Below are 63,075 nucleotides of genomic sequence, written 5' to 3'. Positions count from 1 at the left end.
AGTGGACCTGTTGTGGCGGTATGCAAATTGTAGAGGGTCCAGTGAGTCGGGTAGTGAAGAGCAAATGAAGTCCCTGACCAGCTTCTCGAAGCATTTGCTCATGATGGGGGTCAGGGCTACAGGTCGCCAGTCGTTCAATGAGGACATGGTGGAGGATTTGGGTGCTGGGACGATGGTGGCCATTTTGAAGCAGGCTGGGACTACAGACAGAGAGAGGAAAGGTTGAAGATGTGCGTGAACACTCCAGCCAGCTGAGCCGTGCATGACTTGAGGATGCGGCCGGGAATCCCGTCCGGACCAGTAGCTTTGCGCGCGTTCACCTTCCTGAAGCAACTAAAATAATATAATAAAAAAAGAAATTGCAATTTATTAGGTACACTTTATGAGCTGCATCCAGCAGATAATTCTACCCTTTGAAAATCTTAGAAATATTGTTTTCATCTACTGTTTATCTACTGATAGAATAAAAATGCTTATTTTAAAGTAGATTGGTATTAACGTCAAAGGGCTATGATGTGTTATATGCTATTGATGGTATTTGATCATGTAGTCTAGCACAATACCTCGAGTATACAGGCCTAGTAACATTAGTTAATATACACTTATAATAAACCGCATTAAACTGAGATTGTAGGTTTACCTAAGATCTGGTATACATCATTTTACAGGTGTACCAGAAACTTCCTTTGCTCAACACTCTGGGATCTCCGTTGTGGTATTTTGTGCTTCACAATGCACCACACATTTTCAATGGGAGAAAGGTCTGGACTACAGGTAGGTCATTCTAGTACCCGCACTCTTTTACTACAAAGTCACGCTGTTGTGACACATGCAGAATGTGGCTTAAGCAGGGACGTCCCTGAAAAAGATGTCACTTGGATGGCAGCATATGTTGCTCCAAAACCTCTATGTACTTCTCAGCATTAATGGTGCCTTCACAGATGTGCAAGTTACCAATGTCGTGGGCACTAACACACCCCCATACCATCACAGATTCTGGCTTTTGAACTTTGTGCTGACAACAATCCACATGATCCTTTTCCTTTTTGGCCTAGAGGACACAAAGTTCATGATTTCCAAAAGCAATTTGAAAAAGTGGACTCGTCAGACCACAGCACACTTTTCCACTTGGCGTCAGTCCATCTGAGATGAGCTCAGGCCCAGAGAAGCCGGTGGCATTTCTGGGCTGTATCTGGAGTTGATATATGGCTTTCGTTTTGCATGGTAGAGTTTTAACTTGCACTTGTAGATGTAGGGACAAACTGTGTTAACTAACAATAGTTTTTCTGAAGTATACCTGAGCCCACATGGTAATATCCTTTACATCATTCCTCAACTTTCCCAGTCTTTTGCTGCACCTGTCCCAGCTTTTTTGGAACCTGTTGCAGGCATCAAATTCAAAATGAGTGAAGATTTGCAAAACAACAATAAAGTTTATAATATAATATTTAGTTTATAATGTTTATAATGTAAATATAATAAAGTTTATCATGTAATATTTAGTTTGTATTCACTGGGCTCTTTTATTTATTTTACTTTATTTATTTTTCCTACTTAACTGTCTCCATTTTTGTGCAATCTTGACCTTATTGAACTATTTTGTATTTGTTATGTTCTGTATGTATGTGTTTCATGTTTTGTGTGCTGTGAGATAGTAACAGTGAATCAGGGAGAGGAAGTGGGGCAGCTATGAATAGGATGAAGCGTGGAAAGGCATCTGGTCCAGGTGAGATATCTGTGGAGGTATGGAGATGTCTGGGCGAGAGGGCAGTGCACTTTTTAACCACACTATTTAACACAAACTTCAATCAGGAATCGAGAAAACGTTGTTCTGGTTCTGATTTCAAGAGCACCGGTGCAGAGCTGTAGTAACTACAGAGGGATAAAGCTGATGAGCCATGAAGACGTGGGAAAGAGTTGCTGAAGCTAGATTAAGAAGAGAGATGATGATCAGCAAGCGGCACCGTGGCTTCACGCCACAAAAGAGGCCTACTGATGTGATCTTTGTTTTGTATTAAGCAAGAAGATTTTGTTCAGAGTTTTATTGATGCTGATTTTCATTCTATCATATTTATCTTTTTATTCATTCTTCCTCTTTCTGCTTCTTTTACAGGTCGCCACAGGGTACCATCTGCCTCCATCTCACCCTAACATCCTTCTCTGTCACATCAAACCTCTACAGGTCCTTCTTCATTACATCCATGAACGTTTTCTGAGGTCTTCCTGTTTATCTCTTGACTGACAGCTCCAACATCTAACATCTTCCGTCTAATATAGCCACTGTCCCTGCTCTGCACACATCCAAACCATCTCAACCTTGCATCTCCAACTTTATCTCCAAATGTGAGCTGTCCCTCTGATATAGTCATTACTAATCTTGTCCGTTCTGGTCTCTCCCAGTGAGAATCTTAACATCATCTGCTCCCCTAGCTCAACCTCCTGTCTTTTTGTCAGTGCCAGATTTTAATTCATTGAGCTCTTTTATTTTATTTCACTTGTTTTCATGTCTTTATTGAACTTAACTGTGTAATAAAAACTACTTATTTAATTATTTTGTCCATTCCACTTTATTTTGCTTGCTGTGAGACAATAATTTCCACATTCTGGAACAATTAAACTATGTTTAATCTCTTTTTGTCTCAATGAAGTGGGTATTCATTCACTACATATATTATAATGCTTAAACACAACAGGTGTAACTTCAGAGTTCATTAGCAGTAAGCTGTCAGCAGGGGTCACACTTACTCTATGTGATGTGGCCATAGACTTTATACACTGATTTTCAGATGTCATGCATTATTAGTAGACAAATACAAAATTTGATTGGCATAAACAATTTATTAATCATAAATAAGCCCGATGGTCTGATTATCCAATTATCTGATCAACTGAGAAGATACAAACAATAAAATAAAATAACACCATGCGCTTGTATCATTGTGAGTTCTTCTGATTAAAAAGCACTGTAAAAAAGAAAAAGAAAAGAAAAGGTAGGATTTAATTACTCATATTACTCTACACTTGAAATTAATATAAAGACTCTTTCTTTAATGCTTTTGCAGGACTGCTGTGGACAAGTAATACAGCAACAGTGAGTGACACAGGAACAGATAACAATGTGATTAAGCGAGATAAGATATTCATAAAGTTGCAGCAGACCGTAATGCGACAGGTAGGGTTAATATGTGTGAAAGAAGAAGGAAGACCTTTAGATAAAGTTCATACAGCTTATACAGCCTTCATAATATATTCTTTCTTACTTACTACTTTATTCACATGCATATGGAGACATTTAGATTATTATACAATTCTTAGATATTGGGTAAAGCTAGACATATATTTAAAGTAGACCTGCATGTACACATATATGTGTATATTTCAATAAAATTGCAGAAATTACACTGTCATCAAACAATGTGACTAATAATTAGTATGCAAGGGCATACAAGTGGCTCAGGTGTGCAGTCAGGTGATGGCAGGGAACAGCAAGGTGGGCTGAGGTAGCCCCTGAGGTTCTGCTGGTATACAAAGGAAAGACAAGGCAGTCCACTTCTGCTGCCAGCAATGAGTAATGCGAAATATGAACCCACTGCAGTGTTGTTCAGATATATTTCTTTATAAACGACATGTGATATGAGAGATTTGTTGAAGGTAACTCAGCTTGACAGACATAAAATCATATATTTGCACAAAGAAACTGATGTCTGAAGAAATATAAGCTGAAAACTTACCATGCTCTTGTGAGGAGATATATAATGAAAACTATCTGCAGCAGATGAACAGCATCTGTAAAACACGATGGAGGTTTTGAGAATTTTGTCAAAACTGATGGAATTATGAATGCAGAAAATGCCAATACCATTTGGAAATAGTTTAACTGGCAGCAGCTTAATTTTTCAGCATGAGAATGAGGCCAAACATGGTGGCCATGCAATACAAGTACACCCATATATTAAAAAAAACACACACACACACACAGCAGAAAGCTACCAGTCATGGACTGCTCTCCCCAGAGCCTCAACAACAGCATTACTAAAGTGTCATAACTCAGCTGTGTAACCAGTCAAAGCTGAACCCAAATGCAGGACTCAGGAAAAAGGGTCAAAATCAGCTTTTAATGCTGTAACTCCAAGAAATAAACAACGTCCAGGAAAGATCTACTGAAAGATCTATTGAAATTGAGCCAGGAATTCAAATATTCAAACTCAAAGCTTGCAGCGAGGTAGCACACAGCAATGTGGGACAACACAGCAAAGGATAAGGGGCGAATCAGTACTCAATACACACACACACACACACACACACACAGAAGATAACGAGGGGAAAGGTAACAGGTGGGAACACAGCTGCTGCAGACAGCTAACATAATGAGACAGGAAGAGAAACTCCACACAGACACAGAAGACACAGAAGAGAACAACACTTACTATTATAAAACAGGAAGAGAGTCAACTTAACGGGGAGACAAGAAAGGACAAAAAGACAAGTACGGAGACTAAAGGAACAGAATGGGAACAGAAAAGGGAATTATCTAATAAACGTGAAGTCATTGAAAACTAACACTAAGGGCAAAATGACTATAAATTCACATTGTTACGGAATAAAATTATGAAATTATGAGCCTTAAATGATTTTTAGTGATCCTAATAAAGGTTGCCCGTCCTTTCTGGGGGTCAAACTAAGGGTTTTCTGGAAATTTCCTAAGTCAAGATAAGTAAATTGTCGTTATTATTTTAACTTAATGTCATATTGCGCTTTGATCTGCGTAAAATGTGAAATAGAAATATAAGAAACAGAAAACCTTTTATTGTTTTTAATGTTTATTTTCCCACGTACATTTATTTATATTAACGTCATAAGCATCATAACGGAACGACGCCGTCACAGGCCTTCTGAAATGTGATTTATAGTTCACGCAGGCGCAGCAACTTCTGTTTGAAGAAAACGGCGACAGCTGCCAAAAGTTACCTAGATTAAACCGGAATTAGATTGGTGTAACTTCAAAATAAAGGTGCACGATGCAGTATAGAAACAATCAAGTCCTTTGTCTCACTGCAGTGTCACGTTTTTGATTATTTTTCTTGCTTTAAGCTTCAAGATGTCATGCATCTAACGTGACCGTGGCAAATGCACGAATTTGGTGCGAAATTGTTTTAAGTTGAAAGTCTAGCCGGAAGTTGAAATGCTTTTATTTCTGGAGTGTTGACACCGGCTTGAGCACACGTAGAGTTTGGGGTCGAGTACCAGGAACCGGTAAGTAATTAAGCTGTAATCTGTGTGTGAGTGAGCGCTTCACACGACTTTAGCTTTATGAAAAAGCATCTTTTTTTTCGCTCAGAGCGGCGTAATTTTGAAGTCAGTTAACGGGTTTCGACCGACGTCTTGTTCTGCTGTGTAGTGAAGAAGCGGAGCTGACAGCCAGTCAACTGCCACACATGCAGTCAAGTGTCCGTTACCTCCGCCGGTGGATGACTTAGCTTTGTTTCCCAGCTTGTTAACCAGGTAATGTGAAAAAACAAAGAGGAAGGGGGGAAAGTGGTAGAAATGTGGTCGGACTGAGAGTTTTTGTTGATGTCGTGGGAGTTCCTCATCCCATAGACTAGTGCTTTTCACCTCCTGACCAAAGCCACGCTGGTGATTTTGTTTTAAGAGCTAGGATGTTGTTTCACGTTGTGTCATCAGGAAGGACAGACGGCTTTAAACACAGCAGTGAAGGGAGTGGACGTGTGGTCGGTCTTATTTATTCATTCATTCATTCATTCATTCACTCACTGGATCAACAGGAGCATTATTGTCTCTCAGGTCATAAGGGGAATAGTTAATCCAGATGTCGTCAGTCTGGTTATCTTCCTGTTAATACATTAATCAGTTATTAAACGAGGCATGCCAGCACTGGTTAGGAGCTGTAACAAGCCGTTTCATCCTATTTTGGTTATTTGTTGTGTTAATCATACACCCAAAAGTTATAAAGTTACAGACTACAACGGTTCTTTCTTTTTTTTAAAAAACATGATTACAGCTGTAAAATGACTGCTGTGTGAATTTAAAATACCACTGAAGAAGCCAGAGCTTTTTATTCCTTTTTAAAAAAATGATGTTTAATATATGCACACATGTTGTTTTGCTCTCCTCTGATCTCCAGGGGTCTCTCTGTCTGCCCATCTGCCAGCTTATTCATTCTTTTGTAACACTGAACACTAAGTGTCTCTGTTCTGCCTCTTAGAATAATGGTTTTTAGTTAGGGTGGAGGAGAACATTCTGTAATAAAGACAAATTGTCAGTTAGAGTAAAAAGAAAAACACATAGTCAGTTAAAAAAAAAAGATAATACTGTAAGGACAGTAAGAGGGAGATATATTTAAAAAAAAAAGATGGAGAGGAGAGGAGATAACAGCAGGTTTAAAAAAACCAAACATTGTTTTTAGAAGTGGTTTGGAGCAAGTCGTAGATTTTGCTTTATCTTCTCAGGAAGGTCACTCCAAAGCTGAGATTCCTGATGACGAAAGCACGGTCAATCGGTTTTATCATTCTGTTACATATGCATATAAATTTATAGATAAAGGTTCAAAAGAAACATCAAGACTTAATGTTTAGGAGGGAAAAAAAGTTTAATATTAAATTTTATTTTATTTTTTTTTTCTTTTTGCCCCCACGTGGCGTGGAGCTTTGGGAACATGACCGTGAACGCACATAGGATAAGACATATTCTCAATACACACTCTGTAGACATTTTATTAGGTACACCTTGCTAATACTGGGTGTGCCCCTTCAGAATCACCTTAATGCTTCATGGCATAGATTCAACGAGGTGCTGGAAACTTTCCTCAGAGATTTTGGTCCATGTTGACTTGGTAGCATTACACAATTGCTGCAGACATGACAATATGAATATCCTGTTCCACCACATTCCGAAGGTGCTCTGTTTGACTGAGATTTGGTCACCGTGGAGCCCATTTCAGTACAGTGAACTTATTGTCATGTTCAGGAAACCAGTTGGGGTGATTTGAGCTTTGTGACCTTGTGTGTTGTCATGCTGGAAGCAGACATCAGAAGATGAACAATCTGTGGTTGGCAACAATACTCAAGAAGGCTGTGGTGTCTAAACAGGCTCAGTTAGTGCTAAGTGACGCAAAGGTGGCCAATAAAAGTATCCCCCCCACACCATTGCACTAGAAGCCTGAAACCTTGATACTTGCCAGGATGGATGCTTGAAATAAATTCAGATTCCACAATCTGAATGAGATCAAGGCAATATGCAAGATCAGTTAAACTTTGCTTTTCTACAGTAAGAGTCTGTTGTGGCCAGTGCCATCCTCCATGCCCCTGCATCCTAGGGCCACAGGTTGAAGGTCACAGAGGCCAACAGACTCAATAAACTGATCCCGAAGGCCAGTAATGTGTGGGGATGAAGCTGGAGTCTCTAAAAGTGGTGTCAGAGAGGCAGATGTTAGCCAAGAGATGGGCAAATGCTAGACGATACCTCCTGGCCAGTCATAGGAGCACGTCCAGTGAGAGCCTGAGATTACCAAAATGCAGCATTGAACGACACCGGAAATCATTCCTGCCTCTGGCTATCTCTCTGTACAGTTCCTCCATCTAAAGTACAAGTACACACTGCAATAGTTGCACTTAAATCTGCACATCCTCTGCAGAGAGAATAACAAAGTACAGTATGATAAGAGTTATCCAGCCTTAGTGAGTCTGTGTGAACTGTGAACTGTAGCCTCAGTTTCCTGTTCTTAGCTGACAGGAGAGGCATTGAGTGGGTGCTGCCAAGGTTTGGCATGTTGTGCATTCAGATATGCTCTTCTGCATCCCTTGGTTGTAACGAGTGTTTGAGTTTGTTGATTTCAGAAGCTCTACTAAGCATTTTTGCTCAGAACTTCCACTTACTGGATAGTTCCTCTTCTGACAAGTCTCTGTAAACTCTAAAGATGGGTGTGTGGGGAAAATCTCAGCCGATCAGCAGTTTCTTGGGTATTCTCTTTAGACACCACAGCAAGAAATTACTGAATGATTTCTGAAGTTATTACACAACATGGCGGCAAATGGCCATGTCCCACTTTTGAAATTTGGCCTGTGCCAATGTTCAAATGAACAGTTTTGTTTAATTTAGCTTGTTAAGCAAGTCTGTTCAAGAAAATGTATATCTTTGTTGTTTTAAAAAAGACAAACTGCTCTAAAAGTTTTACATTGATTTGAGGCAACAGATACCCCGCCCCTGCAGTCAAGTTCTGGCTAGAGCCAAAAGGAAATCAGCAGGTAATAAAATAATTTCTGTAATCAGTTTTGTTAACTGGGATTTAATTTACTTAAGAATAACAGACATCTAGGCTTATCAGATTATGAGAAATGACAGAAAAATGGCATATTTCTTCCAAATAAGACAGCATAGAAAAGCATTAATGCGTATCATTTGATGCTGTAGCCTGTAAGAAACATCTACCGTTTCTGTAAATGGCTCTCATGCGGTGGTTGCACATGACAAGAAGAGAAATGTTGAATGGCGCTTTGTCATTAGACGTGAGGTTATGTTGCCTTAGACTAATTACTGGAACGTAGCATTATTTATGTTGTAGTGCCACTTGTGAGTTTCCTGCTGCGGCAGAGCATGTGATGCAAAAGAGGTCTGAATCTGATTTTATCTGGGGAAACAAAGACACAGGAGGGCTCGGTTACAAGTAACATAGTTTTGTTTTTTTTGTGGAAAAAACAAAGGAAACAGTGATGCTCATATCCAGTGTTGGTCAAGTTACTTGAAAAAAGTAATCACTAACTAATTACCGATTACTTCCCCAAAAAAGTAATCCTGTTACTTTACTGATTACTTATTTTCAAAAGTAATTAATTACTTAGTTACTGATTACTTTTTAAAAACATGATTTACAACCTGAATAGGTGATAAAGCGATAGATCTTTCAGCCCAATTCTACTTTTTCTGCATAATCTATCATACAAAATGTACTCAAATGGAAAAGTCTCTTTTTAAAACTTGTTTTATTAGTTTTAACCTTTTAACTTTATGCATCAAGCAAAATTTTAATTATATGCAACATTCACTGACTTGAAGAAATTTGTTTAACATTTAAACTTATTTTCTGCACATTCCAGCACATAAAATTTTTTTTGTGTGTGTTTACACTCAGTCTTTCAAATAGATGCAAGTAAAACACAGCAGAAAATAAATAAAATCAAAGACTCAGCGGTCCTGTTGCTCTATTTTCACCTGTAAAGCAGGAGTAGGGTAGGCGGAGGTTTACCCTGGTGCAGGTGTGCCACAGCGGTCAGTTGAAGAATCTGCGAGTTTCTGAGTTTCCCATTACGTCGTTGCGCACTCGGTGCTTGCTTGGAAGTTTAGGGGGGGGTTTCACTGTAAAAAGAAGTTTTCTTCCCACGCACAACGGACACTAATGTTTTTGTCACTTTTTATGGAATCAAACTCAAAGTAAAGTCAGTACTTCCACGCTTTAAACGCTGCACGCTCATACTCTCTCCCACAATCGATATGTGATCCATTGTTGATCTGCACACAGCTGTTGTCACAAACGTTGCACTCGCTTACGTCACCGTCATGAGACGTACTCGCAAAAAAATCACGGTTTTAGTAACGCAGTAATGCAGCGTTCCTACGGGAAAGTAACGGTAATCTAATTACTGTTTTTGCAATAGTAATCCCTTACTTTACTCGTTACCTGAAAAAAGTAATCGGATTACAGTAACGCATTCTCTGATATCTGAGGTTACGGTAAATACAAACTTAACTTGCTTTTAAAGTGGACCTGTACCTATTACTATGCTCTTCCTTATTTTCTGTCATACATGCAGGGTGTTACAATAGTGCATGCATGTATTAAATATTAAAAACTTTGTGCTTTATGTCTAGTTTAAAACACTTTTGTCTACTTTTGCCTCGTTATGATGTCACAGAGAGTGGATATTCCTTATATGGTCATCTCAAGTACAAGGCTCTGGCTCCAAGCAAAAAAGCCACATCCATCTGCTGTTTAAACCTCAAGTTTGTGAGGGGCAGCCAATCAGAAGAAAGCTAAAATAGCTTGTTTCAGAGAGTGGATGAACAGTGGATTATTGTGGATTGTGACTAATGCAAAACTACTCTAGCAAAGTCTAAGGAGGCAAAAATGGGCAACATCCCTTTTTAAATTCACTGTCAGTAAAGCGTTGCAACAGAAACTAATGAGGAAAAATCCATTTTGGCTTGTTTTGTTTCTGGTTTCCACAGATTATGTTGCAGAAAATAAGATAATTTATGCAAGAAAAAAGAGAAAGAAACCCCATCTTAGTCTATCATCTGTTTGGATTCATAAATGGATAGGTGTAATTTCAAGTGAATTAATAACTCATGATTATTTGCACCATTTGAAATCCCCATCTTGGAAACCAGGACCGTGTATTTTGTCTAATGGATGTAAGGACACATGTCCTCTGGCAGGATGGAGGAAGGATGTCTCTTCTGCTGACTCACCAGTATAATCTCTGTGCACTGCAGGTTATTTGAGGAGATATTTTTATTTTGATGCAAGGCCAATACACTGGCTAAACTGATTATCGTTTCCAATAATTAAGTTTAAGTGATATAAACCACAGTGATGCTTTTTTTCCCCCTTATAACTGTTCAAAACCTGAGGGCTAGATGGAGGAATGTGAAATGTTTGTCTTGGTCAATCTGAACTTATTTGATCTTTGAGAAAGAAAAAAATAAATAAATAAAATTCCCGAGTCCTTCGATGTCCTTTTGTCCCATAAAGCTCTGCAATGCTTGAACACTTATCAGTGTGATCAGTCTCAGCTTTTATTTGTTTTCCTTTGCTTCTGTGAAATATGTCGAACAGACTTATTGCGAGCTGGTTTGACAACAGCAGCGTGTTGTGCTTTAGAGGAAAGGGGGGAAAAAATGCTGAAGGATAAATATTTGAGCAGAGCGTCTCCACATTCCTTTTGTGAATTGCTTGGTCATGCAGAAGGGGAGGAAGGAAAAGTGGGGGGGGATGAGCTGAACGTTTTTATCAGAGCATGGCAGACACTGGATATCTGCTCTGATGCTGATTTGTAAGGAGTGAAAAATGTAGATATTAGTGAATCAGAAGGATGATCTTTAATGTCTAACTTCACACTTTTGCAAATTAGTTAATATGAACACACTGTTTTAATCTCCTAGGATCTGGCGTCCAAATATGGGGACATCACATTTGGGGTTGTCTAGACCACAATACTAAATTTTGCTCTTGCAAATTGCTTTCAAATGAGCCATATTGCTCAAAGGCGCACAATTGTTGTTTCTTATTTTGTTTTTGTAAATAAAGAGTTTTGCACATCATTACTCAATTGTGACTTTATAGTGTTCTATTGAACACTATAAAGTCACAATGGGAAAGAGAAATAAAAAAAATGCATGCCATAAAGAGTTTGGGTCTTAGGAGGTTAACTAGAGTTGTCAGGTTATGTGTTGAAGTTCTCTAACCCACCACCATCAGTGCTACGCCTGATGATTCAGGATAGTATACCAAATGTTTATAATTAATTTTCTATAAAATCATGATCATAACTAATTTGGTCAGTAACAAGCTTGAGATCATTTAACGCAATTATTTACAGATTCTGGAGAAACTGCGTATTTATTATACATAAACAAGTTATCTTCTCAGTTAAACTGCTTTCCACTGTATGGAGGGCAGTTCAACTGAAAAACCTGAATGAATAAATAAATAGCTTAGTGAACTGAACAGCCACAAATGGATGCCAATGTGAATATGGATTTTCAGACTGCAGCAACGATAAAAGAAAAGGATGTGGCACTGTAATTATTTTATCTTGATTTTCTTGTGTTGGGCATCAGTCACACGGGCCTAGAGACCGGTTGGCGATCCCTTGCACAAACTCAGGTCATTGGTTAAAAAAAAAGGGACAATTTGTAATTAAAATAATAGTCATAACAAAAATGATAATTGCACAGTCCCAATCTAATAAGCCAAGTAGGGTAGTGGAGCTTTTCAGCCACTGCACCTCACATGTAAATATTTTGTAGAGTTGATTTAATGGAGGCAGACACCTAAACAAGGTAGATAAAATGACAAAAATCTCACATCTTTGCCTCAAAAAGAAACAAGCTCATTGATGGACTTAGCTTATTTTGGTTTTCATGTGACGTATGACCCTGAAGGTAAGCGCGTCATGGACTAAAGTAAAACAGTATGTTGGATGTGCCACGCAATGCTCAATTACATGGGTGGGAACTAGTGTGTTAGCGCAGTTTGCTCGTTAACGTGTTGGCCGTCCAGCCCCACGCACGGGGCGATCCGCGGTAGCTCGTTAACGGAGATTTGCCGTGTTGTGGCGTTAACGTCATTTCAACGAGATTAACGCTGACAGCACTAGTGGGAACACAACGAATATGACTGCACATTTACTCCGACGCCATCCTAGTGCAAAGACAAGTGGAAGCAGACAAAAACAACAAGCACAGATGCTACAAACTTTACCCGAGTCATTTAGACAGCCGTTAGCATATGATTCTCCTTATGGGGACCTGATATGTTTAATATGCTGCTGAGAGTATAGCCCAGAAGAAGCGTATAGTATAGCTTTTATTTTGGAAAGAGCCATTTCTCTGTAATAAACTCTCTTTTCCAAAGATGAGTGATTCCTCAATCAGATTTATGTTTTTATTACTTTGTTTCAGCAACATTAAATTTAAAAACTGTACTTTTGAGTTAAATATATATTTATAATTTTAATAAATGACAAATTAAACGGGCATGAACATTTTTTTTTTTTTTTTTGTATCAAAAAAAATCGAACCTTGACACTAGGGCTGCCACAAGCGATTATTTTGATAGTCGACTAGTCACCGATTATTTTTGCGATTAGTCGACTAATCAGATCATCATCCATTGGACGTAAAACGTACAGCTTATTGCACCAGCAGCATCTGCTCTTATATAACTATCATTAGCTTACAGCTTTAAGTGTTTAAGGTCTGTGCTAACTAAAAATAAAGACAAGATGATAGTTTATTAAATTTTAATGAAATTTGCAGATTGGTTCAGTGAAGTTTAATAAACTCCTTGCTATCTAAAATATAACAGGACACTGGAGTAAATTCTGGAGCATCTCACACTTCTGATAATCAGCTGTCTGCTTGACGTTTATTCAGCTGTGTAAAAACTATACCTTTAATCTCAGCCAAACCGATTTACTCAGGAACAAATAAAATACTAAAAAAAGCCAAACAATAACATTGTTAAGTTATCTAAGTGACTTATATATATTTAACCTGAGTAGCGAAAGACGGCGGTGGGTTTGAAAACGATCTGCCGGGAGTCCGGTGTTCTCACGGCTCTAGTTAGCCTTGCCCCCGCCTAGCTAACGAGCTAGTGGGTAACAGACGTCTCCGAAAACGTCGGAGCGCTTTTGAAAATATTTGGTGTCTTGATAAACTGAGCAGATATTTGAGGTTTACACAGTTACATTCTCGCCTGAAAATATGTTAAACGTTTATTTTGTAACCCAGAAAGAATAATAAGAGTAAAATTAAAACTAGCTAGCTGCCGCCATTGTTGGAAACTGAGCTGGGCTGCGCTATGAATTCTGGGACACAGTTTCTTCTTCTTCTTCGGGGTTTAACGGCAGCTGGCATCCTTGTACATGCAGTGCTGCCATCTTCTGTTTCAGTCCGTTATTACACTCTTAAATCCTACTACTTATTCCTGCGTCTTTTGGGATCTTACAAAGCTTCAAACGACGCGTCGACTATTAAATCAGTCGTCGACGATTTTGATAGTCGACGTAATCGTGACTAGTCGACTAATCGTGGCAGCCCTACTTGACACCAAAGTATCGAACCGAACCGTGAATTTTGTGTATCGTTGCACCCCTAACATTCTGCTACATGTTATGCTGAGAGTGCAATAAGCAATAAAAAGAGAAGCTGGACAAACTGAGTATTATATCCTCTCTGCATTATCCCAAACCCATTTTTCTGCATTATGTTTTTTTTGGTAATAATCTATCACGGGTTTGTAGCTCTTCATGTTTGTTTTACCTTCCCCTTGCAGATAAACAAGCATGCTGCTTTTTCCATAAACATATTAATCCTGAAAAATGTATCTGAACCTAAACACTGTTATTTTTGTCTTGTTTATTATCTGGAACCATGACGTTGGCTTGCTTGGCTGTTGCTCAGCTGTTGCTCGGCTCTATCCTGCTATTTTGCATTTAATTATCATTATGTGATTTGGCTGTAGACGTTGGAATGTGCATTGTTAGGCCTGCTGTCCTGTTACATTAAAGCTCATTAAGTTGTCTGCAGATTGTAGTTTATTGGGAGCATCTAAACCAGACTAAATATGATCTGGTTTGACATCCTTTCTGTTCCTCTTGGATCAATCTTTGCCTTCATCATCCTTTCCCAAGCAAACACAAGTTCAAATTTCATTCATTTTCTCAGTCTGGCAAAGGTTTCCCAAGTTGTGTTGCCAGCCACACAAACGTAATCACATTACGTTGTTTCCCAAGAAATGAATAAATGGCTGACTTGTATTTGGCATAGTGTGAGATCTCTTTTAGGGCTTTGTTTTGGGTCTGGGAGTCCAGGGGATATTTTATTCCCGCGCCTTTCTAAGTCTCAGGACAATAAGTGGTTATTCTAAGTGCACCGGGTCACAGCTTCACAATTGCTGTTTTTCTGCAACCTGAGCAGCCCTTGATGCAATTTTGAGAAGGAGAACCACACCCTAAGACTACTGGAGCTGGATAGGACCGGTCTCGGGGGGCTCCAACTCGTCTTTTCTCCATTATTACACTGTGTGCTTCCCCCCCCCCCCCCCCCTTTATATTACTATGTGTAATCCAGCATTGTAATTACATTGCTGCAGACAAGGTGCTTTATCTCAGTATTCACTGAAGTAGAATACGAGAGAACCTTCACTGTGCTAGCTCAGTGGTTTTATTACAATCTGATATGGGTACTTTGAGACCAATACCACAATTGCTGTTGGAGGCTGTTAGAGCTGCAAAAATCAATATCTTTTTAATAACAGAGGATGAAATGGGTGGATAATATGAATACTACCCTTTGGCTCTTTATGGCTTTTTTAACATTTTTATTGTTTTTACTTTTTAAGCTCGTTGTTGTGATTTTCAAGCTTGTGACTGGTTGTTTTGGCTAACCACTGACTCCTTACAAACTAATATCTAGATATAAGATGAAAACATAGACACGTATTTTACTTTGTATGTTTATTAGAGGCTTGCTACTTCCTGTTGACTGTTTTTTTTTTTTTTTTTTGTTTTTTTTTTTAAGGAGGAGGACAAAGAGTGGAAGCTTTTGTTAATACATCTCTTTTATCTCTATAAACGGGGAATAAAGGTCAAACAAGGATTAAAAAAAAAAAAAAGACCTATTTCATGTTGATTGAATGCATTGTTCAGTTTCCATGCCTCCTATTTATAGCAGACACATTAAGTCTTTGCAGCCTTTTCTAACTTGCTGAGTCTTGGGTTGTTTCGGTTTTGTGGACACTGATATTCTTCAAGTAGAGCGAAGACTTGCGTCTGTTTTAGCCTGCCGCTGTGTCTCGTATACCCTAAGCCTTTCTGAGGTATGTGAATGCTTGAGAGATGATTGCGTTCTCTTTTCTGGAGGTGAGGACGATAGACTGGCTGGGACTCAGCAGTCTCTGAAATCTCTCGTCACTCCAAAGACAGGTGCTGTTTCAGCTGTAAGCACAGCCATTTTCTGCCTGAACCCTCTGATGGGAGTTTGATATAAGATGTGCATAGATTGACTGAGAGCAGCTGTTCGCTATGTTAGACTGGAGCTCTTCCAGTGACTTTGTGCGCATAACAAGCATAGTCATGCTGAAGTCTCTAGACCGTGCCAAACCCTGAGTGAAGCTGGTGTGGCCACTGGGCTGTGAAGAGATGTCTGCATGTTACAAAACTCAGGAGTTGGCGGGGTCACTTCTAAACTGCTGAGCTATTTTAGGCTAAAACACTCGGAGGCAACTGAGTGAACGCTATCAACACACCAGTGCCAAATCGCCATAGAGATCCACAGGCAGGGCAGCTGTCAGAGGTATACAGCTTCATCGAGGTCAGTCTGCATTAGAAGGCAGCACAAGGGGTCTGACTGCTGTAGTGAACCTCTGTGTTAATGCATAGTCTTTGCAAGTCCAGCCTCAGCTGCATCACTTCAGTGTGTTTGTGTGTTTTTATGACTAAGAATATTGCCTTGTGTTAAACTTGAGTGGAGAAAAGAATTACAGGAAGCTGAGGGGAGTTTTCCGAAATGTGTTAACACTAACACTGCGTTAAGGCAGCTTGTTGTCGTGCAAGAATTCTCGTCAAATGTCATTTTTGTATTTGCTTTCATGTTTCGACTGAAGTACAGATTTCTTTATTTAGTCCAGCTTTTGGGCCAAATCTGGCTCGGTATATTAACCTAACATTAACTTGACATATTCTGTGCAGGTTGGTGATGTGATGTAAGCTTCTCATTTGGTGGTTGCGGTTAAGAAATGACTACCTTTATATATATATTTATATATATAAATACAGGCCATTTACCATTTACCATTTTACCTGTTGTCAATGTGTGTATGAAGTCGCACCTTTTTAGAGCTGGCCACAGTGGATAATGCTATTATTATTGAGGAAAGCCCCAGACTTTGAAGTGGCTTTAATTTTAGCTTTTTTCCCCCGCAAGATATGCATGTGACTCTGCAGTGAGCTTACATCCCCGGAGACAAACAACTATACCTCTCTCACACACACACACCCTCCGACTTCTGCTGGCGTTTGGTTTTTCTTTAGCCCTTAGGCTGATATAAGCTTTTGTGGAATGCAGTGCTTGATTATTTGGCGAATGGATAAGCAACTTGTTTAGATCACAGGGTTGTTCTTTGCTCGCTGCAAAACACAATTAATGTGGCGGCTTTTGTGACTTTAGGTGGGATTAATTGTGTAATGGTGTTGATTCTTCCATAACATGAGAGGATTTTTTTTTTTTTTCCATTGCCAACTATGCTGCAAAGCTGCGGCAGGCCAGGGGAAAAAATAAAATAAAATAATACTTGTTTATTAATTTCAGCACCCACTGTTTAGATGTTTAGATGAAAGCTATTACCCTTTAATAATTAAAGAAGAAAAGAAGAGCTGCGTGGCTGATCTGACAGGCGCTCTTTAGTGAAGCAGGTAGATGTTTAAAGAACAACATTTCAACATCTCATTTCTTTCTATTTTGCTTCCAAGGAGTATTTTGCTTTCTATTTTGCTTCCAGAGTTTCCTGTAATCATTAAGCTGACTTTAGCAGTAGACTCTGAAGGCTTAAAAAAAAAAAAAATTCCTTGCTCATTTACTCATTTTCAGTTCAGTCTTTGTAGCTGACTATTTGTATAGGAAGTGTTTTATTTATTTATTTTAGTATTTATTTATCTTTTTCTAAAGCCACTTAACACAGACCTATGACTCATTCAAGCATATAAAAGGCACCTGACTCAAGGGATGAATCAGTGTTGTGTCTACACACAAAAGTCAATTTAGATACAATTGTTTTGAATTGTATCTAAATTGTATCTTCAGGCACGGTCACAGTTGTTCCCACTTCTTTAGGTGATTCTATGAAAAATGCCAAAGATAACAGTTTTCGAGACATAAAACAGTGTTTTTTCCATCAGGAAAGTGAAGAGACGACACAGGAGCTGAGAGATGCTTCTGGCCCTTCAGTTGGACGCGTCATTAGAAATGTTCACAGTGGAACGGTGCCTGTCAAAAAGCCATTCTTAAGGAAGGGAAGTGGGGAGGTTGAAGTAGTTGGTTAGCCAGTTATACATGAACTGGACTGAAAATGAACTGAACAAAACTGCATCCAATCATTGCACCTTTTTCTCATTTGCCTAGTAAAATCTAAAGAAATGAGGGGTGGCTTAACACATTCTCACAGTTCTGTAATAATTATTGTTATGCAGATATAACCATAGGGAACAACTAAAGCACTCTGTCTTCGTGTAAAACAACGTTTTAAATATATTTTTCAAACAAAATAAAGAAAGAGACAATGTGTTTTCAGCAGGGTCTGAAAACCAGGTGTGGGTGGCGAAGTAGAAACACCTGTAGTAAATAACCTGCTAGAAATAAAAGCAGAAGTTTCATAGCCCAAATGAGAAGATGATAAACGATAACAAGAAAATAATCTGTCCAGTTCATGTCCCTCACAAATCCCCCTGTCATGTTCTTTGCCATCTTTGGTCACCTGTTAAGTTTGTGTCACATGACTTTGTTTCACCCTTTTTAGGTTGAGAAAGAGATTTGTCATGGATATTTTGAGAACAAATACATGGGAAGCACTGTGTGCAAACCTCATGTGACTTTGATGCTTGAAAAACTGGAGAACCACAAAATATTCTTGTATGGTTTGACCGTTTACTGGGTCGACCAATTAAGAAACACTTAATTTATTAATTTATGTTTTTATTTATGTTTAATATTTACAGTTTACAGTTACCTACAGTGCATCTGGAGGGTTTACACAGTTTGTCATAAAGTGCATTCAATTCTTTTATCATCTAATTACAATGAGAAGTTTTTCTTTATTTTAAAGGAGACAGTTTGTTGTGAAACTTGGAGCTGAGCTCAGGTGAAACCTACCCTTATGAATGGCCCCTCAGATGCTAGATTAGACATGCAGTCGTTGTCCCCAGCAGTTGACGTCTACTGACTTTAGAAATCCCCTCATGTTTCCTCTCCAACTTTCACGAGTTTGACATTTGTGGTTTTGAAGTAAAGGTCTCTGCAACAATTTTTGGGTGGACTGTATTCAGATTTCCTTTACGATTACCTGTAATTGCTTTGGTGATTCCCCTCATGTTTCATTTAAAACATTAATCGGATATTAAACTGACTGGAAAAACAAACAGTATGTACACAGAGTGTACACCTACATTTGTTTTTCCCACCTTGGTTTGTTTATGCACAAAACATTAGTGTTAGTTAGCCGTAATATTGCCACAATTTCAGTGAGATAAAGGATGTGGGTCCAGGCAGATAATGAATATAGGATAGCAATGGTGTCTCAGCACGCAGCTGGACAACAAGTGAGAAAACATCATTAGTAACTTCCATGGTGCTTATTGGCTCATTGCTGGTCACTAATTACCCATAAGCCTTAGCTGTACTTTGTGTTGCCCATTGTAAACATGCTAGCATCCCCCAAACTGTTCCCCCCCCCAGCTTCATGCTAATATCAGTATGCAAACATGCCAGAAATATATTGGCTAATTTTGTTTTTATTAATTTAACCTTTCAGTTTAACATGTTAGGATCATGCACAGTATAAAAGACGAAATTAGCTACTCTTACGTCACCCACTGGTTAGTGAAGTCCCGTTAGGCTTGAGTTGAGCATTTTCGGCATTGCCATCATGAAAATGACAAGAAGATCTATGACAATGACAGCAGGGACATGAGCAGGTTCTGGATAATCCTCCGAGCAACTGAGTCCATAAACCCAGGAGGAAAGTGTTCACTGACATCACAGAGCAAGTGTTTTCCCAGAGACACAACCAAAAATCTTTTTGGCGAGGTCAGGCGTGTGCAGAGAAAGGGACAGTGGATGTTGAATATGGAGCTTTCAGCGTGAAAGAAAAGAAAGCCAGCAGAAGATTCATTGATGTAGTGGATGGGGTTCATGCAGAGGGTTTGTGTGACGGGAAGATGCTGAGGATGGGGCTAGATGGGGACAGATGATCTGCTGCGGTGAATCCTAAAGGGTTAGCATATTTAAGACACTTCTGCACTGTCTGTGAAAAAGCACAAAAACATAACCTGGAGGCTGGAGCCTGAGGATATATCTACAGTAACTCTTAAATAACACTTCAGCTGCTCAAAAGTATGTTTACCCTTCCTAACTTGCGTCTAATCATTGTTTTCTTTTTTTGGTGCGTGCCAATTATGGGTTATTTGAAATTTTAAGGTCTCTAAAATAAAAAAAGCATAACTAAATTGCAGAAAATCACTGTTTAGTTTTAGCTGAACTGGTCACAGTTAGTGGTAAGCAAATGCAAGTCTATGTCACAAAGGCAAAAAATTGTCAAAACATCCAACTCCCCTCGTTCGGTTTGTTGTAAAGAATGTAAAGAGAGATATTGATCGCCGTATTTCCACTTTCTGTGTGTGTGTGTGTGTGTGTGTGTGTGTGTGTGCAGCAGCCTCTGACTCAGTGCTGAATGGGTCCTAGAGTCACATGGCTACATGTCAGCAGGCTGGAGGAGGAAACGTAATCCCGAGGAGGAAGGCTGGCGTTATCAGTCTGTGCATGTTGGTCTGAGAGGGCATTCGGCTCGACGAGACACTCCACATCTCTAACACGCTCTCTCTCCTTCTTTTTTTTTTTGTCTTCCTATCTGTCTCCTCTCCCTCTGTTTGTTTTCTCCCTGCACTCTGATCAGTCTGTATTCACAGCAGAGTTCAGAATTGCACTACAATGTCTGCGGTGGCTTCTCTGCAGTAAAGCACACAAAGGTATGGTACAATCAATAAGCTTTTTTTTTTTTTTTTTTTACTGCTTCTTTAACAGTTGCTAGGTTTTCAACTATTTGCATTTGTCACATTTGTATGTATTTTTTTTTTACAGATTATTGATTTTGCCATTCATTTTTATTTGGTTTATTAATTCATTATTCATATGGGCTAGTGCTTAAAAGAGTAACCTGATCCGTTATTTGTCAAGTCTAATCCTTCCTGATAATGAAACATTTGAGGTGAGATTAGAGCTGACTCAGGGTTCAACCACAGTGATCTGTAGCCAGCTGTAAACAAATCAAAATATGCTCCACAGATTACACAGTTTGAGGAAGGAGGGAAAGTAAGGGGGTAAGAAAACCAAAAAAACAACAAAAAGCCCTTTAAATGATCTTTAAATGAGCTCTCTTGTTGCCCACTTGTGTTTCAGTAGCACAAACATGTTTTTCCAGTGTTGTAAATCCTAAATTGGTGCCTTCAAAGGACACATTTTAGGACTGGATTGCTTTCTAAGTGACGTGGTTAAATCAGAATTTGACCATTTGTGGCTACATCAAAAAACGATGTGATTTTTCTAAAGTGTTTGTCGCTTCACCCACTTTAGTTCTTTTTTATTTTTTTTGTTCTTTTTTTTTTTAAATAAAAGGTTAATAGTATAATAGGTTAGCAACACAGTCGGTGTTTCAGGAAAAAAAATGGTGTTGTCTGTTCAAACCTGCACTGTCAGCTAAAGGAAAAGCTCTGTTCTTTAATGAAACCTCATACTTCTTCTTTCTTCCCTGTCATTGTCCTGCTTTCATAAATACAGGCCAGTGTATTGGTTGAGGTTTGGACATTGTGATCAAGCTTCTATTTCTGTGCACGGGCATTTTTATTGGCAGTGTGCACATTTTATTGAACTGTTCTTTAATTATGCTTTGTTTTTGATAGAATTTGTAGATGTGCAGGGAGACTGCGGTTGGCGCTCACGTGCCAAGCTGCCAACCGAAGCCGGGCCCGGCCGCGGCGTCTTGACAGAACGTTGGTTTAACGCACATGTGGGCTTTTGTCGTGGGTTTTCTTCTGGCTCATAACCTCCGTCCCGTCGTCTGACTGTCTCGTGTATTTATGAGGGCACGACATAGGATATTTTTAACCAGAGGTGTGGACTCGAGTCACATGACTTGGACTCGAGTCAGACTCGAGTCATTAATTTTATGACTTTAGACTTGACTTGAAAAAATGTTGTAAGACTTGTGACTTGACTTGGACTTTTACACCAATGACTTGGGACTTGAATTGGACTTGAACCGGTTTACTTGAAAAGACTTGATATTTTACCCCAAATATAAAATTTAACATGCATATTATATAGAGATTGAAAATGTGACGTCATTCACGGGTAGAACCGCAAAGGATTCTGGGAACTCGTGGCAAGAGGTACTAGCGCACGCAGGCTTTCAATTAAAATCAGTCACACAGCCATAAAAAGAAACACAAAAATGTCAAGAAGCTGTTGTATTATTAACTGCAATAGCCGGTCGCATGACAGCCACGGGAAGCCGACGGGTAAAGAGATCGGTTGTTATCGGATTACGTCGTTGAAGAGAAATTGTTCAAGCCATGTTTCCGAAGTAACAAAGAGGCGACGGGTGGCCTGGATTGCAGCCATTCAAAGATCAAATATAACGTCCCAGAACACTCCAGCTCACAGGTTAGTCTGCTCCAAGCATTTACACAAAGGTCAGTCTGCTGTTGTAGTTAACATAATTGGTGATATAGGTTACAAGCAAGTCTGGCGCTGAACAGAAATGGTCGCGCTATGCTCCTTTGTTTATTGTGCATAAATAGTGAATTGTCCTGACACAATATTGCGTTTCGCTTCTGTTATTATGGTACATTGACAAAAACATATACTTTTATTCACAGGATAAAACAGGTTTTTTGTATCACTAATTTTGTCATGTGTTGAGAAAAACACAGATTAAAAAATTACATGGTCTAATATTTACATTTAGCATAACTGCAACATGCTTTTTTTCGTTTTTTTTTTTAAAGACTCGAAAGGACTTGAAATTCAAAATTTCAGACTTGTGACTTGACTCGGACTTTTACACCAGTGACTTGAGACTCGACTCTGACTTGCCTGACATTACTTGAGACTTGACTTGAGACTTGAGGATAAAGACTTGAGACTTACTTGAGACTTGCAAAACAATGACTTGGTCCCACCTCTGTTTTTAACCTTTTGCTTGCGATTAACACAAACGGTCAAATGACATCAAAGTGGAAGATGCACAGGTGCAGAATAAGCAGTTTGTAGGTCTGTATAAATGTGTCTGTGATATGCATCAGGTGGTAGGGAACTCTTCCTCACAGAAAAGTTTAAAAACATAGAGGGATTTCCATCAGGAATGGAAATTTACAACATACCACAGAGCCAAAGAGTCAGGTGCATTCATACACTTTGGGAGCGATGAGTCATCACAAAGTACACATCAGAGATCCAAATAAAGAGAAAATGTCAAGCTCTCATCACTCTCCCACTCCGTTATCCTCTTCTTCTGAAAGTGGGATGCAGATCTTTGGAGATTTACAGATTAATCTGATGTGTAATTAAAAGCAAAGGAAGTGTTTGCTTTTGGGATTTATTGCAGTCTCGCGTTAGAAACTATAAAATAACATGTTACACGCTACACCCGCTTGTTTTCTGTAAAAATCTGATTCAAGTCAACACTGGGTGTGACCCCTTTGAAGGTAACCATAGGCAGACATAAGCATTAAGTACTTAATTTGTTTGAGGATCTTGAAGAACTGGCTTAATTTCTATTGTTTTTTTAGGCTGGGGCAGTGACTTCTCTAATAAGTAAGTAATCCCAAATTGACTGGATGATGCTGACATCAGTAGTCTCTGGGGGGGCAGACCATCTGTTGCAGGGATACTTATAATCGTGGTCTTCCATTACATTGCTATATGCTTAGGGACACAGTCAAGCTGCACATGCTGAAGAAAAAGTGTAAATGTTAAATTCTCAAGCGGTAATCTCCTGGTTGGCACAGTGCTTGTATAATAAAAAGTATGAGAGGTAGATCTGGGTGAAAAATGTTAGCTGTGATTGATTTTATTTTTTATTAATCTGTATGCTTAGAATGAAAAACAAATCATCTTTGTACGTCACTTCATAAAAGATTAGGCTAGTGTCTTAATCACAGATGGCATGAAAGATGTCACTCATTGGTGTTGAAAGCTCAACTTTACTGTTTTCTTAAAGTTATCTTATATGGATGAAAGGCTGGAGTGCCATTTATCAGCTGAAGCTAGAGGGCTATATAGCAATCTGCATCTGTAATCTCTATGGGTGCAATGCATAGCTGTCCTCAGTAACAGGCTAATAAAACACTGAACACTTACCAGTCGGGGCACCTGTCAAGCAGAATGACATTTAAATTTAGATGTCAGGTGGAAGTTTTTTTTTTTTTTTTTTTTTTTTTTCGTAAATGCATTAAAATGTTTTTATTACTTATAAATTACATTTAAATGTAAATGTGATTTTATTCATTTTATTTTTGCACCAGGTTATTTTTTTCCCAGCCAAGCTTTAGACGTTGTCCTTTGACCAAGACTTGCTATATTTACACAAAAAAAGGCATTCAAACAAGGCTGAGTCTTTAACAAATACAGATGAAAAGAGTTCAGGCTAAAGCAATTTAGTATTGTTTCTGAGTATGAAGTCTTTGGGCCTACTATAAATCCAGGCTCACCACTACAAGCCCGTCGATACAACTGCAAAGGCTCAGTAACACATAGGCTATTTTCGTTGAACGCAGCACATCAACAAATCCAACTACCATGCAAACCAAACAAGCTCCCAGGTGGCTAGAGCGCTTTTAAAATGAGCAATTCAGAATTTGACTAGTCATTGGAGCTAAGGAGGAGAGGCACCATGCAGGTTATTAGATTCACGTGAAAGGTCGGCATCCATTATAGTATGGCGGTTAGTTAATGCACGTGGTGTGTTTACCTTGCATATCTGTAAAGGGTCCATTAATGTTATATTTGCATGGTTTGGATTGGTGTATGGTGCCATTCAAACAAGCCTTTTTCAGTGAAGGCCTTCCTTGTTCCAACAAGGTAATGCCAAACCACATTCTGCATGTGTCATCAGTCTCATTGCTGCTTACTGACCTTTCACCAAAATAAAACCTTTGGCACATAATACAAAGGAAGCCTGACTAGCTAATTAGCTAGAGTCCTATATTAAGCAATAACGGGAAAATTGGCTGGTAAAAAGTTTCCTCAGTTACCAAAAGTATTGTTCAAAGAAGAGGTGGTGCCTTAACTTAGCCTTTTATGAAACCTGTTGCTTTAATAGGTTTCAAAGTAAGAGTATACCTTTCAACAAAACAAAAAATTTACAATTTCAACATTTGCTGTGCGTCTTTGACTTCTGTTTAGTTTACACACATGGCACTAAAATTTCAGCTAATTTGGTTGCATTTGAAGCTTTGGACTTGTGTATGTGTGGATCAGACCTATTTTTCAGCTGCTAGAAAGAAATCTGGAAACCACTTGTTCCATTTCTTTCTATAAGTTTACAGCTCCTACTGACAGGCATCTGTCTGTTGCTGTTACCTTCTTCCTGTTTTCATACTTACTTCCTCCCTGAAGGAAAGATTTCCCAAAGCTTTGTGTTTGCACATTTAAAGGCTGTGACTAAGTCTAACACGGAAAAGTTTTCAAGCTTATAAAGAAAAAAATTCCATCCTCCTCATCTAAGAAACTCTTTACAAAGTACCAGACTCGTGGATGACTCTTGGAAGACCTGATGGATTTCTTCCAGGTGGGAAAAGGAACATGCTGACCTCAGCACTTATCAGTGCCTTTTTCAGTTCCTGCACAAGGGACCCACCAGTTTTCTTTTGTTCAGTCCTCTAAGTGTACCTGATGTCAGACAGAGGACCATGTTGTTTCTTAACCTACCTGCTCGAAAAGGCAACTGCAGTCATTATTGTTTTCCTTTTCTGATCATTATTGTTATCCTAAAGGTATGATTACAGACGTGCCCTTAGGTGGATGAGCTGGTTCCCATAGTTTTCTCCCAGAATCCCAGGGTTTGGTAACTTTATCCCTGTGTAGCCAGCTCTGCCTCCTCCACTGTGGTGGGGTCTAGGTTTACTGAGAAAGTAATTTTCATGCACGCCCAAAGCTCAAACTCAGGCGGACTCTTTTATTACCACTGCCGCACGGATGGGATTATCTCAAACTATGCATGTAATTAACATTTGGTGCAGTGAAGTACTATCTTTGCTAAATCCATGTCCAAACAAAAGTTCAAGTCTGCCTCTTAAATTAAAATTTATATCATTGATTGTACTTCAGAGAAACCTCTATGAAATTGCTCACTGTGAACGAGGTCAGTGATATGATTGCGTTCAGGCACCAAGGAGGCTTATCATTTCTTTGATAGATGCTGTCAGAAAGCCAGCTTTGGCAGAACATGAACCCACAGAGGGCCCTCCTGCTGCTTTAATATTGTTTAAGGACTCTTTGGGTACCTGATATATACAAAAGTAACCAGTTTGCTTAATTTGGCTAAAGTTTCGGTTGATCTTTTTAGCCTGACAATATGGTTACATTTTACTGCTTAAGATGGCATCTTCAATTTCTTGCTTTCATCAACAGCCAAGGACATTCAGGGTGCACTCAGAAGAAGTCAGAACCACACCATTTCACAACTTTTGATTTAATAATGAAAAAGAAAATCTAATGAGAGATACAATTAATTTTGTACGTATTGTACCGAAAGCCCCTTCAATAACATTTTACACAATCTCTACCTATGATTACATGTGTACCATACGTGACGGAGACTCTGGAATGACGGAGGTTGGCTGAGGCACGTGCTGCCGCTTATCAAAGGCTCCTCTTCATAGTAGCATTAATGTTATCTGGCTCTTATCTTATCGAGCTGAATTGGTCAACGACCTTGAATGGTAGTTGGGAAGCTCTGCAGGGCTTCAAGGCAAGAATCAAATAAAAAGGAAAAGAAAGATGTAATGTAGTTCTCTGAAGTTGTTGCCTTTTTATGGCTCAAATATAATGCATTACATTTTTCTTCATCATAAAAGTGACCAGTTTAAGTCTGAAGAAACAAAAGGGCCTCCCCACCCCACCCACCCCCCGGGGTTAATTGACTAGGACAGTTCACTGTCTGACCTTGAAAAAAAGTGTAACGCTGACAATTTTCGTTTAAATCTCAAAGATAGCTTCGTCCTTATTCTTTCTAGATTTGTATTTGGTGGCTTTTGCACTCTTGTTCACCTTGAAGTTTTAAATCTGTCATCATGTGATCTAACTCCCTGATCTGCATCTGGCTCCAGGTTATGCTGCCCAAAAGCTGTCTGAGTCCCAGTGAGAAAGAGAAGGGCTAAAGCCACACCAGTCTAAACCAGCTTTCCAGCGCCTCTCCAGCAACGACTCTACTGCAGAGCCATGAGCAACCCCGATGCTCCCAGCCAGGTTACGGACGCCGTGGCTTCGGTTATTCACGGAGTAAGTACGCACGCCCACATGCACAAAAGCTTCAGCCTGCCCTATCAGGTCAGGCTACACCATCACTGGCTGCATGATAAAGGATATGAGATAGTGGCTCTGATTTAAAACCACATTAAACTAAACACATTGGCAGGACTTAGTCTTTCCTTAGTTTGGTCTTTTCCTATCAGTTCTCCTTGTGCTGGATTTATGCTGCATCAGCTTCCTCTGCCCTCTCTGGCATTGGAGTGTGTATTTTGGACAGTGATGTTCCCTCCCGTGCAGATCTAGTAACATCCAGTTCTCTGCCAACATACAGCAGCTCTGACTACAACATAAAAATGTTCAGGAACGCTCAGAGAGCAGCTCCTGTTGAAATCGCCCTCTTATTACAGCACTGGAAAATATCAGCAGGCACACAGTTAAATCTGTTTCCTTCCTCTTTTCTTGAAGTTGACGTTGTTGAAAACAGTGAAAACAATATTGGCACATAATGAGAGTTGATTGCGAGGCTGCTGGTGGAGCACGAGTTGATAAACATGGCTGGCAAAGGCCTGAGGGCAGCTGGTCAGTGGCCAAAGAAAGCAGAATTCCTCCACAGAGGTTCTCAACAAGGTCCTCTCGTGATTATCTTGCTGCAGCAGAAAATAATTACAATCCAGCCGTGAATACTCTCATATTGCTAGAGCTGATCCGTTTATGACTATGGTTTGTAAATTCCAGGCATACATTCAATTTCATACCAGGAAATATCAGGATTGCGGTTTTATTAACTGATTTACTCACCTTTCCCAGGAGCTCTATCTTTCCCAGAATGACAAGCCATATTTTTGATAACTTTACTGTGAATTATATGTGCAGCTAGGTAGAAATGGGAAAACATTTATTTCTGAATAACCAGTCATGAAGGCCACTACTGACTGAGAGTACACATTCGTCTTCTGCCGTTGTTTTCAGTTTTTCACGGCAGATCCAATCGAGGAAATCCCACCTTGAGCCTAGCTTTGGACTTCATTTCAAATGTTGCAACTACTCGGGAACTAGACAAAGGTTGAATCACCAGGCATACACACTTCGAAGTCGAATCTCACTAGTTAACGCAGAGAATTAGAAGCATTTAGATGAAATTCGATCCACTAAACGCAATTACTGATCTATCTATTGAGATGTCTAATGATAAATACAGATATAGAGAGATAGATATAGATATATATTCCAAGGTGTTCCCAAGCCAGCTAAGAGATGCAATGTCTACTGTATGTCCTTGGTTTGCCTAGGGGCCTCCTCCCTGCAGGACGTGCTTCTTTCCCCTCACCTAGGAGGTGTCCAGTCACCACAGCTGGCTCCATTCGATGTGGAGGAGTAGCAGCTCTACTCTGAGCTCCTCCTGAATGACTGAGTCTCTAAGGGCCCAGACAGCCCTTAGAGGAAGATCATTTCCGCTGCTTGTTTCTGCAGCCTCATTCTTTTAATCATTCCCCTCAGCTCGAGGCAATAGGTGAGGGTAGGAACGTACATCAAAACACAAAAGTAAAGCTGTCGATTTATCGGTAAAAATCGGCAGTTTCACTTTTACACTCGGCTCTCTCCACCCCAACAGACTGATTCAGCATCCACATCACTGCAGATGCTGCACTAATCTGTTAGTCTCCTGCTTGCACATTAACAAGACACTGAGATACTTGGAGCACCAACTCATTGAACTGCACCCATTTCCAGGTGTGGCCTTGAGATTGGAGGTAATAGTTCTACAACTGTAATGGGCGGATTTTTTATTTATTTATTTATATCCAACTCTTCCTTGAGTTATGCTACTAAGGCTTAAATTTAGGGATGTTGCTGCTTCGATTGACAGGCATGCCGACTTGGGCAACCTTTGCCAGTCAGTGAACTGGACCTCTCAACCATGTTTGTGCTGCTGCTTCATTTAAGCATTTAAATGAAGTCATCTGACTAATATTACACCCCGCTGTGGATAGATGGATGCATAGCTTTGCGTATGACTGTTTATCTTACATCCTGCACAGCTCACATCTAATCAGCACTTCAGGATCAGATTATTCCCTTGATCAAAATCATAACTAAATAATAATAATGATAATAACTAAATAAACTTTCTGTTCCTGACAAAGCGAAAAAGGTAAAATGCTGTTTATTTAGAAGCAGTAAATTCCTAATACAGTGCTTTTAGATGCACAGATATTCAGTTTGTGTATAATACCAAAGGCATTAGTTGCTATGAAGAACATGGTGCAAAGGGCAGAGCTCCTGTGTTCATTTACAGCACTCTGCATGTCTTTATTGTGTTTGTACTTAGTAGGTTTATGGCAGTCAACTGAGCCTGTGATCCATAATTTCTTTTGGCTGTGATGAGATTTGCCAGTTGGTAGCACAAAGATAAAAAAAATTCTGGGTAAATGATTAACTCCTGAGCTGTGTGTGTGTGTGTGTGTGTGTGTATGTGTGTGTGTGTGGTCAAGGAGTGGTCAGTTACTCCACTCTGGATTTTATGTGCTGACATTTTGAAACTAATGTCAGTGGTTGTCGTCTTCCTGCCGTGAAGATCTGCCCTGGTCACGTGACTGAGGCAAACTGAAATGGAAACGCGTTGCCTTCTAGGAAAGGAGCCAGCACTACCTTGATACAGGAAAACCAAAACTGTCTCTGAGGTTCACATCGCAAAAACGCCTGTAATGTCATTTGATGGACTTCCTGTATAAGGTGAGTTTGTCGCCTTTGTGCTTAGGCTGTTTGTGTGACATTTTGGCTTGATGTTATCTTTCCCCGCTTTCCCCGAACAGAGATTGTTCCAAATGTTGTCTGACTTTGCTTCTTAAGGTAAACCTAACCTCAGCACGACCCCTGCAGCTGTTTAATGTTCAGTCTTGTTCTTGAGGGTTTTTTTTTTTCTATGCCCAGTAGCTCATTTCCTTTTCTCCTTAAGCTGCAGAAATAGAAGTTAATAATTACCAGAGGTGTGGACTCGAGTCACATGACTTGGACTCGAGTCAGACTCGAGTCATTAATTTTATGACTTTAGACTTGACTTGAAAAAATGTTGTAAGACTTGTGACTTGACTTGGACTTTTACACCAATGACTTGGGACTTGAATTGGACTTGAACCGGTTTACTTGAAAAGACTTGATATTTTACCCCAAATATAAAATTTAACATGCATATTATATAGAGATTGAAAATGTGACGTCATTCACGGGTAGAACCGCAAAGGATTCTGGGAACTCGTGGCAAGAGGTACTAGCGCACGCAGGCTTTCAATTAAAATCAGTCACACAGCCATAAAAAGAAACACAAAAATGTCAAGAAGCTGTTGTATTATTAACTGCAATAGCCGGTCGCATGACAGCCACGGGAAGCCGACGGGTAAAGAGATCGGTTGTTATCGGATTACGTCGTTGAAGAGAAATTGTTCGAGCCATGTTTCTGAAGTGACAAAGACGCGACGGGTGGCCTGGATTGCAGCCATTCAAAGATCAAATATAACGTCCCAGAACACTCCAGCTCACAGGTTAGTCTGCTCCAAGCATTTACACAAAGGTCAGTCTGCTGTTGTAGTTAATGCGTCATTTTTCTTAACATAATTGGTGATATAGGTTACAAGCAAGTCTGGCGCTGAACAGAAATGGTCGCGCTATGCTCCTTTGTTTATTGTGCATAAATAGTGAATTGTCCTGACACAATATTGCGTTTCGCTTGTTATTATGGTACATTGACAAAAACATACTTTTATTCACAGGATAAAACAGGTTTTTTGTATCACTAATTGTCCAGTACGATTACAGCATACAGTATTATTGTCACTGCTACATTTCTGTGATGCTACCAGAAATTATTTCCACTACTAATTAATTACCGTTGAGCTCAAAGGTCCTATTAATAAACAGTTAAGGAATGTGTATTTATGACAACAATTTGTGAGACTGGTAAACTTATGATACGTACGATGGTCTTTCGTTCTACACGGTGCATTTCAAGGTCCTGCACCCATCCGTCGGTAAACTGTACCTGGGCTTGTTGCAGTGACCTGAAGTTACTAAACTTCATGAGTGTATGCACTCACTCCAAGAACCGTATGATTATAAATATGCATATAAATATGCTACTGTGACCTCTGTGTAGTGTCTTCTCTGGTCTGCATTCACAACAAAAAGGCAATGGTTAGAATGCTCTCTTTTTAATGTCGTGGGCAATCAGCACAAAATCTCGCAGGAATCCTCCATTATTCTGAGGATTACATTTCCACTTGCAGTGTGATCGTATAGTGGTAAATTTATACAACCAAAATAGAAAAACTTCAACACCATTAACATTGCATGTTAAATTTCCCAAATGAAAGGAATATAGAAATATATTTTAAAGCTGTACATGAAACAATGTAAATTCTCTAAACAGTGTGGCACAGTCACATACCTGCATTCACAACAAAAAGGCAATGGTTAGAATGCTCTCTTTTTAATGTCGTGGGCAATCAGCACAAAATCTAAACGGGAAAGCAACAACAGCCTGCGATATGATTTTTCCTCCCCACGACATTTGCGCATTCCTTACCTCGCAGGAATCCTCCATTATTCTGAGGATTACCCAGAATCCCTTGCCCTTTGTGAATATTGCAGGGTCACTTTTTCGACAGTAGGTGGCGCCAATGTCCCATTTAGCGGGATTTAACTTCAACTCTATTTAACTATGTTACACTACGATGAGATAGCTGACTTCATCTAACTAGCAAATGTTTTCAAGGCTACGTTGGTGATGCAGTTTTTTTTTTTTAAATGATATTTTAAAAAAAAATATCATTTATTTATGTATGATATTTTTGTCATGCGATTTCAAAGCCGGTCCTACAACCGCATCCAAGAATAACATGCAGCTTATCTCAGAACTGTCGGTGAAAATTATTCTTGGAGCTAGGTTTAATTGAGCTGCATTTTAAAGAGGTGCAATTTCACAATTTGTGTATATTTTCTAAGTTCACTATTTTGTCATGTGTTGAGAAAAACACAGATTAAAAAATTACATGGTCTAATATTTACATTTAGCATAACTGCAACATGCTTTTTTTTCGTTTTTTTTTTTTAAAGACTCGAAAGGACTTGAAATTCAAAGTTTCAGACTTGTGACTTGACTCGGACTTTTACACCAGTGACTTGAGACTCGACTCTGACTTGCCTGACATTACTTGAGACTTGACTTGAGACTTGAGGATAAAGACTTGAGACTTACTTGAGACTTGCAAAACAATGACTTGGTCCCACCTCTGATAATTACTTCCTTATGTCATCTTAATGCGCGAGTAGTTGCACATAGTCACTCCTCTGATGGTCAGCAGTGAGATTATGGGTTTTCTTCACAGGGGCTTACAGAGATTTTTTTTTTTTTTTCTTCAGTGGTTGTAACCAAACCACAACGAGTTAACTGTTAAATTGCAAAGCAAACAAGGAAATGAACTTCCTACAAAAAATAACGGGGCAAGTGTTGTGGCAGTATTCTCTGTTACTTCTCTCCTTGGAAATGAAACTCTGAAGTCACGGTTTCTTACAGAACATCTGCTGGTTGGTGACCCTAAGCTAACTCACTCCATTCTCTCGGGGTGCAACACATGCTTCCTTCTGCCCCTGCTGCTGCGTAGGTCACCTTATTAGGAATGTAAACAGAGTACATGGAGAAATGGCTTAATCAGTCCACATTAGCAAATTAGCTGAGTCAGTGTTAGAATTATTGGGGAGGATCCTTTATTTTCTCCCCTGTAATAGTTGTTATAGTTTACACGTCTGTGAGCCTCGTTGGGTCCACTTTAGTTTAAGTGACGTAAAATTTGTCATCAGTGATTTTGAGAACTGCAGGTTTAGACTATTAAACTTTGTTTTTTAATGGGAAATGTTACACTTAACTGACACTGGGACTAGGGCTGCTCAATTAATCGAATTTAAATCACGATTACGATCTGGGCTTTCAACGATCATTAAAAATGACTGAGCCGATTATTAGCCCCTCCCTCGTTTATCCGCGACACCTTAAAGGCCGTCTGTGAAAATATTGTCGGGCATAAACCGGTCCGTGGCGCAAAAAAGGGTGGAGACCGCTGATTAAGAGGACCCGAGGGAAGCCCGGAAAGCTAAGCAGAAGTTATTTGGAGAGTGACTGCCGTTGGTTGAAAAGAGAGTTTAAAAAAAAAAAAAAACTTCAGTGGTGTTGCACACCATTTTATATTATTATTTTAAAGTCATTGTTAACCCTTTAAAGCCGGTCAGAGCAGCACGCTCCGTTTTGCGTAACTATTTTTAAATCCCTGTAGAACCTGAACCGTGTAAGCTAGCGCAATAATTTGTTTTGCATATGAAACCGGAGGAGTTGTACTTACATCTGATGCCATCAGCTTGTCCTCGGTCACGGTTTCCTTCCACATAAAGCTTTGCAAAAATTGCATAAAAAGCGCTTGCAGGAACAAAAACATAATATTCCAGAAACACGCTTTGCCGTTCCTATCAGCTGTTCGTAACACTTCCCACAGTAAAATGATGCACCTGCTGTTTTCTTTGCAAATTTGCATCATAGGATTGTTTTTTGTTTTTCCTGCAGTATATAAAAATTGCTGTATCTCCAAAATAAAACTATGAAGACACTCAAAATAAATTTCCTGTGGTGGGAAACTATTTTTTGCAACTTTATTGTATTTAAAGTTTTGAGGGATAAACCTCTTAAATTTCTCCAAGTAGAAATATATGTAAACAAAACAAAAGCGATTTTCAATTTTTTTTTGTAGTTTATTGCACTTTTTTGCAATTTATGTAATTACTATGCACTTAATGCATACATATTATTAAAATATGGGCTATAACAGTTGTATTGATGTATAGCAACTTGAAATGCTCCCACAAATGGCACTACAGCATGTAAAAAAATAAATAAATAAAAATAATATAAGCTCTGGTGGACTTGGTTCTATAGTAGGTCTTAAAGGGTTAAATAAATATCGTCAAATAATCGTGATCTCAATTTCAGTGAAAATAATCGTGATTATCATTTTTGCCATAATCGAGCAGCCCTAACTGGGACTGTTGTGGAGAACGGCATCAATAAGCTAATAAGGAGAGAAAACTTCTACTGAGTAGAATTATTTCAGCTTATTGGTGCTGCCCTCCACGACTGTGGCATTTCTCACGAGGTTCCATTCCCGCTTTACAGGTTTTAGTATGTAGAGCTTTATAAACATGGTACACGTGATTCCAATTGTTATGTTAAGGGATGCTACAAAAATCTTAAAAAATCAGCTTTAAACAGGATAGATGGCCTCTTGTTGGAGGTTAAAATAAAAATATTCTTTGCCTGTTGACTATTTCACAATCGTAATCACGCCCCCCTCTTTGATTCCTTTTAGGGAGTCTCACCCTTGAACTTCACGTTGAGATTGAAATGCACACTTTGTCTTTGCGGCATTGAACTTTGATCTTTCAGTGAACTCTTTCAGTGAGCTGTTGGTCGTCCGTGATTGGGATCAGCCCTCTGTGGTTTGCACTACCTCCTCTTTCACACTTTTTAAAAAAAAATTATTATATATCATTCTAGCTTCATTCTTCCTGTGACGTGTATCTGACTCCCTCTGTATGTGACTCATCTCACTTAGGTTTGTAAACTGAGTTTGTCAGTTGGACATTTTAAAATAAAATGAGGCGTAGATGTGATAGATTGATTATTTGTTGAAGTCCATAATGGAGTAAAAAGTTGTGGTTAAAAGTTACCCAATATATTATTCAATTTATTTCAAATATGTAAATGTATAAACAAGGGTAAAAGAAGTCCCATTAAGAGACGTAATGTAACACAGGCTAAAATAGTTAAAAGAGTTCATGACTATGTTCAACCGGATAATAATCCTTAATGTGACTACAACCTGTGTAACATTCAATCTGTGATCTACTTGTCGAGCCTGGGAAATAATCCATGTGATTTAGTGATCATGATTGATTAGTTATGCCTGCTGTTGCCGGAAGGGGGAGCTCTGGCCACGATGCCTCATTCGCAATGAAGCTGCTGAAAGAGAAGCATCGTGTCTGAGCGTCGTCATTGACTTATCCCCTTTTCAGGTAATAATTGTGCAATTCTGCTGTTGGACTTTACAAATATGTATGTTGAGTTGTACTGACCGTGTTTCCAAATGTACCAAGAGGTTACTAGGAATACTTAGATGACCTGTGTTAACTGTGATGTTAGGATAAGCTATAAGCAGCAAGCTAAGCTAAGCGCTCTGTTGGTGGCTAGCATGAAGCATTATCGTGCCAGACTGTGTATGAAACATACATTGTGTGCATTTTGCATTTGATCTGGACGAAGAACATGTTTATTTTGTATGAAGAGACAAATGCCTATTAGTGTTTTTATATGAATATTTTGTTTATTTTCTGTACATTTCAGTTTAATGGTCTAAGTTTGTTTATTGATTCATAAGCTGTTTTTGTAAATTCTTACATTCAATTTAATCTGTAACTTATAGAAAAGGAAAGAAAACAGTCTTGAGATATATTGTCTTACAACTAACAGAGACTGTACATCGTTGTTAAGATGTTTAATACTTTTGTATGTATGTTTATATTTCTGAATCATTCGCAATGAAGCTGCTGAAAGAGAAGCATCGTGTCTGAGCGTCGTCATTGACTTATCCCCTTTTCAGCCCCTTTTCAGGGTGTAACATAGAAACACGACCCCAGGCTGTGTATACTACCGAATTGCGTCAGACTGATGGCTGGGAAAAGCAAAACTTTAAACATGGCCTTTTTTAATGCATGATGCAACAGGAAGGTTGTTGAAATCAATGTTTGTAATAGAAATTTGGCTGAGGTAAGACCTGGGTTACAACTCTTCTGCTTTCACACACTGTTCTGGAAAACTGAGCACAATCTGCACTGGGATTTCCTTGCAGTTGATTTACTTTAAAGATATGAGTTAATACAGCGACACATCAGCCACGATGCACGACATGATCACTACAGTGTCTGCACCCCCGCCTCCACTTTGCTTCCAAGTGCTGACTGTGGAGGATTTGCGACTGCCTCACCACACAAATAATCTCCTGCAGCCTCCACATGCTGAGTGTTGGTTTCTTTCTACAACAGTCTCTGCACATGCATGCCACTTACTAAAACCTGCATTAAAAATGGATGCATTACATGTTTCAGCAGTCTTAGTGCGGCAGATACAGTAAACTAATGTTGAAAGGAAATCTTTCACAAGTGGATAAAGGTTTTAAAATTGGCAAATACAGTATTTGATAAACCCTGTTAGCTATTTGAAAATCGCTTTTAACAAAATATATATTTTTTGAGGAAAAGCTAACTAGACATGCCCCTTTTAAAATTATCCATCCATATTTCTTTTGCCGCATATGTGGGATCAGCTCAGGCAGACTTTGCTCGCCCTGGCCACGTCTTCCAGCTCATCCAGGGGGATACAAAGTTGTTCCCAAGCCAGCTGAGAGAGATAATATCTTCAGAGTCCTAGGTCTTTCCCAGGACCTGTTTCCAGTAGGAAATACTTGAAATACATGCCTAGGAATTGTCCAGGAGGCATCCTAGTCAGATGCCCAAACCACCTCAACTGGCTCCTTTTGACACAGACAGCCCTCCTCACCCTATTTCTAATGCGTGACTCATGCTTCGAAGGCAAATCTATGATGTAATTTACAATGTAATTGTGAATTCATTTTAACCTTATGCTATAACCTTTGATGTGCACCTCCTGAGAAATGCAACTACACATCAGACTGATGCAGCTCACAACGGTGTGAATGGCGTGGAGAGTTGCGGTGTAGGGTCAAGAGTGACTTCTGGTTTCGTCATAAATCAGATTTCCCAAAGAAGTCCAAATCAAGTTTAACACAGTCCAGGACACTTCTAAAGGAAACTCCTTTCTGTGGCTCACGCTTCACTCTCCCCTCACTCATGAAAAAGACCCCGATACTTAAACCCCTCCACCTGGGGTAGAAACGTTCCCCTGACCAGGAGAGGGCACGCCACCCTTTTCCAGCTGAGAACCATCATCTCGGACTTGGAGGTGCTGAATCTCATTCTCGACGTCTCATACTTGACCACAAACTGCTCCGGTGCAAGCTGGAGGTCACCACCTGTTGAAGCAAACAGAATGACATCATCCGCAAAAAGTAAAGATGAAATCCAGCCACTACCTCGCTACTTTTATCTTGGTGTTAACTTCTGCTTGACTGATGATTTAACTTGCGTTATAACATTTTATATGTAACGCGAGTGGATGGGCTCCTGTCAGGTTGCACCAACACAAAAGAGCTGAGCCTAAGATAAACAGGCCTTAATGTGGGTAAATAACTGAAATTCGCTGAATCACACATGACTCAGTTGGTACTGAATTAATATTAAATGCTCTAACCTTAGGTATATGCTTTAAAGTGCTATCAAAGCAGTGGAATGGTAATTCCTTGAAGAGAACAGCACGGTGCAGCTATGAACACTCCTTCAGTATCCAGCCTCACATACAAGGCAAGGCAAGGCAAGTTTATTTGTATAGCACAATTCAACAACAAGGTGATTCAAAGTGCTTTACAGAGACATTAGAAACAAGAACAAATAAAAAGCATGATTTAAAATTGATTAAAACAAGCAAACAACAAACAAACAAACAAACAAACAACAGTATATAAAATCAGAACAGTAGATAAAATCAGTAGTTAATGTAAGTTTTGAAATTTAAGCTTAAAGTGTGGATTTGGTGCTTTATTCAAATGCAGCTGAGAATAGGTGAGTCTTCAACCTGGATTTAAATAAACTGAGTGTTTCAGCTGATCTGAGGCTTTCTGGGAGTTTGTTCCAGATATAAGGAGCATAAAAGCTGAATGCAGCTTCTCCGTGTCTGGTTCTGACTCTGGGAACTGATAAAAGACCGGATCCAGATGACCTGAGGGATCTGGATGGTTCATACTGGGTCAGGAGGTCATTGATGTATTTTGGTCCTAAACCATTCAGAGCTTTATAGGCCAGCATCAGAACTTTAAAGTCTATCCTCTGACGGACAGGCAGCCAGTGTAAGGACCTCAGAGCTGGACTGATGTGGTCCACTTTTTTGGTCTTAGTGAGGACTCGAGCAGCAGAGTTCTGAATGAGCTGTAGTTGTCTGACTGATTTTTTTTAGGTAGACCTGTAAAGATGCTGTTACAGTAATCAAGCCTACTAAAGATGAATGCATGGACTAGTTTTTCCAGGTCCTGTTGAGACATCAGATCTTTTATCCTTGAAATATTCTTGAGGTGATAGTAAGCTGACTTTGTTATTGTCTTAATGTGTTTCTCTAAGTTTAGGTCTGCATCCATCACTACACCCAAATTTCTCGCCTGGTTTGTGGTTTTTAGATGTATAGATTGAAGTTCTCTGGTGACCTGTAATCGTTTTTCTTTGGCGCCAAAGACTATTACCTCAGTTTTGTTTTTGTTTAGCTGGAGAAAATTGTGGCACAACCAGTCATTGATTTCCTCAATGCATTTACCAAGAGCCTGTACAGGGCCTCGGTCTCCTGGTGACATTGTGATATATATTTGTGTGTCATCTGCATAGCTGTGATAGTTTATTTTGTTGTTGTTTATAATCTGTGCCAGTGGGAGCATGTAGATGTTAAACAGAAGGGGTCCCAAGATGGAACCTTGGGGAACTCCACATGTGATACTTGTCTGCTCAGATGTGAAGTTACCTATTGATACAAAGTATTTCCTGTTTTCTACGTATGTTTTGAACCAGTTTAGTACAGTTCCTGAAAGACCTGTCCAGTTCTCCAGTCGTTTGAGTAATATGTTGTGGTCAACTGTATCAAATGCTGCACTGAGATCCAGTAAAACTAAGACTGACATTTTTCCACTGTCTGTATTCAGACATATGTCATTGAACACTTTGGTCAGAGCGGTTTCAGTGCTGTGGTTCTGTCTAAAACCTGACTGGAAGGCATCGTAGCAATTATTCTGTTTTAAGAAGTAACTGAGCTGTTGAGAAACTGCTTTTTCAATGATCTTACTTAAAAACGGGAGATTTGAGATCGGCCTGTAGTTGTTCATTTGTGTCTTGTCAAGATTGTTCTTTTTCAGTATAGGTTTGATTACAGCAGTTTTTAGTGATTCTGGAAACACACCTGATAATAAAGAAAAGTTGACGATCTGTAACAGGTCTGACTCTAAAGTCTTTGAGACCTTTTTGAAAAAACTTGTTGGCAGGACATTCATTCGACCATTGCAGGCCATGGTCGAATGAAGTTCAGCTGCCACTGACACAGGAGGGTTTGTTAGCCTGTCAACTGTAGAAAATAAGACCCGAGCATTATGGCTGTTTTTAGTGATGATGTCAGAGAAGTAGGACCTCCTTGCATTCCTCAGTTGTAAATTATAATTGTGAAGTTTCTCTTTATAAATGTCATAATGAACCTGGAGGTTTGTTTTTCTCCATCTGCGCTCAGCTTTCCTACACTCTCTTTTTTCATTTTTCACCAGTGTGGAGTTTCTCCATGGAGACTTTTTCCTTCCAGAGATAACCTTCACCTTAATGGGAGCAATAGTGTCCATTACATTTAACATGTTAGCATTGAAGCTATTGACGAGCTCATTGACTGACCCTCTGGACAGGTCAGGTGTTAATGGGAAGACCTGGTTAAAAATTGCACTACTGTGTTCAGTTATACACCGTTTTGTGATCACTGTTGTTGATATATTTGTGTGGGCTGAGATTTTACTTTCAAAGAAAACACAGTAATGATCAGACAGGCCCACATCAGACACAGTAACCTTTGAAATGCTCAGGCCTTTGGAGATCAGTAGGTACAACTCACTATAAACTTTTTCCTTGTCTTTACCACCTCTCGTTCCTGTACACCTCGCTTCCCAGTACTCCTGTCTACTTTCTTAAACATCCTGCCTATCCCACTTATTCTCTGTCAACCTCTTTCTTTGAACACTTTCTTGTACTCCCTCATTCCACAGCCAAGTTTCTTTGTCCTCTTTGCTCTGTCCAGAGGACACACCGAACACCTTCTTGGCACTACTGCTGAACTTTCCCCAGTCATCTGATAAGTCTTCCCTAGCACCCAGACCCCGTCTCAAGTCCTCCCAGGACTCTGTGCACTGTTCTTCCTTCTTCAGCTCACAACAATTGAAATCCTAAACTGTTTTTTTCTCTGTATTGGATCCATTAGATTGCATTACCGTACATTAGCTCCCTCAACTGCTAATTCTCATACATGAACATAGATCATTTGTTGAAATAGCTGAACCACTTAAACAGGATTGATGAAGAGTGTGCTTAGATTGAATTATGTTACTAATGCATTTAAACTTCTCTCATTTTCTGGCTAAAGCTAAAATATTAAAATGTCTTAAACTCAGTTTTGCCGGGTCTCAAACCGCACATCTCTAGCCCCGGTCTACACATTTGGATCATGCAGTGCAAATTCAGTATTAAGAGCGTGCTTTATTGTCTGACTCAACCTTTCAGGCTTTTTCACATGTTTAAAAAAGCATTGACTGTAAAATGTCTAACTTAACAGTTCTAGCTCAAGCTAAAAACTGGAAATGCTTATGAAACAAACTGCGTTGTGTGTTTAAGATGGGTCACACTTTTGTTTTTCTTTTCGCCGTAATGAATATATTTGAGCAACGTGCATAAACTCGAGCTCTTGGAAAGAGTCTATTTTCACACTGCTCTTTGGTTCCATGTCAAGTTTAATTAGTTTCATTTAAAGTAGAACCCAAATAAGTAGATTCTGTTCATCTCTTTTCAGTCTGAGAAAACGTGTCCAGCTTTTTTAGGTTTTCCTTACCTGGATGATTGAGCGTGCATCAAAATAATTTAATGTACTGTTAAAAAGTCTTAAATGTAGCTGTAGATATGTGGTGAAAACAGCTGCATTTGTTAGTTTCTGTAATTGAGACAGACTGTAATTCACAGGTCAGATTTTAGTCACTTTTGAGTCTTTCATGTTTCTTTTCAGCCCGTTGCTTAACATTACTTCTGTCAATATTAGCCTTCAAAAAAAAAGAAGTGTAAGAGGTTTAGATCATATGCACTTAAAGCACCCAGGTAAATATTTAGACTTTATGTGGAAAACGTGGGGATGAATGTCAGCGTCGGGTTTTGTTCTTGACTGTTTAAACACGGCTTGTCCTTTCAGGCCACACTTGTCCTCAAAGCGAGAATGCGAGTCTTGTTTGTTCGGCCTCGGCACAATACGCAACCTGGTGAAGGTGGCAGGCTGGGCGATAGGGCTCTGATTATGGCATCACGAGGCTTTGATAAGCAGGGGGAGAGGGATATCTCCTGCCTGCAGTTCTTTAATAGAGGTGCTGAGTGAAGTAAGAGATCCAGTTTTGTCATGGTGGAGGGCGCTGACGCTTGTTGTCACCAAAAACCGTGCTTTTGATAAAGCTCACGTCATGAGCGAGGTAAGTCACTGAAACTGCAGAAGAAGTGTTGATCTTATTCAATTTACTCGTTTTTTTTCTGCTCTCTTTATTTCCCTACTATGCTTCCTTCAGCTTGTTCTCATACGTGCCTTCGGTTGTGGAAAATTCTTGCACCCCTTCGAGAATCCTTCACACGTTGCTTCCACCTCGAGGGATTCACCGTGAAACCATGATATGAATGAGGGCCCTGTAAAAACAAACAACGAGATCATTTAGCTACACTCTGAGGGCTTCACTCGTCTGGATAATGCGCTGCAGGGTTTTGGATCAGTAATTAAGTGCTGAACGGTTGATGGTGATGTGGATGCAGGCTGATGCTTCAGTTCATAGCAAAATAGCACAGATCTGCTTGGTTATTGGTCCTTAAAGCTGAATTCTTGACTCTGGAGGTCACTGAGGTGCAGTGAGTCTGCTCACTCCTGTTTTTAGGCACTTGTTTAAAAAAAAAAAAAAGGGGGTGGAGAGAGATCTGAGAAATTGAACCTTGGGTCAATATTGAACGTTTTCTTGAAAGCCTTTTATTTTCAGCCCGTCCTCCGTTCAGCAGAGGGCTTACCGCTGCTGTCACCTTTGTGTGGCATGCAAAAAGAAGCATGGTGTTACAGGCTATGGGAGTCAGTTTTCCACACTCTTCCTGCACATGCCTGCATGTCTGATCATCTGTTGACCTATAATTATTATTAACCAGAAAGTTTCCCGCTTAAATTTTCTCATCTCGATGGACTTCATAATCTTCGTGTGTCTAGGGGACCTTTGTACATCACACAGGTGCTGTAGAAGGTGTAGAAAATGTGATGTGAGCTATAAAAAAACGATAAAAATATTTTACAGCGTGCTTGTAAGTAACGACATTTTTATTGTCGTTTTAATTGAATTACTAGTAGTTAAACTGAAGTTTTGTAGTTTAAACCCATCAGAAAAGTATTTGATAACAATAAGAGTACAGTACCATCTGTGCCAAAACTTTGAGCCTAGACACAAAACTATCATCACGTTTGCTGTTGCTCCCTGCAGCACAGGAAAGCCTAGTGTAGGACCACCATGTTGGGAACATTTAACAGGGTGTCAAATGACTTGCGATCCCCGAGTTTTGCCACCTGCTGAATGGTGTCTGAGCACTCTTGTCATATCGCTGCAGTCCATCCTTTTCTCAATATCTCACCGGGAGAGACGGAGCAGGGCTCAGCGGGTTACTGCGTCGTGCTGCAGGAAAACAGATCTCTTATCACCCATGTGATCCCTGTTGGAACTGATCAAAGCTCATGGCTATGGTTTCTGACTTTAAAGCTCATGTTGAAGAAGAGATGACCTAACTGATGTGTTCACAGCTAGGACAGAACGCCCTCTAGTGGTGGTTTTAAGTGAGGCGCACACTTGTTCATTCTGAGCTGGGTTTTCAGCATGCACTCTTAGACATATGCATATCTCTTCTAACATAGGGCGAGAGGCGGGGTACACCCTGGACAGGTTGCCAATCTGAAGCATTTCCTCATTCTTATTTCACTGCTGTCTTGTTTATTTTCATCTTTTGTTGCAGCCAGAAGCTCCTGCTGCTTCATCACTACACGGGTCTCCGCGCCCAGAAGAGGAGGATGATGGGGACCTGAATAAAGCCTTGGGTGTCCAGCGCTTCCAGCAGATCCTCACGCCTGCTGCTGCCGTGCCTGATAAGGAGCACCACATTTACCATGACGAAGACATTGAATGTGAGCGTGCACAGAAGCTTCATAAAGCATGGAGATGCTTTCAGTTGTGTGCGAACACCTCTGAAATTGATGTATTTATCTGTGTTTCAGACCACCGACACTCCTCTCACCACATCCACCGGCCTCTGTCCAAACTGCCCTCTGACGTACGCAGGAGGAAGGGCAGCAAGAAAAGGAAGAAGGATAAAGATCACAAAAGCAGCCATCCTCTCTGCAGTGTCCCCATAGAGGAAGGTGAAGATGAGGAGGAAGAGGAAGAAGAGGGGACAGAGCTAAATTCTGTTCTGTCAGAGCGATCTGAGTCAGAGAGAACCAAAGATGTGGAGGTAATCATTTTATTATTAGATTCATTTGAGTCTTTTTAACACAGTGTTTGGGAGCAAATAAGATAAAACCCCACGAGAAGCGTTATTTGATACAAAAATTGGTTGAAAATGGGTTTTAAATACAAATTTGCTTCGAGAAAATGGAACAATGTGATGTAACTTTTCTCTTTTAAACCAAATTGAAACCTACTGTGTACCTTTAGGCTTGTTCTAATTTCGGGAGTAATTAAAAGCTTGAATTATGTTGAATTCTGGGTTTTGCAATTGTCTGACAACTTTTCACCTTTGATTTTCTACTTTAAGCATAAAGAGACTTTTTTTTTTTTTTTTTTTGATTTGCTGACCAAAGCTAGACCAGAATAAATGTTGATGGGTTCCTGAGGCTTGGTGGAATTTGAGAAGAAACTCTATACTCTTAAACAAACACTAATCAACACTGGGCAGGAAAAATCCCCCTTTTAATAGAAGGGAATGTCAAACAGAACCGGACTCGGAGTGGGTGGCTATTTGCCTCAACCCACTTGAATGAGTTCGCATAAAATCAACAAGTAATAATCAAACGATTGCATGAAACTTTTTGCTCCCTTTGAATTCATACTGAAATCCAGCAACATCTAAATAACTCTGATTTATGTGCAAAAGTCTCCACAGGCTTTGTTTCTCCATTGTCTGGATGTGAGAGACGTTAGATTTATCTGATTTATTTATGTTTGACCGTGTTACAGGAAGCAGCACTCTCACGCTTCCTTTTCCCTCCACAGTTCTTCGTTTCCGAAGATGACCATGTATCCAGAAGTGTCAAAGAGAGCCCACACTCGGTCCGAAAGCTCGACATCGTACCGCAGTCCGGTGTGGGAGGTGAACATGAAGACGCAACTTCCACAGAGTGAGTCAAGTGTGCTTCATAGACTTCAAAAAGAAGTGAAAAAGGGCGTGATTGTTAGGTTGGTAATCATGCCTTACCTGCCGCGATGACTGCTTAATGCATGTTTTTGTCTTTTTTGATGAAATGTCCTCACAGCCATCCTGTTTGGGTGAGAGCACTGAGGCTCACGCCTGTTCGGGGGGCGGGGGTGTGTGATGCACTGTACGTTACCATGTCTCAGGCATCCAGTGAGCCTGCTGGGCATGATCAGATGGACCAGAGGAATCCTGTCCTCAGAGACCCATATATCACCTGTTGCTACTCAGCAGCCCTGACTCCACCTGTGACATTTACTTTGTTCCTTTTTAAAGAAATCTGAGCTTGAAAGAAGCTGCACATACACCTTTTGCTTATTTTGAGTCGATTAGAGATCAGCTTAACCGCAGAAGATTTGTCTTTTAAACCATTCTTACCTAAAGTGGAGGAAGTTGACTTAAAGACGAGGTTGTAAAGTAGCGTTTACGCTAGACGGTAAGTTAATTATGTCTATTTTTGCTGGATGTGTTGTTAAAATTCTTTGTCCTCTGTCCACTTTTTTGCTTTTTGCAGCTAAATGTGTAACTTGCACCGTGAATGCATTTATTAGAGTAGGAGAAGCAGTAGAAGGCTGTAATACTTCGACAATGTTAGTCCTGTTAAAACGAAATAACTATTGGGAGGATTTTTATGTGTGGTTGAGTGTGCACAGTTCCCAGTTTTTAAAGGGGGAAATGTTCAATCCTAAAGATAAAAGATGAAAAACAATCCTTTTTTTACTTCTAATCTTTCTGCTCTTCTTTAGTAAACTGCCTTCATCTGAGCCCTCCAGCCCCACTGCCCAGTCAGTCCCAGCCGAGCACACGCCACTGACCCGCGTCTCCTCCGCCAGCCGCAGTTACGACCTGACAGAGCGTCGACGCACGGGCAACATGACGGGTGCCGAGCAGGCCAAGTACCAGCGCATCCCCACTGATGAGAGCGAAGCTCAGACGCTGGCCTCTGCTGACCTGGACGGCATCAAGAGTGAGTGCGAATCATTTGGCAAGCAGATACTAATCGTGGCTTAAGTTCAAGCCTACACAGACTAAAAGTGTAAAGGGGTATTTGACATAGGTGCCCTCCAACTAGCCTTCTGTGGTTGTGTTTGAGGGGTGTTTTTGAAGGAAACGCACTTTGAGCGTTGATTGAAGTGAGATGTAATGTGAGCAATAAAGCGTTTCTCTCCTGCTTTTTATTGGCTGTTGATATTGTTAAAAGAGGACTCGTTACCTCTTTATGTTTTGTGTATTCTGGTAAATATGTAGCATTCTTTTTATCTGTATTCTGGGATCACCAGTGGCTCACATGACTGCCTGTATGTAAAATGAGCTCCTTGTAATGATAAACCCAACAGATAATCATCTCCTTACTCTGCAGTTTCTGTCTGCTTTACAAAATGATGATTGTTACAGCTTGCAAGGTTGGACAAAAAATAGTACAAAGTATACTTACCTGCTCAGCAGTACATAGTGACTTATTGTTAAACATAGAAAGATGTTTTCTTAAAAGAAAACGACGGTGATTAAACAGCATAATCCACCAAATCTCAGGCTGTAAAGGTTTGTTATTGTTTCTGCATCCTTGAGCCTCCGGTGGGCCATATGACTTCAATTTCGTCATCAGGTGAAGAGTGCAGGGCTTTGTGTGCACAAAAGAGTGCTTGCTAGCTTTTTGCGCATGTCCAGACTCTTATGAGGAGAGACAATAGACTACAGTACATCAACTCTGCACACACTCTTCAGGTGGATTCCAGAGAAAGCACAACAGGTATGACTACTCATCTGTGGTGTCTCCAGCTGTCTGTGTCTGCTTTGCTCTTTGCCTAAGACTAAGTATTTATATGCAGTTTGTGGGCAAAATGTCTGAGGTGATGGATCTATTAGAGTATTTTATTTATTAGTAAAAAATCCAACCATTGCTTTTATTGATTTATTCAACAAAACTAAGGTTGTCATAGGTAGAGAGGTGGGATACAGGTCATTGTGATACAGATAATCACATATTTACAATCATCAGTTTGTCTCTGGACTGTGAATGCAAAAAAGAAAAAAGTCCCATTGATGGTCAATCAATGGGACTTCACTTTTTTTGTTTTTTATCCTGGTTTGAAAATGTTTCATGGATAATAAAGAAAAAGGCCCTACATTTCCTGCTTCTAAATTCATATAAAACTGATGTTATTGTAGTCTTCGGCTGATTCAAAATCCCGCGGCGAGAATATCACCCCATTAGAGCACTTCACTGTCAGACTGTGGGCTTACTTGTTGGATCATAGAGTAACTAAAAGTAAAATGGGAGGAAGAGCTTTCAGGCTCAAACTGTGAATTTGGGAAACAGACACCCTCTTTACTTTTAAGAACAGGCTTAAAACTCCTTTTTGATAAAGCTTCAAGATGGGGCTGGATTAGATGACCCTGAACCCTCCTGTAGTTGCGCTGCAATAAGCCTAGGCCTCTGTGGGCTTCCCACGGTGCTTCTTCTTCACTCATTTCTTTTCACTGTATTTGCATTAGCAGTTATTAAACTCTGGCACTCCACATTGTGTCTTTCTCCCGTCCGTCTCTGCTCACCCTAACTGTCAGATGGCCCCTCCTCCCCGAGCCTGGTTCTGCGGAAGATTTCTTCCTGTTAAAAGGGAGTTTTTCCTTCCCACAGTCACTAAGTGCTCGTTCAGAGGGGCTGTGTGATTGTTGGTTTTCTATCTAATATTTTAGGATCTTTGCCTTACAATAAAAGTGCCTTGATGTGAGTAGATTATTCTTTTGTTTTCAGGAAATCTCCTAACTACACCTTTTACAAAAAGTTTAAAACGCACTGTTGGGAATGTCATTTTAAAAATATGGTATTATTCACGCGTTACTCTTTCTTGTAGATATCATTTGCTGTTAATCTTCACCAGCATTAACACAAACTTTGTACTTTGCACTAAAACATGTTCTGCGTGTTAAAGAAGCTGGAGAAATGATTAAATACAGCTGAACTGATAGCTAGTCACTTTGCTTAGATTCCTTCGCAAACATCAGGGTGAAGGTGTGGGGCCCTTCTCTGTTTGACTGCAGACTGCTTTCCACTGCCCTGTGACATTCCCAGCCCCAAGTCCAGCGTGGGGTAGTGTCCAGGGCCGAGGTGATTTGCGTCAGGGAGCCGACTCCTCCGCAGAGAGCAGCAGCTTATCAGAAACTGTGGCAGACAGGCCTGCATTATTAAATTAGCTGTTCCCGCTGTCAGATGAGGGCCCTGGACTCGGGCCTGAGCCAACATGGTGGCTAATTGTTAAATCCGGACCTCTGTTTCCAACCTTTAATCATTAAAGGAGTGAAACCAGAGGAAGAATTAAGTAGACCCGAGGGCCAAAACAAGGCAGCTGAGGATGGAAGTGTGGGCGTGATATTTGGTCATTATGAAAGAGGTGAGCCTGCAAACAGGTTCACTGTCACATACTTTCTGTCCTCTTTTATCTACCTCCCGCCACCCTAAATCATCCTGGGAAAGTGTCCGTCTCTGGCTGCCGCTCAACAATAGGAATTATTAGATCACTGTCCCTCCCCTTTTGTTCGACCCGAGCAAATTAGCACCTCTGCTCACTGATGCATTCTGAAAGCTTCAGCTCCGGCGGGGGTCAGGAGCCGGTCAAGAAGTGGCGACTTTTTCCAATTTGTCAAAACAAGTCCAACACTTAAGTTTGAGCAGCGAGGAGGGTTGGGGTCACGCAGTAAGGTGGCTGCGCCAGCGCCAGATGCTCTCGATGCCTGCAGCAGAAACCCTCCTCTTCCTTAACGCCAGCCAGGGCTCATTTTTTTTCCAGGTTCTGCCCCAAAGTGCAGGCAAACATCATGTAGTGACCTGACAAGGGGCCCTCCCAATAAAACCTGAAGGTTGTACGAGTGACGCGAGAACCAATGAGTCAGTTCTGGAAAGAATTTCATCTTTTGTCCTGGCGAGGCCTGCCCGGTTATCAGATAATGAGTTAAAGCCTTGATGAAGAACCAGAAAAGCCTCAGTGTTTTTTACATAGGATATGCAAGCTCTGATAATGGTAAGCTTTGATATTTTTTTAAGGAAAATTTCACTCGTTTTTGTGTTGAATGTGTTTTAACTTATTAACAGATCAATTTAGAATAAACAGGATGTCACAAAAGGTTGTAGTAGAAGTCCTGAAAATATAATAAACTTGGATGTTGTGGTTGTATGTTTGAGTGAGCTCAGAGAAAAGATGCTTGTTCAACAGATGCAGACTGTCATTTAAGGTTGATGTGAGCTTTTCGGGGTTTGTGTAGGCTTTCCTGTTCAATGATCCGGTTTTCATGGCCACAGTTAATGCATTTAAATGTGAGATTGAGTCGAGGCTCCCTTATGGTCTCAAAAATAGTGTTTTAGTGTTAAAACCTAAGTAATTGGATGTCTGTTGCATATTTCTTGTTGAAGAGCAGGCCTGTTCATTTTCTCAAGTTTATTTGTCAGTGTGAAGCTGTCATCTCCTCGGTTTCTGAATTCAACTTGAATGAATCAGCGGATCTGTTGATCTTTGAAATTCCAACACCTGACAGAACCATTTGTCTCTGTCATCATGTTTCTTTCTCCTCATCCTTTCAGTGGTTGGTGTGTTGCCAGCATGAGTAACTCTACTCCCTTAGATACAAAGCGAAGAGGCCTGTGATTAAATGGGTTGAGATTTAAAAGGGTGGAAGGTCAATGTGTGCCATCTCTGGGCTAAAGAAACAAAATGTGCCATACAAACTAAAGACCTGATGCTGTTGTGTTGCATGGAGCTACAGTTTGCTGCATGTTTATTTCCGTTACTCCAGGTCATCGCTTTGAAGATGTTCCTGGCATGCGCCGACACCTGGTCCGGAAGAGCACCAAGAACCAAGTGGTGCACATCGGCAAGGACCACAAGGAGCCGACCACTCGCAGTCGCAAGCAGGATCGCACCCCCCATGAGGTGAGACAACACCTCACACTGACGTCGCACAGGTGTCTTAAATTGATGTTGTTAGTAAGCACTGCATTTTAAGAAACTGCATAAAAATCTTATTATAGCACATTTATAATCTACTGGGCTGAATTAAGAATAAGGTCTTAAATTAGCTTGTGTGTGGTAGTCTGAATGACCCTAATTGAGATAAAGATGTCGAGATAAAACTGAGGAAAGTCAGAGTTTGAATTGGAAGCTGTCACCTCAGTGAAAGTTTAAGAGTTTCTTTGATTTTTCAAATTATTTCTTTACCTCAGGGATCTTTGGAAGAGATGAGTTTAAAGACGAGCAGCTTTTAAAAGTGAAAGTCTTCCACTTTTGTAGTGGAAGTAAACAAACAAGTTTGTGTGGTGAGAAAGTAAATAGCAGGGCTTTTAAACCCAGTCGTAATTGGTTGGCTCTGTTTTCTACTTCAGATTTCAAATCCTTCAAAGTCCAGGAAATGTTTTCTCTTCTTTCGCTCTCAAATTTAGCAGTGGCTCGACTCTTTTGCCGATGGGCTGGGGAGAGAAGGAGACAATTAAAAATGAATGAGTTCGTTCTTTCCTTTCACACACGGAAAGGAAAAAAGAGGGGAGCTTGGGTAACCAGACACTGGGAGCTCCTGAGAAAGGGGGAGCTATGTTTTATTAACACGCACACACAGATTCCCATACGCAGCTCCGAGCCCCCAGCAGCCCCAGTAAACAACAGGTCCCTGTCAGGTGTGTGTGATGAGGAAGAACTACTTGTGTGGGGATGTGTGTGAAAGTGAAGGTCCCGTCCTTTGTGGCACTGTCGGTCGGGTCAGCGTTTGAGTTGTTTCCTGCACCATTTGCAGCCGGTGGTTCTGTACCGCTCTGCCTCGTGGACAGAAGGCGTCCACAGATGCGGACAGATGGCTCGTCTGAAGGTGAGGCTGGATGGCCGGCAAGAGTCAGGTTTGATCCTGTGTGAGCGTGACTTCACAGGCATGCAGCAGGGAATAAGGGAATATTTTGCAGCTTGGTTTTTTTTTTTTTTTTTTTTTGGACATCATTACTCGGAGGACTTCGACTGACCCAGCATGGCGTAATTAATCTCTCCCTAACAGATCCTGATCCTGGCAGCTGGGAGACTGCTGCTGCTGATGCACAGCAGTCTTTGTAGTTGCTTGTTTTTCAAGTGCAGCTGGATGTGTAAATTGTTTAGTTTGTAATAGTTGTAAACACATTTTAAGCATGCTTGAAGTGGTTATTAACATTGTAGTTGCTGCTTTTAAGCTATATTTTGGCATCGAAAGAAGCTTTTTGACAAATGTAGTTGTAAAAAGCGCATCCAGCTACATCACATTTTGTTGGAAACTACAAATTTGTACAGTTATAAAAACTGCTTTTGGATGCTCAAGGGGAAGAAAGTTAAGGCTGTACAGATTCTACTCTTAAAACTTAGATTAAGGATTAACAACACTTATCTTTGTGTGCTGAGTATGTTTTTTTTAGATAGCTCACTTCTGGAAAGCATGACATGAATCACTAAATTTTCCCCTCCTCATTTCTTAAGTTTTGAGCAGATATGTGAACGTATGAGTCAAGGCAAGAGGAATCAGAAATGTTAGCGCCAACATTTGTTAGGTCCTCCTGCTGTTATTTGTGTATTCTAGCTTTATCCTGTGCCTCTTTTAATATGCTAAAGTGAATGATGGGTTTCTTCATCCACCACCATAGCTCCTTTCTCCTTCAGGTGTGGAGACATCCTCGAGCGTGGCATTTGAGATTGATTGCAGGATCAAGGGCAGATGAGATGAGGCACAAAACAGAAATGAGAAAAGTTGGACAAAATGACCAGTCAGAGTGCTTTACTCACTGTTTCTGTGTGTTTGGCACGGATGTGCAAGTGATGACGTGTGGACCGTATGCATGTAAACCACCTCAGGTCTTTGTGGAGCTGAACGAGCTGACAATGGACAAGAACCAGGAGCTGCAGTGGAAGGAGACGGCCCGTTGGATCAAGTTTGAGGAAGATGTTGAAGAGGAGACGGACCGCTGGGGGAAGCCTCACGTCGCTTCGCTGTCTTTCCGCAGTTTGCTGGAACTCAGAAGGACCATCTCCCACGGTAAAGAGAGAGACTGAGTGTGTTTGTGTAAGCTGTATGCCTGAAAGTCTCTCGTCTGGTTCATAGACGACTGAGCTCAGCTTGCTTGTGTATTTGCAGGTGCGGTGCTGCTGGACCTGGACCAGAAGACCCTGCCTGGCATCGCCCACCAGGTGGTGGAACAGATGATTATTTCTGACCAGATCAAAGCTGAGGACCGGGCCAACGTCCTCAGAGCCCTGCTGCTCAAACACAGGTGATTGGCAGCGCCTCAGTGCTACAAATAAGCTAGCAGAGATTTCATCTTACAGAGGCATTCAGTGCCATTTGAGGTGAACCTGTTCTTGTTAATGATCTGAAAAAATGTGGCACATGCTGTGCACTGCAATGGCGATGATGTCTCAAGGTAGTTAAATGATAAATTGCAAGGTGTGGAAAATGGAGACCGGATATATGTATGTGCACAAACAAATGGAAGCTGGTTAAACTGTGTTTTCTTTTCCTCACCGCTACACACTTCCTGCTATTAGATGGCTTCATGCTTGGTCACTACCTCTCCTCCTCCTGTTCAACCTCTCTCTCCCCACCTCTGCCTCCCCTAGTCACCCGAGCGATGAGAAGGAGCACAGTAGCCATTTCCCCAGGAACATCTCCGCAGCCAGCCTCGGCAGTCTGATAGCGCATCACCACAGTGTCAACCACACCAACCAGACAGAGCTGTCAGTGACCGACCCCCTCATGGGCACAGTTCGCGTTACGGGGGACACAGACACGCACATCGACATGGAGAAGAATGAAGTGCAGGTAAGTCCGAGTCTGCAGAGTTTGCAGAATATCACAGGGATCTTTACCGTCCTTATTTACACTTCCTGTGTTGTTTCCAGCAGAGAGAGCCAAGCATTGGACCTGGTATGCATCGGTCCAAGTCCAAACATGAACTGAAGCTGCTGGAGAAGATTCCTGAAAATGCCGAGGCTACAGTGGTCCTCGTGGGTAAGTTACTCATCTGTCCATGAACTTCTCTTACAGCATCAGCAGTTGTGGCACACAGGTACATCTTAGGCCCCTGAAGGTTCTCATCTATATCACATAATATGGCATCACATTGCCTAGCAACCATCAATCAACAGGCTAAGATTACCCATTTATAGGTTTTTATGCACCTACAACACTTTTATAAAAGCATGGTATAAATTTAATGTCATGATTGTAACATCTAATTTATACCCAGAAAAACTTGAATTATATATGAAATCATCATGTTCCCCAGCAACCACCTAGCAACAGACTAAAATCACAGGCCAGGTAATGCTGTACCACTAGTTGTTTTTTTTTGTTTTTTTATAACTACAGTTAGTCTAAAAACCGGTTACTACTTACAAAACTTTGCCTTTGGTTGCATGTAGCGCTTTCTGCACACTGACCATCATGTCCTGTGGTTTCCCAGGCAGCGTGGACTTCCTGGAGCAGCCCACCATGGCGTTTGTGCGGCTGCAGGAAGCGGTGGAGCTGGAGTCCGTCCTGGAAGTGCCAGTGCCGGTCAGATTTCTCTTTGTTTTGCTGGGACCCGCCACTACAAGCATGGACTACCACCAGATAGGACGCTCCATCTCCACCCTCATGTCTGATAAGGTGAGTGGTGGTGCTGATTTAGACAAGGGGTGTCAAAAATAAGCCCCTGGAGCCAGGATTGGCCCAGCAAAGGCTCTAATCCGGACCACTGGTCAACTTTGAAAAATGTGAAGGAGGACATAGAAGAATTTTACATTTATATGAAATAAAATAACACCTGTAGGTTTCTGTTGGCACCAATGATGTTGGGTAAATTGGTTTATTTCTGCCATCATCTTTCAGCAATTCCACGAGGCGGCCTACCTGGCAGATGACAGGCAGGACCTGCTGAATGCCATCAACAGCTTCTTGGACTGTAGCATCGTGCTGCCACCTTCAGAGGTGGGAGGTGATGAACTGCTGCGGTCTGTCGCCCGCTTTCAGAGGGAGATGCTGCGGAAGAGGGAGGAACTCGAGGTCAAACTAATGGCCAAAGAGCCTAAAAGCCTTGAAGAAAAAGGTAAGTGTTTCCGTTTCAATTAGGAATTTCACTCGATTTGATTTTAGGTGCCTTCTCATGGGTTTTAACGTAAAGCTCTGTTGTCACTCAGAGGCACTCCTCAAACCTTCGAAAAAGTCAGATGACCCCTTAGAGCGTACTGGGCGGCCTTTTGGTGGGCTGATACGAGACGTGCAGCGGCGTTACCCAAAGTATGTCAGCGACTTCAAGGATGCCCTGAACAGCCAGTGCATGGCCGCAGTTATCTTCATCTACTTCGCTGCCCTCTCTCCGGCCATAACATTTGGAGGTCTGCTGGGTGAGTCTGTGTGAGGGAATTGAGAGCGTATTCACGCCTCATATCGCAAATCCTCTCCGTGTTTTGGTAATAGTGGCCTCTTGATTAACCTTTTAACCCCGGGTCTGCCTCCAGGTGAGAAGACAAACGGCCTGATCGGTGTCTCTGAGCTGATTGTGTCAACATCAGTGCAGGGGGTGGTCTTCTGTCTGCTCGGGGCTCAGCCATTGCTGGTTGTGGGCTTCTCTGGACCTCTGCTGGTCTTTGAAGAAGCCTTTTACAGTGTAAGTTGCATAAAAACATATGAAGTTAATTTCAAAAATGTTAAAAATGCTGGTGACTTACTAAATAGGCAAACAAATGTGCTTAATGTCTCTGTGCTCACAGTTCTGCACATCAAACAACATAGAGTACCTGACGGGCCGCGTCTGGATCGGCTTTTGGCTCATCATCATCGTGGTCACCATGGTGGCCTTCGAAGGCAGCTTCCTGGTGCGCTTCGTCTCCCGCTTCACCCAGGAAATCTTCTCCTTCCTCATCTCCCTCATCTTCATCTGCGAGACCTTCATCAAGCTTGTCAGGGTACACATGAGACGTGAAAAGCTCCTGATTAGAAAAAGTTTTTGTTGGCACGCTGTGTGTTTGCGCCGCTGACGCTAAGCAGAGCAGACTAATCTCTGGACAGGGTTCAGAAGTCGGGGTCGAAATGAGCGTGTTTTTCTAACAAGCACACCTGAAATCTTTTCTGATTGATGGAGCCTGAATCCTAAATGGATTTAGAGTTTTAATTATGGTCCAGACTTATGATTTTTGGAAGATCTGCTATTTTTAGAGTTTTATGGCACGGACTTAAAAGGCATTTTGCTACGAGCTAATCTCATTTCAAAGAAAGAGTGGTTGCGATACCTGTTAATCTGTCTAAGAAAAGTAATCACAGCGTGTTTGCGTGAGCACCTTTTTATAATATGAAACTCTGTGTGCAGATTTTCAAGGAGCACCCGCTGAAAAGCTGTTCCCTCAACGGCACCGATGCAGACGACTTGGCGGAAAACATCACCCTAATGATGAAAAACAGCAGCCAGCCGTCGACTGTGAAGGTCAGCGGGGAACCGAACACGGCGCTGCTCTCTTTGGTTCTCATGGCGGGGACGTTTTTTATCGCTTTCTACCTGCGCAAATTCAAGAACAGCGCTTTCTTCCCTGGAAGGGTGAGGAGCTGAAATCTGTAATTAAGATCTGCAGCAAATATTTGATCTTGTTTGATGTGACACATTTTGCAGTCTTCTTTAAACCGCGCCGTCTGTGGTGTTTAGATACGCAGGATTATTGGAGACTTTGGGGTACCGATCGCCATTCTCATCATGGTTCTGGTGGATTACTCCATAGAAGACACATTCACACAGGTGAGACTCAGTGGACTGTGCAGTGTGTTTATCATGCAAAATATTGGAAAAATAAGGAACCTCCTTATCTCAGAGGTTGATGGGAGTCTGTCTCGTGTCTTCCTTACAGAAACTGAGTGTCCCCAGTGGATTTTCAGTGACGAATTCCGACAAGCGCGGCTGGTTCATCAGTCCGCTTGGATCAAATGGGGAATTCCCTATCTGGATGATGTTTGCCTGCTGCTTGCCCGCTCTGCTGGTTTTCATCCTTATCTTCATGGAGACTCAGATCACCACGTGAGTTTTGCTGGAGCCGCATCACACAGGCAGATGTTTGAAGAGTTGCTGGTGTACATTTATACGCTGCTCAAAAACTCCTTAAGGAACACTTTTTATTTTTTCCCCTGTGGACACTATCAAGTCAAAGTCCTGGGATATTGATCTGGTCAGTGTAGTAGCAGAGGAGGTTGTTAATCGGTTTCAGCTGCTTGGATGTTAATGAAATTAACAACACGCACATTAGAGGTGCAACAACAGAGAGAGGGACAGACCCCAAACCAGGAATGGTTTTACAGGTGGAGGGCACTGACAGTTTTTCAATAGTTTTGTATGAACGTCATTCAGTAATCAAATAAATAAAATCTGTTACGTTTTTAAAAGTACAAAACTATCAGATTCATATCCAAATGTGGGGTCAAACAAGTTTAGTAGAGAACTATTTGTAACTTTTTACTAAGAAAGAAATAAATGCACCTGGTCATTATTTATTTCCTAACTGATATTTCTAAACAGCCAGATCATTTTTTAATTAAACACAGTTGTACAGAGTAGACTGCACATTTAATAACCTCCTTCCAAAAACAGACAAACACCCTGTTACTGAAAGAAGGCAGATAATGTAACAGATGAAACACGGGGAAAATGTCACTCAGCTTTTTTTATGCAGGATATTAAAGTATAAAGATATTTATTTCAGTTTAACACTTTCTACAATGGCCTGCTGGGGGCAGTATTCCTTTATTTTTTTCCATTATTTTCTACATTTTTACCATAACTGAAATGGTAAACTACAGCAACAAAACATCAGCCGAGTTCTTTAGTGACCAACATTTTATTGAATCAGGAGATTCTCTGGAAGTTTTGTGTATTTTAGTCGTGATGCACAGTACCGTGCACAAGTTTAAACGTTTAACCACTGTTCATTTATTTGTTTTTCTTCCAAGGAGCCAGAATTTCTTATCATTTTTTCATCTTGACCAAAATTTCTGGACGAGTTTTGTTGGACATTGGCTGCTTTTACCACTCATGTCCAGTCCACTCCATGTACCTGACCATTTTCAGAGGAATATTTTGTTTGTTTATTTAAATTGCTCAGCACTGCCCTCATGAGACATTCAAGCATAAAATAAACTCCTTACTCAAGGGATGAACTTCTGTTGTGTCTACACATAACCAACAATTTAGCAAAGAGCCAGTGTGAAATGATATCTTTAGGGATTTTGTTACTAGCAGCCTGTCACAAAAACACACAATTAGTTCTGATTCCTTTAGTTGAATCTATGAAACTAGCAGGGTTGTCTGCAAAAAACTATTAGTCAAATTGACATGGTGTGCAGTGTGTCCTTAAAAAAGTTGAGGACAAAAGGAGTAAGTTTACCCAGAGTGAAGAATAAAGGTGGTCATACCAAAGATTGAATTTTCCAGCTATTTCCCAGTTTCAACCCATCAGATGTTTAAGCTGTTTTCTAAATGATGTGTTTAGTGTTTTAGCTTCTGTAACGCATCAAAATGCAGATAAACAAGCACACACACACAAAAAAAAAATGCCGTACCTCATCATATGTGATTAATCTGAAATGTGTTTCTTACGTTTGGCTCTGTCCCGGCTTCCTGCAGGCTGATAGTTAGTAAAAAGGAGCGCATGCTTGTCAAAGGTTCTGGTTTCCATCTGGACCTGCTTCTGATCGTGGTGCTGGGCGGCATCTCAGCTCTGTTCGGCCTGCCGTGGATGGCCGCAGCGACCGTTCGCTCGGTGACCCACGTCAACGCCCTCACCGTCATGAGTAAGGCCGTCGCTCCCGGAGACAAACCTCGCATCCAGGAGGTGAAGGAGCAGCGGGTCACTGGGCTTCTGGTTGCAATCTTAGTTGGTGAGTTCCAGACTGATCATCTTTTCTTTCCTCCCGTGGCTGTGTCCTGTGTGAACTTTACCCTTTAACGCTCTCCTCCGTTAGGCCTGTCGATCGTGATCGGCGACCTGCTGTGTCAGATCCCCCTCGCCGTGCTCTTCGGGATCTTCCTCTACATGGGAGTGATGTCGCTCAACGGTATCCAGCTAACGGAGCGGATGATGCTTTTGCTCATGCCACCAAAGTATCACCCTGACCACACCTATGTACGCAAGGTGAGAGGAACATGAAAACACACTTTTACAGCCAAAGTAAAGGACGTGAGGATGGAGATGCTCTGCTGTAGCAGAAACAAACAGAAAAAGAAGTTTCAGGATTTTTGCGGTCTGTCACAAAAAAGATGTTTTGCACACTTAAAAACGCCGGAGTTCCCTCAGAGTGGTTTCCAGCTAGGGGAGACTTTATCTATGTTAATCCACACAACCTCTAAACGTTTATTTAAACCCCTAAAATAGTTTGCAAAGGTTATACGTATCTACATTTGGGAATTTTTTGAGCGCTCCCTGCAGAAACTGTTGTCCTTGTCAGATATGTGAGCGACCTCTCTATCCTTCAGGTCCGCACGCTGCGCATGCATCTCTTCACCTGCATCCAGCTGGTGTGTTTGGCGGTGCTGTGGGCCATTATGTCGACGGCGGCGTCTCTGGCTTTCCCCTTTGTCCTCATCCTCACCGTCCCCGTCAAGATGTTTGTGCTGCGACGGGTCTTCACTGTCAAAGAGATGGCATGCGTAAGTTAACCACAGGGGGGCGCAGTGCCCTGCTTTACGCTGACACACACTGTAGAGGTAAAAAAGGAAACGTAATTTAAATGTTATGATTAGAACTGATTGATAATATCGATAACATTTATGGCTCTGATGTTGATCCACAGAGATGGGTAGCACAAAACATCAGATCAAAATTTCACTAATTTTTAAAAAATAAAACAAATTTGCGATAAAATAGTCGTTTAAATGAGTCACAACTGTTTCGGAGTTAGTTCAGGTTACTGAATGTGACTTCTTGTCTTTCTTTTAGCTGGATGCTGACGACGCAGAGCCAAAGTTTGACGAGCGCGAGTGTCACGACGAGTACTCGGAGATGCAAATGCCGGTGTGATCCACAGCGAGCCCTCGCATCGTCAAATCGCACCGAAAATCTGTCAGTTATCACCAGTTAGAGTTCTGGGACGGCGTCCTTCAAGCGATGTCCCTCTTCATCATCATCATCAAGACATTGAAATGCAGTATGTCAAAGGTTGCTTTGGCTTTTAACTTTTCACTATTTAAGAAGCTTTTCTGCTGCTTTAATAACAGTTTGTGTCTCAAATAATGGAAAAGCAGCTGGAAACTCTTCGCTTAGTTTATTTGTTTTTATTTTAAACATTTCAGGGGACAGGAGATACCGAATCAAATGACTTTATCTCGAGCTCGAGTTAAACATGTTAACAGTAGATAGACGTGTACGATTGATTTTTAGCCCTGAAAGTTGCTCTGATTCACATTGAATATGTGGAAGATATACGGGATACATTCCTTTATGCTTTATGAGTTATTGCTATTCACACTCTTTTCTTCACATTTTAAGATCACCAAGCGCCTTACGAAGGAAATATAAAGGTATTAAGATTTTTTTTCTTTATTTTGTCTTATTTTAGACAGCTGATCACTTTACACGAAAGCTTGTAGCACTTTTAACATAACAAAATCTGAACAATGACTGTATTTTATGTAATCAGTGTTGCTTTAGTTTGCTTCTTAAATGATCTGTGAGTGATTTTTAGCCTACTTTAACTATTTGTTGTTTTTGTGCAGAAAATGCAGCATTTTAAATGTTTATATTTCACCTGTGGTGAGTGAAGATCACCAGCAGGGGGAGATCTTGTGGGACTGTTATGACGTTCCATAAGAAAAAAGAAAACTGTACAAAAAAAATGCTATTTCTCTCTAAACTAATGACATCGTATCACATTTCTCATCGTGCAAACACCTTTTTTTAAAACGGAAAATGACACTGTGGCTTATTAAGTGTACTTTAAAATGTCTCCACACACATATATATACACACACCCGTACACGTGTAGGGCACTAATGTAGTTTGTTCTGAGGTCTCATTTCTCCTGTGGTCGGTTAACGGTGGTTTCTTTGTGCCAAATGTCTCGTGTAAATAGTTTTGTGGTCAGAAAAATAAGCTGCACTTCAGTCACGTTAGATCTCCTCTAACTTGAAGGATTTTCAGCCTAATTTTAAATATTTTCACAGCAGGACATTCCTCGTTTTTAATATGTCACTCGCGATTGTGTCAGCCTGGTCGACAAAATTTCCAAACAACCTGTTTAGACAATCTCATGGATTGGTTAAAGCTTTGACTGTGTCAAATAGTTTAAATATTCAGCCCCTGTTACTCTCACCTACATGTTTCAAGCACTACGTTTCCCTCCAGGCGGGCCAGTTTCACTGTTGCTGTGATCTTGTTGCCTTTTTCATGTCACAGTCGCACAAAATCTGAAGTGCCTGTGGGACCATGAAGTGATCTGTGTCTCCTGTGTTTTAAGGATGGCACACGTTACAGTAGTTTGCACATTTGAGACATGCATAAATCAAAAATCTCTGTTATTTATCTGTTTATAATCTGTGGAGTAATTGCTGCTTTAGAAGCCTTAATCGGGTTACGTCACACAATATTTTTTTCTTCTGTACACACACGTTCAGCTGCAGCACGCCCACGGCAGTGAAGGCGATATTTATGAGAGGTTGGATTTGAGTGTCAGTTTTGTGTCTGCTTCTTGTGCCTGTGATTGGAGTGAAGGCAGTCTGTGTATGTCAAAGTATGCTGATGATTAAAAGTATGTGGATTCATTTCAAAGCAATAAAGTCTTCAGGCTATTGCTGATGTTCCCGTGTACAATAATGGTTCAAATATTGATGATGAATAAAAGTTCTTTTCTATCGTTTGAGTCTGTTTGGCTGTCTTTATGTAAAACACCTTGGAGGAAGGAGAAAAGGTAGATGCACAGAAGACATATTTAGTCCCAACTGCACATACAAGGAACTGGGCTCTATGATTGTCAACTATCACGTCTTGGTGCTGCTCTCCTTTCCACTGCTTTTCCACTGAAAGGTAGAGGAAGTCCCAGAGCAGCCATACCACCAAACAGAAATTATGCAGGTGGCAGCAATCTTCTCTTAATGATCTGGTATTTGACTAAAAAAGTTGTAAAATTAACATCCAAGAGTTTTTAAAATAGCAAAAAAGAGTTTGGCAGCACAAATATGATGGTTTCAATGAATGTGCAAACAAACATCAAGACTGAGTCTGCAAGAACACAATCTGACTCACATATTGGTCTATGATATGCTGTGAAGCATGAAGAAAGCATGAGTGTGTTCATGCATTCAATTTACTATTACATGGACGGTATATTCAAGAGTGTGGACAGGTGCACGGGTCTCACTCCTAATGCTGGCCACATATTAAAAGTGAGGGACCAGCAATGTGTGTGAGCAGAGGGCTCAGAGGACCAAGAAACTTTCTGATTCTCAGCAATAAAATCTGTAAAACCTGGAACCTGAAGGGAAGCCAGTGAGCAAAAAGTGTGAAGTGATATGAAAGTATTCCTGAAGCTTTAGTTTCAGTTTTAGTTAAAGGTCACAGGTGCAGGTTTTTTATGTGCTGGTAGTGCAGCGTTAGCAAAACTGAAGAGGTTTGTTCGTGTCTGTAAAAAAAAAAAAAAAAAAAAAGGCAATAATGGAAGACTACCTGAAAATAGAGAAAATCGGAGAAGGTACATATGGGGTTGTGTATAAAGGTAAGCAAAAGGCAACGGGGCAAATTGTGGCTATGAAGAAGATCCGACTGTAGAGTGAGGAGGAGGGCGTTCCCAGCACAGCTGTCAGAGAGGTTTCTCTGCTCCAGGAGCTGAAACATCCCAATGTTGTACGACTCCTAGACGTCCTAATGCAAGAATCTCGTCTCTACCTCATCTTCGAGTTCCTGTCCATGGACCTGAAGAAATACTTGGACTCCATCCCCTCTGGCCAGTACATGGACTCTATGTTGGTCAAGAGCTACCTTTACCAGATTTTGGAGGGCATCTACTTCTGTCACTGTCGCCGAGTGCTCCATCGTGACCTGAAACCACAGAATTTGCTTATTGACAACCTGTGTCAACATACCCGAATAACATGATTAGTTCATAACCAGGCCCCCTGGAGAGGTTTAAGACGTTTTGAGGAGGTAATTTAGTCAGCTGTGTTGGATTGAAGACAAATCTAAAACCTGTAGGACACTGGCCCTCGAGGCCAGGAGTTGCCCACCTGTGGTCTAGGTGTTTTCCAGCTCAGGGCTTGTTGAGCGGACAGTATGACGCTTAAGAAAACAGTACAGCCTTTTAGCACATCTGATTCATGGCAGCTGACTTCATTTGCTGTGCAAAAACGTTTCTACCCTCATAGAGCACTTGACAGGTGGCTAGGGGGTTGAGCAGATCATCTGCTAGCTGGAAGTTGGAAGTTTGGTCCCAGTCTGCATAATTCTTAGTGGGCAAGATGCTAAACCCCACTTTGCTTTCCAATGTGTTCAGCGTGAATGTGTGTGAATGTTAAACAGAATGCATTGTAGAAATATGTGATGTATGAATGAGACATGACATATAAAACACTTTGAGTGCTCAAGTATAGTAGAAAAGCCCTGTTTACCATAGTAACTTGGGACAGGCTGAGTTGTATTTGTAACTGAACTGATTGGAGCCTGAAAGGGGGTGTACATGTAGGAACAGGTGTTTGTGATATTTAGAAACTTGAAGCAAGACAGGAGTTAAATATTTAAGGGGAGAAACAAAAAGCAGTGTTAGTGAGTGACAGATGAAGGAGTCGGATACATTACAACAGGGGCATCAAGCTCTTTGTACTGTAGTTCATAGGGCAGATACAGCTCCACTTAGAGCGACCAGGTCCCAACAAAATAGATGTGCTTAGTTTTTTGTGTGGGACACATCACCAATTTGAATTTAAGTTATTGCTTAACCGTCAGAGGCCTCTACAGACACACTGTAGTTTGGACAGGACACAGAGGATATGTGAGTACATACTGCTGATTCATTTTCTCAGTGATAGTTTCATCATATTCAAAAAATCTGCTAAGCTTGTATGTTTTTGGTGAGCTGTATGACTCCAGAGATGTGGGACGGAGGAGGAAGAATAAAGATGCGATGCAGTCCCACTTAAAGAGGAACGTCGCCCTACCACAAGACTTACAGATGATTAATGTAAAATGCCCAAAATCAGACCTGTGATGTGTTTTTAAATCCTTTATATTACATATTTATGAATGTTACACTGCTTCACATTTACATGGATGGACATTTACTCAGCTGTTCCATCCATCTGTCCGTCTTTTCTCTTCCACTTATCCAATTCAGGGTCGTGTGTGTGTCTATTAATGGATAGTTTGCTTTAATAAAAATCTCTAGCTTAGATGATGATAAACTGAATTTGTATCATGTGTTTATAAAGAAACAATGGAAAGTTTGGAATCTTTTGTAAGACACATTTTCAAATTATAGCCAGTAACAAAAAATAAACATGTATAATAAAAAGTAATATAGTCTCCTCTTTCATAAGCCCACCAGAGGTTGCCACACACTGGTTCA

General features: G+C 40.7%; 1 protein-coding gene across 3 annotated transcripts; it reads left to right on the top strand.

The window, feature by feature from the left end:
• Window positions 1–5,205: 5,205 nt before the first annotated feature.
• On the top strand, window positions 5,206–60,357 carry slc4a2b (solute carrier family 4 member 2b). Of its 3 annotated transcripts, XM_085362846.1 has the most exons (26): window positions 5,206–5,253; window positions 5,339–5,502; window positions 20,462–20,534; window positions 26,895–27,066; window positions 43,060–43,228; window positions 43,319–43,554; window positions 44,316–44,440; window positions 45,261–45,481; window positions 49,303–49,439; window positions 50,293–50,364; window positions 51,366–51,546; window positions 51,646–51,781; window positions 52,128–52,329; window positions 52,410–52,518; window positions 52,973–53,157; window positions 53,380–53,596; window positions 53,688–53,894; window positions 54,009–54,157; window positions 54,261–54,455; window positions 54,857–55,081; window positions 55,187–55,276; window positions 55,386–55,552; window positions 57,152–57,405; window positions 57,490–57,659; window positions 58,001–58,174; window positions 58,464–60,357. In XM_085362846.1, the coding sequence occupies exons 4-26, from the start codon at window positions 27,007–27,009 to the stop codon at window positions 58,542–58,544; spliced, it is 3,762 nt and encodes a 1,253-aa protein (XP_085218972.1). In that variant the 5' UTR covers window positions 5,206–5,253; window positions 5,339–5,502; window positions 20,462–20,534; window positions 26,895–27,006; the 3' UTR covers window positions 58,545–60,357. The 3 variants fall into 3 exon arrangements, with proteins under 3 accessions (XP_085218972.1, XP_085218974.1, XP_085218973.1); XM_085362848.1 differs by lacking the exon at window positions 50,293–50,364 and having other exon boundaries at window positions 52,413–52,518; XM_085362847.1 differs by lacking the exon at window positions 50,293–50,364.
• The last annotated feature ends 2,718 nt before the right edge of the window (window positions 60,358–63,075 follow it).

Source organism: Diplotaxodon limnothrissa, linkage group LG9 (assembly GCF_057381915.1).
Source record: "Diplotaxodon limnothrissa isolate DT_005_m linkage group LG9, D_limnothrissa_male_GT1.1, whole genome shotgun sequence".
Classification (NCBI taxonomy): Eukaryota; Metazoa; Chordata; class Actinopteri; order Cichliformes; family Cichlidae; genus Diplotaxodon; species Diplotaxodon limnothrissa.
The sequence above is the reverse complement of the archived record's forward strand: the minus strand, read 5'-3'. Positions and strand labels throughout refer to the sequence as shown.

Excerpts from the sequence above, each read along its gene's own strand:
- slc4a2b (XM_085362846.1), top strand. The coding sequence starts at position 27,007 with ATGAGCAACCCCGATGCTCCCAGCCAGGTTACGGACGCCGTGGCTTCG. Across the intron at positions 52,519-52,972 it reads GGCTACAGTGGTCCTCGTGG|GCAGCGTGGACTTCCTGGAG; the intron begins GTAAGTTACTCA and ends GTGGTTTCCCAG. Across the intron at positions 53,597-53,687 it reads TAAAAGCCTTGAAGAAAAAG|AGGCACTCCTCAAACCTTCG; the intron begins GTAAGTGTTTCC and ends GTTGTCACTCAG.